General features: G+C 46.8%; 2 protein-coding genes across 3 annotated transcripts; both read left to right on the top strand.

Annotated features, from left to right (window-relative positions):
* Positions 1 to 11,078: 11,078 nt before the first annotated feature.
* On the top strand, positions 11,079 to 23,011 carry TARM1 (T cell-interacting, activating receptor on myeloid cells 1). Its single transcript, XM_024238228.3, is given in 6 exon segments — positions 11,079 to 11,112; positions 17,070 to 17,105; positions 17,885 to 18,175; positions 18,784 to 19,080; positions 22,816 to 22,952; positions 22,954 to 23,011. Coding segments are annotated over 6 exon segments (819 nt in total). The 3' UTR covers positions 22,978 to 23,011.
* Positions 23,012 to 28,851: 5,840 nt separating this feature from the next.
* VSTM1 (V-set and transmembrane domain containing 1) lies at positions 28,852 to 53,498 on the top strand. 2 transcript variants are annotated; one of them, XM_054541335.1, is made up of 9 exons: positions 28,852 to 29,190; positions 34,553 to 34,588; positions 34,698 to 34,982; positions 42,046 to 42,084; positions 51,221 to 51,313; positions 51,394 to 51,421; positions 52,369 to 52,406; positions 52,505 to 52,542; positions 53,240 to 53,498. In XM_054541335.1, the coding sequence occupies exons 1-9, from the start codon at positions 29,157 to 29,159 to the stop codon at positions 53,357 to 53,359; spliced, it is 711 nt and encodes a 236-aa protein (XP_054397310.1). In that variant the 5' UTR covers positions 28,852 to 29,156; the 3' UTR covers positions 53,360 to 53,498. The 2 variants fall into 2 exon arrangements, with proteins under 2 accessions (XP_054397310.1, XP_054397311.1); XM_054541336.1 differs by lacking the exon at positions 51,221 to 51,313.
* The last annotated feature ends 6,678 nt before the right edge of the window (positions 53,499 to 60,176 follow it).

The following is a 60,176-nucleotide window of genomic DNA, read 5'->3' as shown; positions in this document are numbered from 1 at the left end:
ATGCATTTATCTATCCAATAACCTTGAGATTTTTTTCTTTTTGAGATGGAGTCTCGCTCTGTTTCCCAGGTTGGAGTGCAGTGTTGTGATCTCGGCTCACTACAATCTCCACCTCCCAGGTTCAAACGATTCTCCTGCCTCAGCCTCCCAAGTAGCTGGGATTACAGGCACCCACCACCATGCCCAGCTAATTTTGTGTTTTTAGTAGAGACGGGGTTTCACCATGTTGGCCAGGCTGTTTTCGAACCCCTGAACTCAAGTAATCCATCTGCCCACCTTGGTCTCCCTTTAAAGTGCTGGGATTACAAGCGTGAGCCACCGCACCCAGCTGAGATTTCTTCATAGCAGTTTACCAGTGACCAGTGTTCAATGAATGCTTATTGAGTGAGTTGTAGTCATAATGCTAATTTCACTTTCTACCACTGAACACCTTTTCATACTGGTCATCTTGCTGGGTGATCCACATAGGTCATTTCTGATCTTTATCAACAGCCCCCAAGACACACACAAGTGCCTAACTTGGGACTTGTCTGTGTGCTTAGACTGCTGGGTCTTTTCCCCCTGTTCCTGCCTCTTAAAACAATGACAACACTGCCATCACCACGCCTGGCCAATTTATTATTATTATTATTATTATTTTGAGATGGAGTCTCGCTCTGTTGCCAGGCTGTAGTGCAATGGCACGATCTCGGCTCACTGCAACCTCCACCTCCTGGGTTCAAGCGATTCTCCTGCCTCAGCCTCCCGAGTCACTGGGATTACAGGCGTGCCACCACCACGCCCAGCTAACTTTTGTATTTTTAGTAGAGATGGGGTTTCACCATGTTGGCCAGGATGGTCTCGATCTATTGACCTCGTGATCCGCCCGCCTCGGCCTCCCAAAGTGCTGGAATTACAGGCGTGAGCCACCGCACCCGGCTAATTGTTTATTTTTTATAGCTATGGGGTCTCACCATGTTGTGCAAGCTGGTCTTGAATGCCTGGCCTCAAGCCATCCTCCCTCCTTGGCCTCCCAAAGTGCTGGGATTCCAGGAGTGAGTCACTGCGCCAGGCCTAGGGCTTCCACTGATTTCCCCTAGTCTCATTCATCCACGTATCACTCATGTATTCAATGTCTACTGTGCATGGCATTGTGCTAGAGTCCGGCGGTCCAATGGGGAGCAATAGCAGACGTAAACCCTGCACTCACGGAACTCACAAAGTATTAACCAAATCACCGCATAGTGTATCGGTTACAGAGCACTTTAAGCTGTTGTAAAAAAGAATCTCCCGGCCAGGTGCAGTGGCACACACCTGTAATCCTAGCACTTTGGGAGGCCAAGACGGGTGGATCACCTGAGGTCAGGAGTTCGAGAGCAGCCTGACTAACATGGTGAAACTCCGTCTCTACTAAATACAAAAAATTAGCCTGGTGTGGTGGTGCATGCCTGTAATCCCAGCTACTCAGGGGGCTGAGGCAGGAGAATCACTTGAACCTGGGAGGCGGAGGTTTCAGTGAGTGGAGGTCATACCATTGCACTCCAGCCTGAGCAACAAGAGCCAAGCTCCATCTCATAAAGAAGAGAGAAAAAAAGAATCTCCCTTACCACCGGAAAAAAACTAGATATAAATGTACCTGTCTCTCACTTAACAGTAAATCACTGGGCAATCTCAACGATTTACTTGTTAAGGTGGGATGGTTTTGCTTTTATCAATATGTAGCTTTAATTTCTGGTTCTGAGCCCCAAGAAAGTGGAGAGGACAGACAGAAAAGGGCTCACACAATTATTATTATTTTTTTTCTGAGATGGAGTCTCGCTCTGTCACCCAGGCTGGAGTGCAGTGGCGTGATCTCGACTCACTGCAAGCTCCGCCTCCTGGGTTCACGCCATTCTCCTGCCTCAGCCTCCCGAGTAGCTGGGACTACAGGCGTCCACCACCACGCCCGGCTAATTTTTTTTGTATTTTTAGTAGAGACGGGGTTTCACCGTGTTATCCAGGATGGTCTCGATCTCCTGACCTCGTGATCCGCCCCCCCTCAGCCTTCCAAGGTACTGGGATTACAGGTGTGAGCCACCGCGCCTGGCCCACACAATTATTTTTTTAGAGCAGGACCTAGAATTTGAGCATATATCTTCTTATTGCATCCCATTGGCTAGAACTTAGTCTTATGGCCAGGTCTAGCCGTAAAAGTGGCTGAAGGAAATATGGTCTCTAGCCTGTGCCCTTCTAAAAATGAGGGTGGGAGGGGGTGGGATAGGTGCAGTGGCTCACTCTTATAATCCCAGCATTTTGGGAGGCTGAGGCAGGAGGATGGCTTGAGGCCAGGAGTTTGAGACTCCCTTCTCTATTTAAAAAAAAAAACAAACAGTAGGCCAGGTGCGGTGGTTCATACTTGTAATCCCAGCAGTTTCGGAGGCCAAGGCAGGCAGATCACCTGAGGTCAGGAGTTGGAGACCAGCCTGGCCAATATAGTGAAACCCCGACTCTACTAAAAATACAAAGCAGTAATCCCAGCTACTCGGGAGGCTGAGGCAGGAGAATCACTTGAACCCTGGAGGCAGAGGTTGCAGTGAGCCAATACACGCCATTGCACTCCAGCCTGGGTGACAGAGCGAGACTCCGTCTCAAAAAAAAAAAACCAATAAAACAAAAAAACAAAAAACAAACAGAAAAAAGTTTAATGATTTTTCTTCTCTCTAGGGGAAAATATGGAAGTAAAACAGGACCCATCTGAAGATCGTGTGTCCTCTGCTGATTTTAAATAGCCATGGAAAGTTAATGCCACCCCAAGGGGCAGCCCTGCCCTGGCACTCTGGAAACCTGGAAAGGAAAGGATTGCGTGCTTTATCCACCCAATCAGAGGCTTGAACCACAGCTAAGCTGAGTCTCGGCGGGACCTCTTCTGATCCTCCGGGCACACAAGAGGATTGGGGGCTGGGGAGGAGCTGCTTCAAGGCCACCTCCGTTTTACCTCCCGTGATATCGTGATATAGTAAGAAATACGTATTTGGTCTTCAGCTTTGGTTCCAAAGACACCCTTCTCACCCCATCACTCTGGAATTTCCAAAAACCCTTGGTGAGAAGAGTGTCTTTTGTTTTTTATAAGGAGTCTCTTTTCTCCCTTTCTTTCTTTCTGCCAGCCTGCCTGACTGCCTGCCTTCCTTCCTTCCTTTCTCTTTTCTTCTTTCTCTCTTTCTCTCTTCCCTTTCTCTCCCTTTCCTTTCCTTTCTCTCCCTTCCCCTCCCCTCCCCTCCCCTCCCCTCTCCTCTCCTCTCCTCTCCTCTCCTCTCCTTTCCTTTCCTTTCCTTTCTTTTCCTTTCCTTCTTTCCTCTAATCCCAGCACTTTGGGAGGCCAAGGCGGGCGGATCACTTGAGATTAGGAGTTTCAGACCAGCCTGGCCAACATGGTGAAACCTCATCTCTACTAAAAATACAAAAATTAGTTGGGCTTGGTGGCAGGCACCTGTAATTCCAGTTACTCTGGAGGCTGAGGCAGGAGAATCGCTTGAACTAGGAGGCAGAGGTTGCGGTGAACCGAGATCGCACCACTGCACTCCAGCCTGGGCTACAGAGTGAGACTCCGTCTCAAGGAAAAATACAAGAAAATAAAATAAATGTCTCCCAAAGAGACAAGTCAAATTAGCCTAAACCCAGGAGTAACTACAGGAAGTTTGAGGGCCAAAGGCAAGGTAGAGGCTGGCCAGATCCGATCTCCTTCACTGCCATTGTTTGCTCACTCTCGTAATTTTTGCAAAGGAGGTTTCAATTGCATGGTTGTCAGAGAACATCCTATTCATCCATTTCTTGCTTTCTACCGGTAAAATTGAACTTTATAGGCCTGCTTTGTGCTTTTAAGGCTAACTAGCAAAATTCCAGAGTTTAGCCTTAAAAATTATTTATAATTGGCCGGGCACAGTGTCTCACGCCTGTAATCCCAGCACTTTGGGAGGCTGAGGTGGGCGGATCACGAGGTCAGGAGATCGAGACCATCCTGGCTAACATGGTGAAACCCCGTCTCTACTAAAAATACAAAAAAAAAAAAAAAAAAAATTAGCCGGGCGTGGTGGCACACTCCTGTAGTCCCAGCTACTCGGGAGGCTGAGGCAGGAGAATCACTTGAACCCGGGAGGCGGAGGTTGCAGTGAGCTGAGATTGTGCCATTGCACTCCATCCTGGGCGACAGAGCAAGACTCCATCTAAAAAAAAAAAATTCTTTATAATTAATCAAAAGAAGTTTTATAAATGGATTAAGAAGATCTCTTCTTTGCAGCTGTAGGGGAGGAAAGGGAGCTAGAGAGAGAGGGGGGATTGAGAGGGAGAAAAAGATATTCTGTGCCATAAAACTAATTCAAGAATGTAGTTTAGGCGAGGCATGGTGGTTCACACCTATAATCCCAGAACTTTCGGAGGTCGAGGCAGGTGGATCACTTGGGCCCAGAAGTTCGAGACCAGCCTGCCCAACATGGCGAAATGCTGTCTCTACTAAAAGTACAAAAATTAGCCAGGCGTGGTGGCACAACCCTGTAATTCCACGTACGTGGGGGGGCTGGGGCAGGAGAATCACTTGAACCCAAGAGGCAGAGGTTGCAGAGAGTGGAGATCACACCACTGCACTCCAGCCTGGGTGACACAGTGAGACCCTGTCTTAAAAACAAAAGAACAACAACAAACAAACAAACAAACAAAAAACAGAGATGGGTGGGGGGCTGGGGGAGGGATAGCATTAGGAGAAATACCTAATGTAAATGATAAGTTGATGGGTGCAGCAAACCAACATGGCACATGTATCAAACCTGCACATTGTGCACATGTACCCTAGAACTTAAAGTAAAAAAAAAAAAACAAAAACAAAAAACAGAATGTGGATTGATAAGGTAATAAACTGAGAATATTAAAAAGGCTCTAAATGTGTTTTATAGTCTTGTGTAGTATGGAGATCTATGGATATTTATTACAGCAGCCAGTGTTCCATTCTCTGGTTCCATAAATCTGTCCTTTGAAGGGTAATTTGCACAAAATAATCTTGTAGGAGTCCAAAGACATTAGAAATTATTGCCAGTATTGCAATCATTATTTTGAAGGAGAAATCTTGGTGCCGTTTGGTGGTCTTACTTAATATTTTGTTTCCCTGGTAACAATCTTATGATTGACATCTGAATTTCCAAGCAGAATAAATGCTTGTAAAAACAATTCTGTTAAATCAGAAGCTGTGCATTGGTGTGTGTGTCTTAGTCTGTGTTCTGTTGCTTAGAACAGAACAGTTGAAACCAGAAAACTTATAAAGAAAAGGAACTTATTTCCTGTAGTTATGGAGGTTGGAAAGTCCAAGGTGGAGGGGCTGTATCTGGTGAGGACCTTCTTGCTGTTGGGGACTCTCTGGAGGGTTCTGAGGTGGCACAGGGCATCACAGAGCAAAGGAGCTGAGCGTGCTACTTGTCTCTTCCTCTTCTGATAAAGCCACCAGTCTCATTCCCAGGGTAACCCATTAATCCATTAACTCACTAATCCATTAATCCATGAATGGATTAGTTCATTCATGAGAAAAGAGTCCTCATGACCCAATCACCTCTTAAATGCCCCACCTATCAATACGGCCACATTAGGGATTCAATTTCACCATAAGTTTATTTATTTATTTATTTATTTATTTGTTTATTTATTTTTTTAGACAATGTCTTGCTATGTCACCCAGGCTGGACAGCAGTGGCTTGATCTCAGCTCATTATAACCTCCACCTCCCAGGTTCAAGTGATTCTCCTGCCTCAGCCTCCTGAGTAGCTGGTATTACAAGCACATGCCACCATGCCCAGGTAATTTTTGTATTTTTAGTAGAGACGGGGTTTCATCATGTTGGCCAGCTAGTCTCAAACTCCTGACCTCATGTGATCTGCTCACCTTGGCCTCCCAAAGTGCTGAGATTACAGGTGTGAGCCACCACACTCAGCTTATTTATCTATTTATTTTTTGAGACAGGGTCTCACTCTGTTGCACAGGCTGGAGTGCAGTGGTGCAATCACGGTTCACTGTATCCTCAGCTTTCTGGGCTCAGGTAATCCTCCCACTTCAGCCTCCTGAGTAGCTGGGATCACAGGCGTGTGCCACCTCACCTGGCTAATTTTTAATTTGTAGAGACAGGGTCTCCCTATGTTGCCCAGGCTGGTTCAACATGAGTTTTCAAGGGAACAAATATTCAAACCTTAGCAGCAGGTTAAATGATCTTTCTCCCACATTTATGATCGGAAAAAAAAAAAATTAAAGCCTGAGACTCTGCTAGACCTCTTACTTTAACAAGAGTCTGAGAGTCTTGTTTCATTTCCATTACAGCATCTATTAATTGTTCTGACTGAGAGAAGAGCTATCCTTTACTTTGACTATTATGAAGAATAGGGGGAAAGACATTAAAAAGACACAATTACACCATTGATGATTTTGTCACAGCTGAGATAAGTGCTGTTAAAGAACTTGCAGGGAAGTCTTTGCTAAAGAAAGGATTCTGAAGCTGGTTTCTGAGGGAAGAGTCAAAGTTAGCCAAGCAAAAATGGGGGAACAACTCCAGATACAGGAGTTTTCAGGATGTTTCCGGGCCTGAGATGGGAAGGAGGTTGTGTGTTCCAACCGAGTGGTTCTCAAAGTTGACTGCACCTTAGAATCTCCCAGGAACATTTAAAACACACGATGAGACACCCAGGCCTCATCCTATACCCATTATAAAAATTAAAATCTTGACTGGGCACGGTGGCTCACACCTGTAATCCCAGCACTTTGGGAGGCCAATGTGGGCAGATCACCTGAGGTCAAGAGTTCAAGACCAGCCTGACCAACATGGAGAAACCCCATCTCTACTAAAAAATACAAAATTAACCGGGTGTGGTGGCACATGCTTATAATCCGAGCTACTTGGGAGGCTGAGGCAGGAGAATTGCTTGAACCTGGGAGGCAGAGGTTGCGGTGAGCTGAGATCATGCCATTGCACTTCAGCCTGGGCAACAGGAGCAAAATTCCATCTTAAAAAAACAAAAATAAAAAAATTAAAATCTCTGGGTGGGACTCAGGCACTCAATAAATATACATATATCTATTTCCATTGACCATAACACATGACAGACTAAAGATGGCCCCCAATTCTTTGTCACTGTCCCTATAGAGAGGCAGAGTTTATTTTCCCTCCCCTTGAATCTGGCCTTGCCTTAAGACTGTAGAAGAAGAGACACTGTGTCAATTACAGGCTTAGTCTTTAAAGAGACAAACAACTTTTGCCTTATTTATTTATTTATTTATTTATTTTTGAGACAGAGTCTCATTCTGTCACCCAGGCTGGAGTGCAGTGGTGTGATCTCGGCTCACTGCAACTTCTGCCTCCCAGGTTCAAGCAATTCTCCTGCCTCAGCCTCCTGAGTAGCTGGGATTACAGGTGCGCACCAACATGCCCAGCTAATTTTTTTAAATTTTATTTTTAGTAGAGACAGGGTTTTACCATGTTGGCCAGGCTGATGTTGAACTCCTGACCTCAAGTGATCCACCCACCTCGGCCTCCCAAAGTGCTGGGATTAGAGGCGTGAGCCACCGTGCCCAGCCACCTTCTCTATTTTAGAAAGCTCTCTTGTGACATCCCCTCTTGAAACCCAGATGCTATCCTCCAAGAAGTCTGAATCAAATGGAGAGGCCATGTGCAGGTACATCATTCAACAGTCCTAGCCAAGCTCTCAATCAACATCCAGCATCAACAGCCAGCCATTTGCAAGCGCCATCTTGGAGATTCCAGCTCAGTTGAGCCACCTTGATGACTGAAGCCCAGGAAGACATCACATTGAGCTGAAGAACCGCTCAACTGAGCCTAGTCATCTCACCAGATCAGGAATGATTAAAAAAAAAAAAAAAAACACAAGATTGTTGCTCTAAGTTACTCAGTTTTGGGGTGGTTTGTTAACACAGTAATTGATAACTTAAACCCAAAAGAGAACTAAATAATGATGACTTAAAACTAATACCAATTGATTTCTCCCCTATGTAGAATAAATCTGAAGGGAGCAGTCCAAGGCTGGCACAATGACTCCAAAAAGCATTATGGACCTAAGTTACTTCTGGTTCACCCTCCGCCATCTTGAACGTCATCTCATCTTCATGGTTCAAGATGACGCTAGAGTATCAGTCATCACATCCACATTTTAGGCAGTTAAGTGAAGGAAAGAAAGCGTATTTCATTAAAGAATCTTTTGGAAGCTGTCTGCAATATTTATGCTTATATGTCATTGTCCTAGATGAAGACTTACGGCTACATCTACCTGTAAGTGACGTTGAAGAATGTAGTTTTTTACCTGGGTGGCAATGGGCCCAGCTAAAATTCAGAATTCTCAACAGCAAAAGGATGGCTTTGAGATAATCATGTAGATTATGTGCAGATAACTATAGATAAGTCCCCTCACCCAAGTCTATTTTAAATTTTCTGCTGGAGTATTTTAAAGTAAACCTCAGATATAGTATGATTTCATCTGTAAGACTTTTTATTTTGGTAACATATTCTTAAGGTTAGGTGTGATAAACACCTAACAAAGTGAATGATTATTTATTTATATTATTATTATTATTATTATTATTATTATTATTATTATTTGAGATGGAGTTTCACTCTTGTTGCCCAGGCTGGAGTGCAATGGTGCAATCTCAGCTCACTGCAACCTCCCCCTCCCAGGTTCAAGCGATTCTTCCACCTCAGCCTCCTGAGTAGCTGGGATTACAGGTGTGCACCACCACACTTGGCTAATTTTTGTATTTTTTGTAGAGATGGGGTTAGGCCATGTTGTCCAGGCTGATGTTGAACTCCTGGGATCAAGCCATCCACCTACCTCACCTCCCAAAATCTTAGGATTACAGGTGTGATCCACCTTGCCTGGCCCTAAGCTATTCTTTATTCTTTCTTTTTTTGTTTTTTGAATCAGGGTCTCTTTTCTTCATTTCTAAGCAGAATGGAAATTTACCAGGCCTTTCCTGTTGACTGATAAAATTCCAGAGCCTGGTTTTAAAATATGCATCTTCATTGTTAGCAAAAGAGATGTTAAGAAGAGATATAGGAGATGTCCTCTTTTTCCTGATACTGCATAAGGAGAAAGATTTTTTCTGAGTCACAACACTAATTTAAGGAATCTGATTTGATAAAGTATTGAATTAAGAAGATTCCCAAGAATATCAATCTTGTTTTCTGGTACAATATGGAGAATTAAATGAATATTCACAACTGTTACTAAATTGTTCTCTGTTGAAATAAATTCATACACAAAACTGTTATTTGAACAAAAGGGTCTTGTAAGAGTCCCAAGCCTTTAAAAATTATTGCCACATCTTGTGAAGATAACTTTCAAAGAAACACCTGTAATTATAGTTGGTTTTACTCCTTATAATTTGTTGCCTTGTTGACTTTTCTATGTTCCAAAACAGTAAGAAGAGTAGGTGCTATCAAGACAAAAAATCCGAAAACAAAAACAAGACTTGGGGGCATTTTGCTCTTCTTCCAAATGCATGATGAAAAAAAAATGGTTAAAAACTAACTTGCTTGATTTCTTATTTTAACAAAAAAGTAAAAAATTTTGTCTGATTCAAATTAACATTTTTTTTTTTTTTTTGAGACTGAGTCTCACTCTGTTGCCCAGGCTGGAGTGCAATGGTGCGATCTCGGCTCGCTGCAACTTTGCCTCCCAGGTTCAAGCAGTTCTCCTGCCTCAGCCTCCCGAGTAGCTGGGATTACAGGTGTGCACCACCACACCCAGCTAATTTTTGTATTTTTAGTAGAGATGAGGTTTCACCATGGTTGGCCAGGCTGGTCTCGAACTCCTGACCTCAGGTTATCTACCTACCTCGGTCTCCCAAAGTGTTGGGATTGCAGGCGTGAGCCACTGTGCCAGGCTAAATTAACATAATTATCAAATGCAATCTGCAGACTTTTATTGGATCCTGATTTATTCTTTAAAAACCTGATAGAAGTGACATTTTTGAGACAATCAGGGAAATTTGAATACTGAATGGGTATTAGCTGGTATCAAGGAAGTACTCTTAACTTTCCTGATGTGACAGTGCTATGGTGCTTATATTATTTTTAAAATGGTTCTTATTTGATAAAGATAGATATGTACTGAAATATTCTGAACTTAAAAAATGAGCTCATGACTGGCTGGGCACAGTGGCTCATGCCTGTAATCCCAGCACTTTGGGAGGCTGAGGTGGGTGGATCACTTGAGGTCAGGAGTTTGAGACCAGCCTGGCCAACATGGTGAAACCTCATCTCTACTAAAAAATACAAAAATTAACTGGGCGTGTTGAAGGGCTCCTGTAATCCCAGCTACTTGGGAGGCTGAGGCAGGAGAACCGCTTGAACCTGGGGGGTGGAGGTTGCAGTGAGATGAGATTATGCCACTTCACTCCAGCCTGGGCGAAAGAGTGGAAGTCTATCTCAAAAAAAAAAATGGTGATGAAGGCCTGGCGCAGTGGCTCATGACTGTAATCCCAGCAGTTTGGGAGGCTGAGGCAGGTGGATCACTTGAGGCCAGGAGTTCAAGACTAGCCCGGCTAACTTGTGAAACCTCATCTTAACTAAAAATACAAACATTAGTTGGGCATGGTGGCATGCGCCTATAATCCCAGCTACTTGGGAGGCTGAGGCTGGAGAATTGCTTGAACCCAGGAAGCTGAAGTTGCAATGAGCTGAGATCGTGCCACTGGACTCCAGCCTGGGTAACAGAACCAGACACCATCTCAAAAAAAAAAAAAAAATGAGTGAAGTGCTTTCATCTCTTCAATACGAACCCTTCAGGGCCAAGTCTGAAGCATTTTTGGGGTTACCTGTTTGATGCCTGAAATCTGCCTGATACAGAGGAGCATTTCCTGTGAGTCAAGTGCTCGAACACTGGTGTGTGTAAGAAGCATGTTGCAATCAGCAACATCAACATGTTTCCTGAATGTGGGTATGGGAGGGGAAACTGAAAAGCTAGGAAAGGCTGTTACTGCCCACACTCTGGGGTGGGAGAGAGGCAGCGACGACTCCAGCTCTTCTCCCATCTGTGGACTGCAGAACCCAAGACGGACTCTGGGAGGGCTGAGGAGCCATCATGATCCCTAAGCTGCTTTCCCTCCTCTGTTTCAGTAAGTCTCACAGGGCTATCCACTGGGACTGCAGAAAATCAGGGAACTGGTGGGATAGTTGGGCTGGGGATGGAAATAATAACATCAACTTTGGCTTACTGAGCACACGGGAGGAGTGAGACGTCCTGCTGAGTGCACTGCAGACATTCCCTGGAAACGAGTGCTCTGCAAACTTCAACTCCTCTAGTTTCAACTTTGTGAGTTTTGCTGAATGCCTCCACCACCTGGCTTCATTGGCTTACCCCTTTTCTCAGGATCAACTCTGACTTTTTGTATGTAAGTAAAAATATTCAGAATAGAAACCTTATTTAATTTAATTTTATTTTTTTTTGAGACAGGGTTTTGCTCTTGTTGCCCAGGCTGGAGTGCAATGGCGTGATCTTGGCTCACCACAACATCCGGCTCCTGGGTTCAAGCGATCCTCCTGCTTCAGCCTCCTGAGTAACTGGATTACAGGGGTGCGCCACCATGCCTGGTTAATTTTTGTATTTTTAGTAGAGACAGAGTTTCACCATGTTGGCCAGGCTGGTCTCGAACTCCCGACCTCAGGTGATCTTCCCACCTCAGCCTCTCAAAGTGCTGGGATTACAGACCTGAGCCACTGCACCTGGCCCAGAAACCTTAATACCATAAATAAAAATTTAGTGTCAAATAGATAACTATAAAGTAAATTGAGGCTGTTTTGTAACCATCACCACTATCTATACTAAAACCTCTCCTTTCTTTCTTTCTTTCTTTTCTTTCTTTTCTTTCCTTCTTTCCTTCTTTCTTTCTTTCTTTTTCTCCTTCCCTCCTTCCTTCCTTCCTTCCTTCCTTCCTTCCTTCCTTCCTTCCTCTCCCTCTTTCTTTATTTCTTTTTTTTTTTTTTTTTATGGAGTCTCGCTCTGTCCCCCAGGTGGGAGTGCAGTTGGCACGATCTCAGCTCACTGCAAGCTCCGCCTCCCAGGTTCATGCCATTCTCCTGCCTCAGCCTCCCAAGTAGCTGGGACTACAGGCGCCTGCCACCATGCCCGGCTAACTTTTGTATTTTTCGTAGGTTTCTCCGTGTTAGCCAGGATGGTCTCAATCTCCTGACCTCGTGATCCTCCGCCTTGGCCTCCCAAAGTGCTGGTATTACAGGGGTGAGCCCCTGCTTGCTTTTCCCTTTCTTTCTTTCTTTTTCTTTTTCCTTCTTTCTCTTTCTCCTTCATTCCTTCCTTCCTGTCTCTCTTTCCCTTCCTTCTTTCCTTCCCTCTCCTTTTTTTGAGACAAGGTCTCACTCTGTACCCAGGCTGGAGTGCAGTGATATGACCACAGCTCACTGCAGCCTCCACCTCCCGGGCTCAAGCAATTCTCCTGCCTCAGCCTCCCGGGTAGTTGGGATTACAGGTGCCCCCCACACACCTGGCTGATTTTTTGTACTTTTTAGTAAAGACGGGGTTTCATCATGTTGGCCAGGCTGGTCTTGAGCTCCCTCAGGTGATCACCTCAGGTGATCTGCCCGCCTCAGCCTCAGCCTCCCAAAGTGCTGGGATTACAGGCGTGAGCCACACTGCCCCGTGTAATTTTTAAATTTTTTGTAGAGATGGGATCTCACTATGTTACTCAGGCTGGTCTCGAACTCCTGGCCTCAAGCAGCCCTTCTGCCTTGGCCTCCCAAAGTGCTGAGATTACAGGCGTGAGCCACAGTACCCCGTGTAATTTTTAATTTTTTTGTAGAGACGGGATCTCACTATGTTACTCAGGCTGGTCTCGAACTCCTGGCCTCAAGCAGCCCTTCTGCCTTGGCCTCCCAAAGTGTTGGGATTACAGGCGTGAGCCACAGTGCCCCGTGTAGTTTTTAAATTTTTTGTAGAGACGGGATCTCACTATGTTACTCAGGCTGGTCTCGAACTCCTGGCCTCAAGCAGCCCTTCTGCCTTGGCCTCCCAAAGTGCTGGGATTACAGGCGTGAGCCATAGTGCCCCATGTAATTTTTAAATTTTTTGTAGAGACGGGATCTCACTATGTTACTCAGGCTGGTCTCGAACTACTGGCCTCAAGCAGCCCTTCTGCCTTGGCCTCCCAAAGTGCTGGGATTACAGGCGTGAGCTACAGTACCCCGTGTAATTTTTAAATTTTTTGTAGAGACGGCATCTCACTATGTTACTCAGGCTGGTCTCGAACTCCTGGCCTCAAGCAGCCCTTCTGCCTTGGCCTCCCAAAGTGCTGGGATTACAGGCGTGAGCCACAGTGCCCCATGTAATTTTTAAATTTTTTGTAGAGATGGGATCTCACTATGTTACTCAGGCTGGTCTCGAACTCCTGGCCTCAAGCAGCCCTTCTGCCTTGGCCTCCCAAAGTGCTGGGATTACAGGCGTGAGCCACAGTGCCCCGTGTAATTTTTAAATTTTTTGTAGAGACGGGATCTCACTATGTTACTCAGGCTGGTCTCGAACTCCTGGCCTCAAGCAGCCCTTCTGCCTTGGCCTCCCAAAGTGCTGGGATTACAGGCGTGAACCACCATGGTGGCTCTTCTACCTTTTTCTCCCATCCTGGCCCTCAGCAGAATGCCCACCTCCATTAGGAAGGCCAACCTGCCCGACTCAGCATTAGATTCAAATGCTGATCTTTCTAAAAACACCCTCACAGACACACCCAGAAATAATGTTTCACCAGATATCCCGTCATCCTGTGGCCCGGTCTAGCTGATAAATAAAAGTAACAATCACAATTCCCAATATGAACTCTATACCCTCTAACCAATAACTCCTCATTCGCCATGGTCCTCCCAGCCCCTGGTAACCTCCATTCTAATTTCTTTTTTTTTTTTTTCCGAGATGGAGTCTTGCTTCATCACCCAGGCTGGAGTACAGTGGCCTAATCTCAGCTCACTGCAACCTCCGCCTCCTGGGTTCAAGCGATGCTCCTGCCTCAGCCTCCCGAGTAGCTGGGATCACTGGTGCTCACCATCATGCCTGGCTAAGTTTTTTTTTTTTTTTTAGTAGAGACAAGATTTCACCATGTTGGCCAGGCTAGTCTCGATCTCCTGACTTTGTGATCTGCCTGTCTCACCCTCCCAAAGTGCTGGGATTACAGGCGTGAGCCACCGTGTCCAGCCCATTCTAATTTTTATCTCTATGAATTTGCTTATTCTAGGATGTATAGTGGAATCATAACACTTGTTCTTTTGTGTCTGACTTATTTTACTCAGCATAATATCCTCGAGGTACATCTATATTGTAGGATATGTCAGATTTCCTTTCTTTTTTATGGCTAAAATCCCACTGTAGGCCGAGCACAGTGTCTCACACCTGTAATCCCAGCACTTTGAGAGTCTGAGGCAGGCAGATCGTTTCAGCCCAGGAGTTCGAGACTAGCCTGGGCAACATGGTGAAACCCTGTCTCTACAAAAAATACAAAAATGAGGCTGGGCACGGTGGCTCACGCCTGTAATCCCAGCACTTTTTTTTGCAATGACCTGATATAAGGAGTTCGAGAACAGCCTGGCCAATAGGGTGAAACCCCATCTCTACTAAAAATACAAGAATTAGCCGGGCGTGGTGGCGTGCGCCTGTAATCCCAGCTACTTGGGAGGCTGAGGCAGGAGAATCGCTTGAACCCGAGAGGCAGAGGTTGCAGTGAGCCGAGATCGTGCCATTGCAGTCCAGTCTGGGCAACAAGATCAAAACTCCATATCAAAATAAATAAATAAATAAATATAAAAAACAAAACAAAACAAAACAAAAAAACAAAATGAGCTGGGCATGGTGGTGTGCACCTGTAGTGCCAGCTACTCGGGAGGCAGAGGTGGGAGGATCACTTGAGCCCAGGGAGTTGATGCTGGAGTGAACTAGGATCACATCATTGCACTCCAGCCTGGGTGGCAGAGCAAGACCCTGTCTCAAAAAAAAAAGAAAAGAAAAAGAAAAAAGCACTTTGGGAGGCTGGGGTGGGCGGATCACCTGAGATGGGGAGTTCGACACCAGCCTGACCAACATGGTGAAACCCTGTGTCTACTAAAAAATACAAAATTAGCTGGGCTTGGTGGCACGTGCCTGTAATCCCAGCTACTTGGGAGGCTGAGGCACAAGAATCACTTGAATCCATGAGGCAGAGGTTGCAGTGAGCTGAGATCATGCCACTGCACTCCAGCCTGGGCAACAAGAATGAAACTATGTCTCAAAAAAAAAAGAAAACAAAACCGAAGAAAAAGAAAAAAAATCCCATTGAATGTATAGAGCACACTGTGTTTATGCATTCTTCCATGGATGGACACTTACGTTGTTTGAACCTTTCGGGTGTTCACAATTTCCTTTTGCAAAACTTGAAGTGTCAGTTTATGGATTGGCTCATGGATGCAATACTAGCACAAACGCCTGGTAACTTCCCCTTTTTCCTGCTGAGACATAAAACTGTTCATACAGGGGAAAAAGAGGAAATCTCTCAGAGACACAGGGCTAACTTTCTTTGAGTTAGATCAATCTCGTTATTATGATAATGTTCATAAACAGGCTTGATATTATGTTTTTTCTTTTCTTTCTCTTTTTTTTTTTTTCTTTCCTGAGACTGAGTCTCGTGCTGTCGCCAGGATGGAGTGCAGTGGTGCTATCTCAGCTCATTGCAACCTCTGCCTCCTGGGTTCAAGCGATTCTCTGCCTCAGGCTCCTGAGTAGCTGGGATTACAGGCGCCCATCACCACGCCTGGCTAATTTTTGTATTTTTAGTAGAGACGGGGTTTCACCATGTTGGCCAGGCTGGTCTTGAACTCCTGACCTCGTGATCCACCCGCCTCGGCCTCCGAAAGTGCTGGGATTACAGGCGTGAGCCACCACGCCCAGCATGGTCAAGAGTTCTTAACCAACCCGGCCCTGTTTCTATCAAAAAAAAAAATTAAAAAGGAAGAAGAGCAAATGCAGCTGTGTGTGGAACAGGGAGGAATGTATGCTTTCCCCTTTCTGGAAAGACTATTTGGATGTTTTGAGGCTTGTTACAGGACACCAAACAATAAATTTTGTCCTGTTTGGAGTCATTAAGGGATTAAAAGAGATCATGAGCCTGGGCAACATAGGGAGACTCTGTCTCTGCAAAAGACTAAAATATTAGCCGGGTGTGGTGGTGCACACCTGTGATCCCAGCTACTCGGGAGGCTGAGGTGGGAGGATCACTTGAGCCCGGGAGGCTACAGTGAGCCGTGATGGAGCCACTGCACTCCAACCTGGGCAAAAGAGAGAGACCCTGTCTCAAAACACAATAATAAAATTAAAAATTAAAAAATAAAAAGAAGAGGCCGGGCGCAAAGCTCATGCCTGTAATCCCGGCACTTTGGGAGGCCGAGGTGGGTGGATCACCTGAGGTCAGGAGTTCAAGACCAGCCTGGCCAACATGGTGAAACCCTGTCTCTACTAATAATACAAAACTCAGCCGGGCGTCCTGGTGCATGCCCGTAATCCCAGCTATTTGGGAGGCTGAGGCAGGAGAATCACTTGAACCCGGGAGGCGGAGGTTGCAGTGAGCCGAGATTGCATCACTCTACTCCAGCCTGGGCGACAGAGTGAGACTCTGTCTCTGGAATAAAAGAAAGAAAGAAAGGAAGAAAGAAAGAGAGAGAGAAAGAAAGGAAGGAAGGAAGGAAGAAAGAAAGAAAGAGAGAGAGAGAGAAAGAAGGAAGGAAGGAAGAAAGAAAGAAAGAAAAATGGTAAGAATGAGTGCTGTTTTGAAACAGAAGGTGAGAATGGAAGGATTTGTGGGAAAGGCCTGGAGCGGGGGAGGTGAGAGCCACACAGGATGGTCAAGGAGAATCTCTGGGAAAGGACGGAGGAGCTGGAAGTCGAGCGGAAGCCACAGTCCAGTGGTGTGGGGAGAATGAGAACTCCTGAGCGTATGACCTCTATGGGTCTATTCTCAGCAGGAGACTCTGGGACGATCTCCAGGGGTCAGGGCAGGGGGTGACGTGGCTCCAGGCAGGGGCTTCTGGCTCATAGAGGATTGTCTTGCAGGACTGTGTGTGGGCCAAGGAGACCCAAGGGGAGATGGTGAGTGTTTCCTCAACTACACCCTCCTTGGCCTGTCATCCCAAATTCCCTGCTGTTCCCTTCCCCTTCCCCTTCTTTTTCTTTTTCTTTTTTTTTTTCTTTTTGACGGAGTCTCACTCTTTCACCAGGCTGGAGTGCGGTGGTGCAATCTCGACTTACAGCAAACTCCGCCTCCTGGGTTCAAGTGATTCTCCTGTCTCAGCCTCCCGAGTAGCTGGGACTACAGGTGCTTGCCACCATGCCCAGCTAATTTTTGTATTTTTGGTAGAGACGGAGTTTCACCATGTTGGCCAGGATGGTCTTGATCTCATGACCTTGTGATCTGCCCACCTCGGCCTCCCAAAGTACTGGGATTACAGGCGTGAGTCACCACACCCGGCCCCTTTCGCTTCTTAAAATGGGCTTCCTGGTTGGGCGCAGGGGTTCACGCCTATAATCCCAGGACTTTGGAAGGCCAAAGTGGGTGGATCACCTGAGGTCAGGAGTTTGAGACCAGCCTGGCCAACATGGTGGAAATTTGTCTCTACGAAAATACAAAATTAGCCAGGTGTGGTGGTGCGTGCCTGTAATCCCAGCTGCTCGGGAGGCTAAGGCAGGAGAATCACTTTAACCCGGGAGACAGAGGTTGCAGTGAGCTGAGATTGCACCCCTGCACTCTAGCCTGGGCAACAGAGGGAGACTCCATCTCAAAATAATAATAATAATAAATTTTAAAAAGGGCTTCCTGAGAGCAGGGGAGGAGGGCGTTGGGTCCAGCACCGGGCTCTGCTTCCTTCCAGGGTCACTGCCCAAGCCGTCCCTCAGTGCCTGGCCCAGCTCGGTGGTCCCTGCCAACAGCAATGTGACACTGCAATGTTGGACTCCTGCCAGAGGTGTGAGCTTTGTTCTCAGGAAGGGAGGAATTATTCTGGAGTCCCCGAAGCCCCTTGATTCTACACAGGGCGCGGCCGAATTTCACCTCAATAATCTAAAAGTCAGAAATGCTGGAGAGTACACCTGTGAATACTACAGAAAAGCGTCCCCCCACATCCTTTCACAGCGCAGCGACGTCCTTCTACTGTTGGTGACAGGTGCAGACAGGGTGCCTGCCAATGACATACGGGGGACAGGGGATGAGGGAGGAAGAGGAGGAACAGAGGAAGAAAAGGGGTCCCACCTCTAGAGTAGTTGGGGGTGGCGGGAGAGGGAGAGAGAACAGGAACGAAATTGCATATCTTAGTTTTATACTCTGTCGCCCAGGCCAGAGTGCAGTGGTGCCATCTCGGCTCACTGCAACTTCCGCCTCTTGGGCTCAAGTGATTCTCCTGCTCCAGCCTCCTGAGCAGCTGGGATTACAGGTGCCTGCCACCACGCCCAGCTAATTTTTGTATTTTTAGTAGAGACAGGGTTTCGCCATGTTGGGCAGGCTGGTCTCGAACTCCTGACCTCAGGTGATCCGCCCACCTCGGCCTCCCAAAGTGCTGGGATTACAGGTGTGAGCCACCATGCCCGGCCTTATACAGGTCTTGTAGGAGGGAGAATCTCTGTCCTGGGGTCGGAGTAGGAAGTGGAGGAAGGTAGAAGATATCAGGAATCTCTCATTTCCCACACTCCGTGAGAGCCTCCAGCCAGGAGAACAGGGGTGAGTGGGGGATTCCAGACTTCTCCCCAGGACCTCAGAGCCTGACTTCTCTTACAGGACATTTATCTAAACCTTTCCTCCAAACCTACCAAAGTGGTACAGTGACCGCAGGTGGAAGGGTGACTCTGCAGTGTCAGAAGCAAGACCAATTGTTTGTGCCTATCATGTTTGCTCTACTGAAGGCAGGGACGTCATCGCCCATCCAGCGGCGGAGTCCAGCGGGGAACGAGATAGACTTCTCTCTGGAGGACGTGACAGCCGGCGATGCTGGGAACTACAGCTGCATGTACTACCAGACAAAGTCTCCCTTCTGGGCCTCAAAACCCAGTGATCAGCTTGAGATATTGGTGACAGGTAAGGGCATGTATGATTTTGAGGAACTGTGTGTGTTGTTTTTAATCAGAGATTGTTTTGTTCTTCTGTGAATCTCATTTCTTCATTACTTGCAATATCATCGCTCTTAAAAAAATCTTCCCTTTCCGGCCAGGCGCAGTGGCTCATGCCTGTCATCCCAGCACTTTGGGAGGCCGAGGTGGGCAGATCATCTGAGGTCAAGGATTCGAGACCAGCCTGGCCAACATGGTGAAACTCCGTCTCTACTAAAAATAAAAAATTAGCCAGGTATGATGGCATGCACCTGTAGACTCAGCTACTTGGGAGGCTGAAGCAGGAGAATTGCTTGAACATGGGAGGCGGAGGTTGCAGTGAGCCAAGATCTTGCCACTGCACTCCAGCCTGGGCGATAGAGTGAGACTCCGTCTCAAAACAAACAAACAAACAACAAAAAAACTTCCCTTTAATAATTTCCACTCCTTTGCCTTTTTTTTTTTTTTTGAAATGGAGTCTCACTCTGTTGCCAGGATGGAGTGCAATGGTGCAATCTTGGCTCACTGCAACCTCCAGCTTCCAGGTTCAAGTGATTCTCCTGACTCAGCCTCCCGAGTAGCTAGGATTACAGGCCTGCACCACCCATCCGGCTAATTTTTCTATTTTTAGTAGCGATGAAGGTTTTGCCATGTTGACAAGGCTGGTCTTGAACTCCTGACCTCAGGTGATCTGCCCGCCTCGGCCTCCCAAAGTGCTGGGATTACAGGCGTGAGCCACTGCGCCTGGCCCTCCTTTGCCTTTTGTTGTACTACATCCTTGGATAATTTCTAGGCTGTTTTTGAAAATTATGAATCCAGCAGCACCAGATTCCTTCCACCATTCTTTGCATCGCTTAGCATTTTGGTTTTTTGTTTTGTTTTGTTTCATTTTGTTTTTGAGACGGAGTCTCGCTCTGTCGCCCAGGCTGGAGTGCAGTGGTGCAATCTCAGCTCACTGCAACCTCTGCCTCCCGAGTTTAAGCAATTCTCCTGCCTCAGCCACCTGAGTAGCTGGGATTACAGGTGCCTGCCACCACGCGTGGCTAATGTTTGTATTTTTAGTAGAGACGGGGTTCTCACCATGTTGACCAGGCTGGTCTCGAACCCCTGGCCTCATGTGATCCACTCACCTCGGCCTCCCAAAGTGCTGGGATTGCAGGTGTGAACCACTGTGCCTGGCATGTTTTGGTTTTTCTTGGTGTTAGTGATTTCACTCTCAATTCTTTCTCAGTCATGCGCGGTGACTCAGGCCTGTAATCCCAGCACTTCGGGAGGCTGAGGCTGGAGAATTGCTTGAGCCCAGGAGTTTGAAACCAGCCTGGGCAACATAGTGAGACCCAGTTTCAAATTAAAAAAAAAAAAATCTCATCCTCAGAACATGGTGTTTGCACAGCCTCCTGCTTCTGTGCCATGGATCGATGTCTACCCATGTCTTTTAGCACTGACTGCTAGAATTCTTCTGAAAGTATCTTGTTTCCTGCCTTACTGGGTGCTAGCACTCTGCTTCCTCAGCTTTGTAAATTATTTTTCATCTGTTGTAACTGCTGTAATGAGTTCCTCTTGCTGGGTGCCCAGATGAAGCCCATTCATCAAGACAGAGGAATTGCAAAAAAGAGTTTAATACACATTGAGCCAGGTAAGCAGACCAGAGTTTTATTTTGTTTGTTTGTTTGTTTGAGACGGAGTCTCGCTCTGTCGCCCAGGCTGGAGTACAGTGGCGTGATCTCGGCTCACTGAAACCTCTGCCTCCCAGGTTCAAGCGATTCTTCTGCCTCAGCCTCCTGAGTAGCTGGGACTACGTGCGTGCCACCATGCCTGGCTAATTTTTGTATTTTCAGTAGAGATGGGGTTTTACCATATTGGCCAGGCTGGTCTCAAACTCCTGACCTTGTGATCTGCCCACCTCGGCCTCCCAAAGTGCTGGGATTACAGGCGTGAGCCACCACACCTGGCCAATCAGAGTTTTATTACTACTCAAATCAGCCTCCTTGTAAATCTGGAGGCCAGGGTTTTGTTGGTTTGTTTGTTTGTTTGTTTTCTTTGAGATGGAGTCTCACTCTATTGCCCAAGCTGGAGTGTAGTGGCACAATCTGAGCTCACTGCAGCTTCCACCCCCCAACCCCAGGCCCAGGTCAAGCGATTCTCTTGCCTCAGCCTCCTGAGTAGCTGGGATTACAGGCACCCACCACCACACCCGGCTAATTTTTTTGTATTTTTAGTAGACATGGGGTTTTGCCATGTTGCCCAGGCTGCTCTCGAACTCCTGGCCTCAAGCAGTCCTCCCACCTTAGCCTCCCACAGTGCTGCGATTACAGGCATGAGCCACTGTGCCCGGCCTCAACTCCAACTTTCTCAGGTGCTCTGCCTGCATAGCAGTGTGTGCTGCGAGGATGCCGATCCAGCCACGGAATTCGGGGCTCTGTGGCGCTCCTTCCGTCTTCCGTCTGTGCTGCCCCTAAGACTCTTCCTTAACATAAGGATGGGGAAGGAGAAAAGGCAATGTGGGAAGGTGGAAATGGGATAAAGAGCAAATAAACGAAGGAAGAGAGCTAAGGTGGGGTGAATATCAAGGAAAGAAGATAAAGGAACTCCCACTACAACTCATTAGGATTCTATATTTTGCTCGGGCGCGGTGGCTCATGCCTGTCATCCCAGCACTTTGGGAGGCCGAGGCAGGCGAATCACTTGAGGCCAGGAGTTTGAAACCAGTTTGGCCAACATGGCGAAAACCCATCTCTACTAAAAATACAAAAATTAGCCGGGTGTGGTGGCAGGTGCCTGTAATCCCAGCTATTCGGGAGGCTGAGGCAGGAGAATCGCTTGAACCCAGGAGGTGGAGGTTGCAGTGAGCCAAGATTTTGTCTCTGCACTCCAGCCTGAGCGACAGAGCGAGACTTTGTCTCAAAAACAACAACAAAGATTCCATCTGTTGTTTTCAGGGATTATAACTTTAAAGAGTTCAATTATGGCCAGGCATGGTGGCTCACACCTGTAATCCCAGCACTTTGGGAGGCTGAGGCGGGCAGATTACCTGAGGTCAGGAGTTCGAGACCAGCCTGACCAACATGGAGAAACCCCGTCTCTACTAAAAATACAAAATTAGCCAGGTGTGGTGGCACATGCTCGTAATCTTAGCTGCTCGGGAGGCTGAGGCAGGAGAATCACTTGAACCCAGGAGGCAGAGGTTGCAGTGAGCCGAGATTGTGCCATTGCACTCCAGCCTGGGCAACAAAAGCGAAACTCTGTCTGAAGAAAAAAAAAAAGTTCAATTAAAACATAAAAGCACAGTGGACTACCGGCTAGAAAACATTAAGTAAGTGGCGAGGCGCTGTGGCTTACACTGTAATCCCAGCACTTTGGGAGGCTGAGGTGGGCGGGTCACCTGAGGTCGGGAGTTCAAGACCAGCCTGACCAACATGGCGAAACCCCGTCTCTACTAAAAATATAAAATTAGCCGGGCATGGTGGCACACGCCTGTAATCCCAGCTACTTAGGAGGCTGAGGCAGGAGAATTGCTTGAACCCGGGAGGCAGAGGTTGCAGTGAGCCGAGATTACACCACTGCACTCCAGCCTGGTCAACAAGAGCAAAACTCCGTCTCAAAAAAAAAACACAAAAAAAACCCCGAAAACATTAAGTGGGTGATGATAGTCAGATTTGGTGGGGCCATTTGAGAAGGAGGGATACCCTCTGAGGGTCAGTGCAGAGACCCTTCTCTCTTTCAGTTCCCCCAGATACCACATCGAGCAACTACACCCTGGGTAACTTCATACGACTGGGTCTGGCTGCCATAATTGTGGTTATCATGGGAGCTTTCCTGGTGGAGGCCTGGTACAGCTGGAAGGTGTCTCCAGGTGGATCTGTCAGAGGCCTTCAAACCAGAGTGACTCCATCTTGAACTGGGGCCGGGTAAACTGAGGCTGCAACCTGCTGGACTGCATTCCCAGGGGGTTAAGGCTTTCTAAGTCACACGATGAGACGGGTCACAACACACAGGTCACAAAGACCCAAAGACACAAAGATGCAATAAAGAAGCCAGCCAAAACCTGCCAAATCCAAGATGGCAACAGAAGTGACTTCTGGTCATCCTCACTGCACATTATTTGCTAATTATAATGCATTTGCATGCTAAAAGACACTCCCACTGGCACCAAGACAACTTACAGATGCCATGGCAACTTCCAGAAGCTAAACGAGGGAGGAACTCTCAGTTCCAGGAAAATCCCCTCCCCTTTCCTGGAAAACTCATGAACAGTCCACCCCTTGTTCAGCATACAATCAAGAAATAACCATAAAAATAGCCGACCGACAGCCCTCTGGACCGCTCTGCCTATGGAGCAGCCATATTCCTTGACTTTCTTAATAAACTTGCTTTTGCTTTACTCTGTGTACTCGCCCTGAGTTCTTACTTGTGTGAGATCCGAGAACCCTCTCTTGGGGTCTGGACTGGGACCCCTTTCCAGTAACAGATCCAAGTTAAAACACAGAGCCCCTCTCTCTTTCATGGGCTGCTGTAGAGATACGGAATTCTCTTCTGCTCCAGATTTATTGAGATCTAATCAACAAACTCGCAGGTTTATACCCCCATAAACCTGCGAGTGGGGAACCCTCCTACTAAGTAATTTATTGTGTACCAAGGAAGAAATTTCACTAATTGTGACATGATTATCACAATGTAGCTAATGAATCTTTCTGTTTAAGATCCATCTTCTGGGAACCTCCCTACTAAATAATTAATTGTGTACCAAGGAAGAAATTTCACTAATTGTGACATGATTATCACAATGTAGCTAATGGACTTTTCTGTTTAAGATCCACCTTCTGGGAACTTTCCTACTAACTAAGTAATTAATTGTGTACTAAGGAAGAAAGTTCACTAATTGTGACAATGGTTATCTCAATCTAGCTTATGGACCTTTCTGTTTAAGATCCACCTTCTTAGCAAATTGCAATTACCCAGTGCAGCCTTGTGAACTGTAGCCGCCCTGCTGTGCATTCAATCCATACGGGGTTCTTTAAACATCACACTCTACCATGGAGACTTCACATGTTTCTCCACATGGGCACAAATGGTATTTTTTGTTTTTTTGTTTGTTTGTTTGTTTTGAGACAGAGTCTCTCTCTGTCACCCAGGCCAGAGTGCAGTGGTGCGATCTCAGCTCATTGCAACCTCCACCTGCCAGGTTCAAGTGATTCTCCTGCCTCAGCCTCCCAAGTAGCTGCAACTACAGGCACCTGCCACCATCCGGCTAATTTTTTTTTTTTTTTATTTTTAGTAGAGACAGGGTTTCGCCACATTGGCCAGGCTGGTCTCGAACTCCTGGCCTCAAGTGATCCACCTGCCTCAGCCTCCCAAAGTGCTGGGATTACAGGTGTGCGCCACCGGGCGTGGCCACAAATGGTGTTTAAAGTGCAATAGTCCTTCACCATGTGAGACTGTCTTGTCCATTATAGGAACACGTAACTCAACATTACTAATACTTCCTTTCCCATTGAACACCTGTTGACGACCTAATTATTGTGAAACAAACAAAAAAGCCGCTACTCTCATACCTTTCAAATATCCCTGGATGGGGCGATGGGAAGTGAGGGTGGTGCTCCCCCTGGTTGAAAAGCTGTGTTTGGATGCTGGGAGAAAACAATCTTCCTCCTCTTCCTTCCCCTCTAAGCTCAGCTCTGTCCTCTATCCTAGATCCCACAGCTGCCCAGGGAATGATGGGTTGGACCAGCTGAGCCTTAACCGCTTTCTGTGGAACCTGCACTCTCAGCTCTATTGGGATCTGCTCTAGGGCAGGATGGTGGCTTTCTTCTTCCTGTACTTTTCACTGGGGACAGAGGACAGAACTGGGCACAATGAGCCACCTAATACTTTTTTTTTTTTTTTTTTTTTTTGAGACGGAGTCTCGCTCTGTCACCCAGGCTGCAGTGCAATGGCAAGATCTCGGCTCACTGCAACCTCCACCTCCTGGGTTCAAGCGATTCTCCTGCCTCAGCCTCCCGAGTCGCTGGGATTACAGGTGCCTGCCACCACGCCCAGCTAATTTTTGTACTTTTAGTAGAGACAGGGTTTCACCCATGTTGGCCAGGCTGGTCTTGAACTCCTGAGCTCAAGTGATCCACCCACCTCGGCCTCCCAAAGTGCTGGGATTGCAGGCTTGAGCCACCGTGCCCAGCCCTTAACACATTTTTGATAACTTGAATCAATACTTAAAACTTCAGAGTCAGATTGGGTAGTAGGTGACTCTCACCTGCGGGGAACTCTTCCTCCACACGAAGGGAGAAACATTGCTTCCTGTATAATATTTATTCACGCTTCCTCTCCATTCTTTCTATTTTGTGCTTCTGGACCAGCATTTAGTCCAGTATTGGGATATACGTATTTATTTATTATATTTATTTATTTTGAGACAGGGTCTCACTCTGTCGCCCAGGTTGGAGTGCAGTGGCTACATCACAGCTCACTGCAGCCTCGACCTCCCAGGCTAAAGCAATCCTCCCATCTCAGCCTCCTGAGTAGCTGGGACCACAGGTGTGTGCCATCATGCCTGGCTAAATTTTGTATTTTTTGTAGAAGCGGGATTCCACCATATTGCCCAACCTGGTCTCGAACTCTTGGACTCAAGTGATCCTCTCATCTTGGCCTCCTGAAGTGCCAGGACTACAAGTGTTAGCCACTGTGCTTGGTCATATGTATTTATAATACATTCTTTCTTTTTTTTCTTTTTTTTTTTTTTGGAGAGGGAGTCTCACTCTGTCACCCAGGCTGGAGTGCAGTGGCATAATTTCAGCTCACTGCAACCTCCCTCTCAGGTTCAAGTGATTCTCCTGCCTCAGCCTCTCAAGTAGCTGGGATTACAGGCACCCGCCACCATGCCCGGCTAATTTTTGTGTGTTAGTAGAGACGGGGTTTCACCATGTTGGCCAGGCTGGTCTCGAACTCCTGACCTCAAGTGATCTGCCCACCTTGGCTTCCCAAAGTGCTAGGATTACAGGCATGAGCCACCACGCCCAGCCTGTATTTATAATACATTTCTTTTACATTTTATTTTATATGTTTCCAACATTTTACCCAGTTTGGGGGGAATTCCATTCTATCCACGGCATCCATTTGCTCGTAAGTGGTAGCCAGTCTTTCTGGTGCAGATGGAAAATGTCAACAGTTGACAGGTGCGGTGGCTCATGCCTGTAATCCCAGCACTTTGGGAGGCCGAGGTGGGTGGATCACAAGGTCAAGAGATCGAGACCATCCTGGCCAATATGGTGAAACCCCATCTCTACTAAAAATACAAAAATTAGCTGGGTGTGGTGGTGCATGCCTGTAATCCCAGCTACTTGGGAGGCTGAGGCAGGAGAATTGCTGGAACGGGGGAGGCAGAGGTTGCAGTGAGCTGAGATCTCACCATTGCACTCCAACCTGGGGGACAGAGAGAGACTCAGTCTCAAAAAAAAAAAAAGTCAACATTTATATTTTGTTGTTACATTTTGTTTTCAAGATTTGTTGCTGTTTCTTGTTAATAATCTTATTATTTTTCATAAATGTCATTCTTATTTTATAACTATTGTCTCCTCTGTTATAACTCTGAGGATGAGCTTATCAACACAATATTCCTCCTCTTCCTCCACTAACCACAGGTTGGTCCTTCTCTATTCACAGACCACACAGCTGCCAAGGGTAGCATGCGCTAGAGCTGCTGATCCTTAGAGTTTCCTGTGCAGTGAGTATTTCCAGCTCTTTGAGAGCCGTGCCAGGACAGGACAATGGCTTTCTTCCCATCTTCCTCACCTAGGACAGGACAGGGTGGGCACAGGGACTCATCCAGCAAGTTATTATTTTTGTAGTTATTAAGATAGAAAGCATGGGCCGGGCACGGTGGCTCACACCTGTAATCCCGCCTCAGCCTCCCCAAGTGCTGGGATTACAGCCGTGAGTCACCATGCCAAGCTGATTATTTTTTATTTGTATACATTTATGGGGTACAAGTGTAACTTTGTTGCATGGATAGATTCCAAAATGATGAAGTTAGGGCTTTCAGGTATCCATTAACCCAGTGACATACATTGTATCCATTAGATAATTTTTTTTTTTTTTTTTTTTTGATGGAGTCTCGCTCTGTGACCCAGGCTGGAGTGCAGTGGCGTGATCTTGGCTCACTGCAACCTCCGCCTCCCGGGTTCAAGCGATTCTCCTGCCTCAGCCTCCTGAGTAGCTGGGACTATGGGCGTGTGCCACCACACCCGGCTAATGTATCCATCATCATAACACACAACAATTTGAATGAATCTCACAGGCATTGCGCTGAGTGAAAAAGGTCACCCTCAGAAGGTGAGGCGATGGACGATTCCATTTATACAAGAGTCTCAAAGTGACAAAGTGATAGAGACGTAGAACAGATTAGCAGGTGCTAGGGTGGGAGAGCGATTATAAAGGGGAAGCATGAGGGAGTTCCTATGTGGTGGTAGGACAGTTCTGGGTCTTGATTGTGGCAGTGGTTCTATAAAGCCGTACATACAGGCGATAAAATGTTACAGAACTGTACCCATAGACAAAGAAAAAGGAGGAGGAAAAGAAGGTGGAAGAGGAGGAAGAGCAGGAGAAAAGAAGGAAAAGGAGAAAAGGAAATAGAAATAGAAGGAGGAGGAAGAGAAAAAGAGAAATGAATTATGCAGAAACTGGTGAGATCTGAGTGACCTCTGTAACCTAGTTAAATGCGTGGTGCCAGTGTAAAGTCTCTGGTTTTGAAAATGTACCATACGCCGGATGCAGTGGCTCAGGCCTGTAATCCCAGCCGTTTGGGAGGCCGAGGCAGGCGGATCGCCTGAGGTCAGAAGTTTGAGACCAGCCTGGGCAACATGGCAAAACCTCGTTTCTACTAAAAAGAACAAAAAAAATTAGCCAAGAGTGGTGGCGGGCGCCTGTCATCCAGCAACTTGGGAGGCTGAGGCAGGAGAATCGCTTGAACCCGGGAGGCAGAGGTTGCAGTCAGCCAAGATCGCACCACTGCACTCCAGCCTGGCTGACAGAGATTCTGTCTCAAAAAAAAAAAAAAAAAAAGTACTGTAGTTATAAGAGATTACCACTGGCTGGGCACAGTGGCTCATGCCTGTAAGCCCAGCACTTTGGGAGGCTGAGGTGGGCGGATCACTTGAGACCAGGAGTTCAAGACCAGCCTGGCCCACATGGTGAAACCCCATCCCTACAAAAAATTAGCTGGGTGTGGTGGTGCATGCTTGTAATCCCAGCTACTTGGGAGTCTGAGACAGGAGAATCCTTAAACCCAGGAGGCAGAGGTTGCAGTGAGCCGAGATCGCGCCACTGCACTCCAGCCTGGGTGACAGAGCAAGACTCTGTCGCCCCGCCAAAAAAAAAAAAAAAAAGTTGAACATTGTGGGGAGCTGGCTAGTGGGTGCACAGGAAGCTATAAAGCTATAGGTATTAATGTTTGTTTGTTTGTTTGAGACAGAGTTTTGCCGTTGTTGCCCAGGCTGGAGTGCAGTGGCACAATCTTGGCTTACAGCAACCTCCGCCTCCCGGGTTCAAGCCATTCTCCTGTCTCAGCCTCTGGAGTAGCTGGGATTACAGGCGTGCGCCACCATGCCTAGCTAATTTTGTATTTTTAATTGAGACGGGGTTTCTCCATTTTGGTCAGGCTGGTCTTGAACTCCCGACCTCAGGTGATCCGCCTGCCTCAGCCTCTCAAAGTGCTGGGATTACAGGTGTGAGCCACCGCGCCTGGCCGGTATTAATGTTTTAAAATAAAAAATTACATTTACAGAAAACTCTTGGCAGAACTTCAGATAAGGTAGGACAGAGCTCGGGCGGGTGGGGCTACACACACCGGATTCATGGGGAAGAAGTTGTCATCGACGGCTTCTTGTTTCCTGAGTCGGTTGTGAGAAGGAAACTGCAAGAGTGGGGCAGAGAACCAGAGTGTCAGAGCAAAACCTCCTCCACCTGCACATCCTGGGGACGAACCGGGCATCCAGAGAGCTGCGGCTGCCCCAGTCCCTCTCCGCCTTTGAAGGGTAAAACCGAAGGCGGGGCCTTGGTTCTGGCAGAAGGGACGCTATGACTACAGAATTACTTTCCCTGCTTTGCCTCGGTGAGTCTCCGGGACTGGAACGAATGGGCTTGGGCTGGTGAGAAAAACTCATGTGGGAGTGGAAGTTCAGGTGGAAATGCGGTGTGTGGAAGTAACAACTTCCAGGCGTTGCACACCTGTGGTGGGTGGGTCTGGGCTGTGGGCGTCACCGGCGTGAGTTCTGCTGCCCACATGCAAGTGACAAGGAGGCCGCGCTGCAGAGACACAGGGACAGACTCTGCTGGGAAATGCAGAGCTGCGGTGGGGTCTCTGAGTCTGTATCCACTAAATACCGCAGTACTGCCATCATCCTCCGTCGGAATAGAGAAGGGCTGGGCTTAAGAATTTACAGGGTGCAAGGCTGTGAGCAAAAAGACAATTTTATTTCTCTCTCTCTCTCTCTCTCCCTTTACTTACTTATTTATTTATTTATTTATGAGACAGAGTCTCACTCTGTCACCCAAGGTGGAATGCAATGACGTGATCTGGGCTCACTGCAATCTCCGCCTCCCGGGTTCAAGCAATTCTCCTGCCTCAGCCTCCCGGGTAGCTGGGACTACACGTGCAGGCCACCACACCCAGCTGACTTTTGTATTTTAAGCAGAGACGGGGTTTCACCATGTTGGTCAGGCTTGTCTTGAACCCCTGACCTCAGGTGATCCACCTGCCTCAGCCTCCCAAAGTGCTGGGATTACAGGTGTGAGCCACCACACCTGGCCCCAAGAAGACAATTTTGTGACCAGCTCGATTCTTAGGCTGATTTTAACCATCCTCCAATTGAACCTGATGTATTCAGACAGAGCTCACACTGTGAAAAGGAAGACCTGGGTTATAATCTCAGCTTCACTACATAGGAGCTCTAGGCTTGACCCAGCAGAGCTCCACCTCCCTGGTGCACGGGGCGGGTGGTGGACACTGACATGCTTCATCTGCCTCAGTTCCTTCCTCCTTTTCTGGGTGCAGCCCTTCCTTGTGGGGTAATGCTCATCTCCTACACACATTTGCACCTTAGATGAGCTTTTTTTTTTTTTTTTTTTTTTTTTTTTTTGACAGAGTCTTGCTTTGTCTCCCAGGCTGGAGTGCAGTGGTGTGATCTCAGCTCACTGCAACCTCCACCTCCTGGGTTGAAGCGATTCTCCTGCCTCAGCCTCCTGAGAAGCTGGGATTACAGGCACGCACCACCACGCCTGGCTAATTTTTTGTATTTTTAGTAGAGATGGGGTTTCACCATGTTGGCCAGGCTGGTCTCAAACTCCTGAACTCGGGTGATCTACCCACTTCAACCTCCTAAAGTGCTGGGATTACAGGCGTGAGCCACTGCACCCAGCTATTTGTGCCTTAGAGATGACCATCGGGCTCATACCCAAGCCTCCAGCTGCTGAGCACTGTAAGCTGGGCAACCAGGAGACTGAACTCATCCCCCAATGGCTGCCATACCAAAGTACTACAAGCCTAGTGGCTTAAAGCAATTAAAATTGCTTTAAGTTGGGGAGACGAGAAGTCTGAAACCAAGATGTTGGCAATGTTGATTCCTTCTGAGGGCTATGAAGAGAATCTGTTTTATGCCCCTCTTCTAGTGATGGCTGACAATTCTTGGCATTTTTTTTTTTTTTTTTTTTTTTTTGAGGCAGAGTCTTGCTCTGTCACCCAGGCTAGAGTGCAGTGGCATGATCTTGGTTCACTGCAACCTCCACCTCCTGGGTTCAAGCAATTCTCCTGCCTTAGCCTCCCAAGTAGCTGGGATTACAAGCATGGGCCACCATGCCCGACTAATTTTTGTATTTTTAGTAGAGACGGGGTTTCACCATGTTGGCCAGGCTGGTCTCGAACTCCTGACCTCAGGTGATCTGCCCGCCTCAGCCTCCCAAAGTGCTGGGATTACAGGCGTGAGCCAGCGCTCCTGGCATTCTTTAACTTGTAGATGCATCACTCCAATCGTTGGCTCTGTTTTTTTTTTTTTCTTTAGACAGGGTCTCACTCAGTTGCCCAGGCCGGAGTGCAGTGGTACCACCATAGCTCACTGCAGCCTCAACCTCCTGAGTTCAAGCAATCCTCCCCGCAGCCTTCTGAGCAGCTAGAACTACAGGTGCACACACCACCATGTTGGTCTAATTAAAATAATTTCTGTTTTAGAGATGGGGTCTTGCTATATTGCCTAGGCTAGTCTCCAACTCCTGGGCTCAAGCAATCCTCCCCACTAGCCTTCTGAGTAGCTAGAACTACAAGTGTGCACCACCATGTTGGGCTAATTAAAATAATTTCTTTTTTAGAGATGGGGTCTTGCTATATTGCCCAGGCTAGTCTTTAGCTCCTGGGCTCAAGCAATCCTCCCTGTCAGCCTTCTGAGCAGCTAGAACTACAGGTGCACACCACCACACTGGGCTAATTAAAATAATTTTTTTTTGTAGAGATGGGATCTTTCTATATTGCCCAGGCTAGTCTCCAACTCCTGGGCTCAAGCAGTTCTCCTATCTTGGCCTCCCAAAGCACTATGATTGCAGCCTGGCCTCTCTGCCTCTGTCTTTGCATGGCCATCTTCCTTCTGCGTGTCTCTGTCTCTCTTTTTCTCTTCTTATAAGTTATATTGTATTAGATACCCAGCCTATTCCAGTATGACCTCATCTTAGTTTAATTAATTACATCTGCAAAGATCAGATAATGCTATTTTCAAATAAGGTCACATTCGCAGGTCCTGGGAGCTACAACTTGAACTTCTCTTTTCAAGAAATACAAATCAGCCGGGTGTGGTGGCTCACGCCTGTAATCTCAGGATTTTGGGAGGCCCAGGTGGGCAGATCTCTTGAGGTCAGGAGTTTGAGACCAGACTGGCCAACATGGTGAAACCCCGTCTCTACTAAAAACACAAAAATTAGCTAGGCAAGGTGGCGAGCACCTGTAATCCCAGCTACTCGGGAGGCTGGGCCAGAAAATCGCTTGAACCTGGGAGGCAGAGGTTGCAGTGAGCTGAGATAGCACCACTGCACTCCAGCCTGGGTGACAGAGGGAGACTCCGTGTCAAAAAAAAAAAAAAAAGAAAGAAAAAGAAAAAGAATATGGGAATTGGGCTGGGTGCAGGTAGCTCACACCTGTAATCCCAGCATGTTGGGAGGCTGAGGTGGGAGAATCGCTTGAACTCAGGTGTTCGAGACCAGCCTGGGCAACATAGTGAGTCCTCATCTCTACAAAAAAAAATTTAAAAATCAGCCGGGCATGGTGGTGCGTGCCTGTAGTCCCAGTTATTTGGGAGGCTGAGATGGGCGGATCACTTGAGCCCAGGAGGGTGAGGCTGCAGCGAGCTGTAACTGTACCCTGGCACTCCAGCCTGGGCCACAGAGTGAGACCCTGTCTCAAAAAGAAAAAGAATATAGGAATCACTGTTTGAACAGACGATGGGTGGATAGCAGAGATGAGATGACATGAGTCTAAAAGCGGGATTTGGGGAGGGTCTCAAAAGAGAGCCTGAGTCCTGGGATGCTCTGCCCACTCAGAGGCTGTTTCCTACCTGCCAATCCCAGCTAATCTCGCTGCCAACGCAGCCTCGGTCCATCGTGAGGCCTCCACCTCATTCCTCTGGGGGGAAGCTTGGTGGGGGGTCACGTTCTGCATCGGCACCTGTGTCAACAAGGAACCAATGTCCTGAGACACTCTCGTGGCTCTAGAGAATTTCTACCTAAATTCTACCTAACTTCACCCTGAAACAAGCCCCATGACTGATATTCAATTTTCCACCCAAGTTTATGACACTCCCTTCCCGGCGGGGAACGTAGAGAACAGAACACAGAAGAGGGAGGGGATAATGTAAGTGGAAACCAAAGCTAAAGTGAGGGGAGTATTTGGGACCAGAAGACACGGGGAAGGGGGAGCGGTTTCTCTCTATTGGAATTGAGCAAGAAAACCCTCCTCTCCGCAGGGCGCGGTGGCTCACGCCTGTAATCCCAGCACTTTGGGAGGCCGAGGTGGGTGGATCAAGAGGTCAGGAGATGAAGACCATCCTGGCTAACACAGTGAAACCCGGTCTCTACTAAAAATACAAAAAAATTAGCCAGGCGTGGTGGCGGGCGCCTGTAGTCCCAGCTACTCGGGAGGCTGAGGCAGGAGAATGGTGTGAACCCGGGAGGCAGAGCTTGCAGTGAGCCGAGATCGCGCCACTGCACTCCAGCCTGGGTGACAGAGCGAGACCCCGTCTCAAAAAATAAATAAATAAATAAATAAATAAATAAATAAATAAATACAAAAAATAAAACCTACCTCTCTCACACCACGATAAAATAACCTTTGCATTATTTAAGTGGCAAGGGTAAAAACTGCAATCAGGCTGGGCGCGGTTTCTCATGCCTGTAATCCCAGCACTTTGGGAGGCCGAGGCAGGCGGATCACTTGAGCTCAGGAGTTTGAGACCAGCCTGGGCAACATGGCGAAACCCCATCTCTACAACAACAACAACAACAACAACAACAACAACAAAAATTAGCTGGGCGTGATGGCGCACACCGGTAGTCCCAGCTACTCTGGACCCTGAGGTACGAGTATCACTTGAACCCAGGGGGTGGAGGAGGTTGCAGTGAGCTGAGATTGCACCACTGCACTCCAGCCTGGGTGACACAGCGAGACTCTGTCTCAAAACAAAACGAAACAAAAAACTGCAATCACAGAAAATACCAGAAAAAAGCATAGGTGAATGTTGAACAATTTCTAGATGGTGAAAGATGGATTACTCATGAAAGCAATTCAATACATCAGAAAAGGTTGCTGGGCCGGGAGCGGTGGCTCACGCCTGTAATCCTCGCACTTTGGGAGGCCGAGGTGGGTGGATCACCTGAGGTCAGGAGTTCAAGACCAGCCTGGCCAACATGGTGAGACCCTGTCTCTACTAAAAATACAAAAATTAGCCAGGTGTGGTGGCAGGTGCCTATAGTCCCAGCTACTCGGGAGGCTGAGGCAGGAAAATCGCTTGAACCTGGGAGGCGGAGGTTGCAGTGAACTGAGATCATGTCATTGCACTCCAGCCTGGGCAACAGAGCAAGACTACATTTCAAAAAAAAAAAAAAAAAAGAAAGAAAGAAGAAGTTGCTGGAATTTTCTCCATACACGTAGCTTCTGAATGACAAACAATGGAACAAAAGTAAGAGGTAAGTCTGGGGAGATAGCTGCCAAAAATATATACATATATGTAATACATATATTTAATATATGTATTATATTTATATATGTATTATATGTAATATGTGTACATATACTTAATACATTTATTATATATAATACATATATACATAATACATATATATATATCTCAGACCTATAACGAGCTAGTCATACATTCTCTGCTGGATTTGTACTCAAGGACAAGCACATAATTTTTCTCTCATTGAGATTTCTCTTCCAGGGCTGTGTCTGGGCTACGAAGATGAGAAAAAGAATGGTGAGTTTTCTCCTACTTAAACTTTATTTATTCCTGCATCCCACGCTTCATGACCTTTTCCTTTAATCGTCTGAATTCTAGACTCAAATTAACTCTGAATTGTTTCCAGAGAAACTGCCCAAGCCCTCCCTCCACGCCTGGCCCAGCTCGGTGGTTGAAGCCGGGAGCAATGTGACCCTGAAGTGTCAGGCTCATTCCCAGAATGTGACATTTGTGCTGTGCAAGGTGAACGACTCTGGGTACAAGCAGGAACAGAGCTCGGCAGAAAACCAAGCTGAATTCCCCTTCACGGACCTGAAGCCTAAGGATGCTGGGAGGTACTTTTGTGCCTACAAGACAACAGCCTCCCATGAGTGGTCAGAAAGCAGTGAACGCTTGCAGCTGGTGGTCACAGGTAAGAAGGGCAGCTTCAGATGTGCTCTTTGATGCACACATTTCTTTGGTTTTGCTTTGCTTTTTTTTTTTTTTTTTTTTTTTTTAAAGACAGAGTCTTGCTGTGTCACCCAGGCTGGAGTGCAGTGGCATGATCTCGGCTCACTGCAACCTCCGCCTCCTGGGTTCAAGCAATCCTCCCGCCTCAGCCTCCCGAGTAGCTGGGACTACAGGCACCCGCCACCACGCCTGGCTAATTGTTTGTGTTTTTAGTAGAGATGGGGTTTCACCATGTTAGCCAGGATGGTCTCCATCTCCTGACCTCATGATCCACCTGCCTCAGCCTCCCAAAGTGCTGGGATTACAGGCGCGAGCCTCCGCGCCCGGCCTAATTTTTGTATTTTTAATAAAGACGAGGTTATACCATATTGGTGAGGTTGATCTCAAACTCCTGACCTCAAGTGATCCATCCGCCTCGGCCTCCCAAAGGGCTGGGATTACAAACGTCAACCACGGTACCCGGCATTTTTTTTTTTTTTTTTGAGAGGGAGTCTTGCTTTGTTGCCCAGGCTGGAGTGCAGTGGCATGATCTTGGCTCATTGCAACCCCTGCCTCCTGGGTTAATGCAATTCACCTGCCTCAGCCTCCCGAGTAGCTGGAACTACAGGGGTGCGCCACCACATCCGGCTAATTTTTGTATTTTAGTAGAGACAGGGTTTTACCATGTTGGCCAGGCTCATCTCGAACTGCCGACCTCAAGTGATCTGCCCACCTCAGCCTCCCAAAGTTCTGAGATTACAGGAGTGAGCCACTGTGCTCGGCCGCTTTTTTTTTTTTTTTTTTTTGACAGAATCTCGCTCTGTCACCCAGGCAGGAGTGCAGTGGCATGAACACAATTCACTGCAGCGTCGACATCCCAGGCTCAAGCAATTTTCCCACATCAGCCTCCCAAGTAGCTGGGAGTACAGGCAAGCACCACCATGCCTGGCTAGTTTTTAAATTACTTGTTGAGACAGGATCTATGTTGCCCAGGCTGGTCTTGAACTCCTGAGCTCAGGTGATCCTCCTGCCTTGGCCTCCCAAAGTACTGGGATTACAGGTGTGAGTCACCAAAGCCTGCCTGATGCACGTATTTCTTTTCCTGTCATGGGATGTGGCTGCGGAAGAAGGAACCTAGGAGACAAAAAGATGCAGGCCGGGCATGGCGCAGTGGCTCATGCCTGTAATCCCAGCACTTTGGGAGGCAGAGGTGGGCAGATCACTTGAGGTCAGGAGTTTGAGACCAGGCTGGCCAACATGGTGAAACCTCACCTCTACTAAAAATACAAAAATTAGCTGGGCGTGGTGGCAGGCACCTGTAATCCCAGCTACTAGGGAGGCTGAGGCAGGAAGAGAATCTCTTGAGCCCAGAAGGCAGAGGTTGTAATGAGCTGAGATTGTGCCACTGCACTGCAGCCTGGATGAAAGAGCAAGACTCTGTCTCAAAAAAAAAAAAAAAAAAAAAAAAAAGAAGGATAGATGCAACACCTTCAGTGTGGAAATGGGAACCAAATGTGGGGCAAGATTCTCATCAGGGATTCTGAGAGGGTCCCAATGATGTGGATGTGGGAGGGTGGTGTAGAATATGGTCGGTTAATAGAAAATTGGGGTACAGTAAGACTGACAGACCAAGTGATGATTGCCATGGAAAAGATGGTCTGTTAACAGTTCCCAAGAGGAGGAGGAAGGCTATACTATGGGGGGGTATGGGGGGAAGCACCAGGGTCAATCAGGGGCAGAGGGAGGAGGAAGAACTGTGGACCAGAGCTTTGATTGTATTTTGCGGGGAGAACAAGATTAGAGTTGGCCAGGTGTGGTGGTTCATGCCTGTAATCCTAGCACTTTGGGAGGCCGAGGAGGGCGGATCACCTGAGGTCAGGAGTTTGACATCAGCCTGGGTAACATGGCGAAACCCCATCTCTACAAAAATACAATAATTGCCTGGGTGTGGTGGTGTGCACCTGTGCTTTCAGCTACTTGGGAGGCTGAGGCATGAGAATTGCTTGAACCCAGGAGGCAGAGGCTGCAGTAAGCCAAGATTGTGCCACTGCACTCAAGCCTGGGTGATAGAATGAGAACCTGTCTCAAAAAAAAAAAAAAAAAAAAAAAAAAAAGAAAAAGAAAAGAAAAGAAGAAAGAAAAGAAAGAAAAGAAAAAGAAAAAAAGAATTGGCTTTGGGGTATAGAGGCTGTCCCTGGTTGTCTATTTCTTGGACCTGGGGTGATTAGGAGAGGACAACATTGACCTTGAGTGTGAGAGCCCCATAATGAAGGTGGTTTGGAGTGTGGGATCTGGATCTATTGGCTTGCATTTGAGGGGCATACTTGAGGACAAGTTGTTTACTGGCTCTAGAAATTAACTAACCCTGGGAGGGGAGGTACCACCAAGGGCAGCAAGGCCCTAAGACATTAAAGCATCAAATGCAGAAAATGAAAGACATGGTTAATACGGAGAGATGGATGAGATAGTCCCCAAGTGCAGTAGAAAATGGAAAAGCCCTGGCCCTTCTCTTTACCTCCATTGCCTTGTCCTCTTCAGGATCACTCCCAGAACCTTTGCTCTCAGTCAGTGTAGACCCTGGGATGACTCCAGGTCCCAGAACACTTCGATGTCTCACTCCATACAATGGAACTGAATGTATTGTAATTGCTCTGCTGAAAATGGGGATCCCAGAACCATTACAAGTCAGGCAAGTAAGAAAAAACCAGACTGATTTCATGCTGTGGAACGTGACAAGTAATGACAGTGGAAACTACAGCTGTGTGTATTACCTGAGCAACTCATCACACTTGGCCTCCTTCCCCAGCAACAAGCTGGAGATCTGGGTGACAGGTGAGGATAGAGTGATAACACTGGCATTTGACATGTATCCAGCATTTTCTATGTTCCTGTCTCTAGACAGGTAACTTGCCTCCACTAACACATTCAGTCTTCATTTCCTATGAGGGTGGTTGTGTTACTAACTTCTTTTTGCTTATGGAGATTAGGTGACCTCCCCGGTGTCACAAAAACAATGAGCTTCACAGTTGCTGTTCAGACATAAATGAAAATTTATATTTCTTTATGCCAGAGAAGGAAAGCCAGAAAGAGTGTCCAGTGCTCTATGAGGGATGTAGGAATGGCAAATAATGGATTATGGGGCTAAGAGATCCCATTGTGTGGGAAAGTATGGCAGGCATGGTGCAGGTGACTGAAAAAAAAATGATGAGGACCACAGTGAGAAGATGCACATGGGAAGATTGTAACATAAATGACTTGAGTTCCCAAGGAAGAGGGATAAAGAATAATTTTGCATCACTTTCATCTACCCATTTATCTACCCACCCATCCATCTATCAATCTACCCACCCATCTGTCTATCAATCTACCCACCCATCTGTCTATCAATCTACCTACCCATCTATCAACCCACCCACCCATCTACCCACCTACCAACGCTTCCACCCTCTCACCCACTCATTCACCCATCCATCCACTCACTTATCCATCTATCCAACAACTCATCCATCCATCCATCCATCCATCCATCCTTCCATCCATCCATCTATCCTTCCATCCACCCACCCCTTCATCCATTCATATACCCACCCATCCAACTTTCCACCCACCCTTCCATCCATCCACTCATTCACCGCTTCGTCCATCCATTCACCCTCCCACCCATCCATCCATCCATCCATTCATCTTTCCATTAATCCATCCAACCACCAACCCTTCCATTCATTCATCCACCTACCACTTCATCCATCTATCTACCCACCTACCCATCTATTTACCCAGCCACTCATTTGTCCATCATTCCACCCATTCATCCAGCCATCCACCCTTTCACCCATTCACTCACGCCCACCCACCTCTCCATACATCCATTCATCCATCCATCCATCCATCCATTCATTTATTAGTCACTAAACAATACCTCTCAATTGACTACAGTTGCTTCCAGTAGGTCAATCTGGCCATATCATGGGAAATCCCTGGAGAGACCTTACAGTCATCAGTGTAGTGTAGAAGTAGCCATGGGTCCACACCAATGACTTAGCCTGGGCTTGGGGCATGATGAGTAACTGAGTACTTAATGTTTCACCTCTGATTTACCCTCTTTCTGAGGCTGTTGATCAATGATGCTCCAACAAGGTGCTCATCACTTTGATATTGATTTCAAATTGTATTCCCAATAACTCTTTCTTGTAGTCTTAAGAATTTTCGCACCCACACTTTAGCCCTAAAAGCCTGGTGATTATTTGCCATTTCCCAATTATGTTCTCTGGAATATCATCTACTGTTTCCCGATTTCTTCACCTCTATCACAGCTGTACCATTACATCACAAGACAGGCTATAGTATCAATTTCCAGTGGTTGATTTTCCAGGTCAGCCTTCCATATACAATCTTTTTGCTGCTTCGCAAATCACTTTATTATACTACTTTTTACTTATTACAAAATGGGCATATAAATGCTTCCATTACAAAAACAATTAGTGCAAAATACCTGGCACAAAAATAGCTGCCCATTCACCCTACAAATTCAGATACTTTGGTAGATCCTGAGCATATTGTAGGAACTGAGACAGACCAGGTCTCTGGCCAACAGGAGCTCACATTCTTCTTTGGAAGAAAGAAATAAATAAGAGCAAGCTATCAGAGTAATTAAAAAACACATTATAGATGGAGAATAAGTGTGAGAGGCATTGTATTAGTGATCTATGGCTGCATAACAAATTACCACTAATTTAGCAGCCTGAAACACCTATTTATTATCTCACAGTTGATGTGGGTCAGGAGTCCAGGCACAGCTTAGCTGAATCCTCTGCTTTGGGTCTCATAAGGATGCAATCAAGGTGTCAATCAGGGCTGTGTTCTCATCTGGAGGCTTGACTGGGGAAGGGTCCATTTCTCCACTCCTGTGGTTGCTAGCAATATCTGGTTCTTTACAGCTGTAGGATTCATGCTAGACTGATTCTGCAGCACTTGCAAGAAGAGAGATTGAGAGAGAGAGAAGAAAGAGAGAGCAAATGCCCTAGCAAACAGTTTTATGTAATGTAACATAATCAAGAGCATAATATCCCATCACCTTTGCCATAGCTATTGGTGAGAAGAAAGTCACAGGTCTCCACACTCAAGGTGAGGGGATTAGACAAAGGCATGAACACCAGGAAGCAGGGCTCCTGAGTCTCCTGAGTGCCCCCTTAGGGTCTATCTGCCACAGACATGAAGGATGAGAATCACCCAACCACACCGATATCTGGAGAACAGCCCTCCAGGGAGAGAGAGCAGCAAAATCAAAGTCTCACAAGTGTGAGTGTTCCTGGAATGATTGAGACACAGAAAGGAGGACAGAAGGCAGGGCCTAGAGCATCTAGGATCTTGTGGGTGTTTGAACTGGTCCTAGAGTCTGCTTTGAAAGAACAGGAACCCACTGATGAAGTTGAGCTGGAGGATGGCATGATTTTATTTACATGCTTGAAGGGTCACTGGCTACTTTTTTTTTTTTTTTTTTTGAGACAGGGTCTCACTCCGTTGCCCAGGCTGGAGTGCAGTGGTGTGATCACAGCTCACTGCAGCCTTGACCTCCCAGGCCCAGGTAATCCTCCCACCTCAGCCCCCCAAGCAGCTGAGATTACAGGCACATGCCATCATGCCCGGCCTCTGGCAGCTTTTGGAAAATAAGGGATTAGATGTAGTAAGAGTTGGTGCATTTCAGGCAATACAACTTTTTAAATTTAAAAATATCAAATTGACAAAAGAAGATTGTATATATTCAAGGTATACAATCTGATGATTTGATCCACCTGTACATTGTGTAATGATTATCACAGTCAAATTAATTAGCACATCCATTGTCACCATGCTGGGCACCTGAACTTCTTCATCTTAGAACTGGAAATTTATACCCTTTCATCAACATGTCCCCATATATCGTGCTAAACAAAATAAGCCAGACTCAGAAAGACAAATTCTGCAGGATCTCACTCATATGTGTAGTCTAAGAAACCCAAACTCACAGAAGCAGAGAGTATACTGGTGGTTGCCAGGGACTGGTGAGTAGGTGATATTTTATATTTTATTTTATTTTTATTTATTTATTTTTTTTGAGACGGAGTCTGGCTCTGTCGCCCAGGCTGGAGTGCAGTGGTGCAATCTCAGCTCACTGCAAGCTCTGCCTCCCAGGTTCATGCCATTCTCCTGCCTCAGCCTCCCGAGTAGCTGGGACTACAGGTGCCCGCCACCTCTCCCGGCTAATTGTTTGTATTTTTAGTACAGACGGGGTTTCACCATGTTAGCCAGGATAGTCTTGATCTCCTGACCTCATGATCCGCCCGCCTCGGCCTCCCAAAGTGCCGGGATTACAGGCGTGAGCCACTGCGCCCGGCCGAGTAGGTGATATTTTAACTTAGACTAACTGGTGCCACTGTGGAGATGGAAATATAGGCCGGGTGCGGTGGCTCATGCCTGGAATCCCAGCATTCTGAGTGGCCAAGGCAGATTGATCACTTGAGGCCAGGAGTTTGAGACCAGGCTGGCCAACATGGTGAAACCCCGTCTCTACTAAAAATACAAAAATTAGCAGGGTGTGGTGGCAGGCACCTGTAATCCCAGCTACTTGGAAGGCTGAGGCAGGAGAATCTCTTGAACCCGGGAGGTGGAGGTTGCAGTGAGCTGAGATCATGCCACTGCACTCCAGCCTGGGTAACAGTGCAAGACTGAAAAAAAAAAAAAAAAAGAAAGAAAGAATTTGGGTGAATGGGGTTCTTTGTCAAGATAGAGAAGACTGGCAAGAAATCAAACTGGAGGGGGCGTTAGCAGTGTCATTCATAAATATTTTTGTTATTAAAAATACTATCAAACTCCAGGAGTATTAAGAAGAGTAATCTGAGGCTCTGTCCATGCTCTGAGGACCCAGGGAGCATCTAGGGAATGGAGAAGCCATTCTCTTTTCTGCTTCCCAAAGAAGACAGGAAGTCTGTAAGTAGGACGTGAGGACTCCTGTCCCCAAGGTTCCTGTATGATTAGTGTAATTCCTTTTCTTCCCTCCTATTTTCTAGATAAACACGATGAACTTGAAGCTCCCTCAATGAAAACAGGTAAGATAATTAGAAAGATGTGTTTCCCAATGAGATCTGCTTCATGATCACCTTTGCTTAAAGTGCACAAGGAGAACTTTATTTTTATTTATTTATTTGTTTGTTTGTTTGTTTATTTTTCGAGATAGGGTCTCGCTTTGTCACCCAGGCTGGAGTACGGTGGCGCAATCTCAGCTCACTGCAAACTTCGCCTCCCGGATTCAAGCAATTCTCCTGCCTCAGCCTCCGGAGTAGCTGGGACTACAGGCATGTGGGACCACACCCAGCTAATTTTTGTATTTTTAGTAGAGACGGGGTTTCACCATGTTGGCCAGGCTGGTCTCGAACTCCTGACCTCGTGATCTGCCCGCCTCAGCCTCCCAAAGTGCTGGGATTACAGGCATGAGCCACCGCACCCGGCCTATTTATTTTTTTGAGACAGACTCTTGTTCTGTCCCTCAGGCTGGCATGAAGTGGCGCAATCTCAGCTCACTGCAACCTCCACTTCCTGGGTTCTGGGTTCAAGCAATTCTCCTGCCTCGGCCTCCCGAATAGCTGGGATTACAGGCACCCACCACCATATCCAGCTCAGTTTCGTTTTTTGTTTTTTGTTTTTAGTAGAGATGGGGTTTCACCATGTTGGCCAGGCTGGTATCAAACTCCTGACCTCAAGCAATTCCCCCTCCTCGGCCTCTCAAAGTGCTGGGATTACAGGCGTGAGCCACCGCACCCGGCCTAGAAGAACTTTAATGCCCATTTTCTCAATGTTATTGGGGAAACTGCTGTGTTTTGGGCGGTGGGGGATGAGGGGAGATAACCTCTAAAGTGCTTCCGGGTTCTGAAGAAGCTGGTGTGTAAAACAGCACAGAGTGCGTTGTTTGCCATATGACATGATGAAAAACTAGGGTGGGATTTGGGGAATAATGGGGGTGAATTTTTGGGTGACCCATTTGGGGAGTAGGACCGGGACCTACGCAGAGTAGGTACTTTGGGAATATGTATAATCAAGAGTTTGTTATAACTCTAAAATTCTCAAAAATAGGTGAATATTGAATTTTTTTTCCTAATGTTGATTATTCATTAACAATTGACTAAGATTCTGTCCTCAGAGGTTCTCATAAAAATTAGAGCTTTGGGGCCAGGCGAGGTGGCTCACGCCTGTAATCCCAGCACTTTGGGCGGCTGAGGTGGGTGGATCACCTGAGGTCAGGAGTTCGAGACCAGCCTGGGCAAGATGGTGAAACCCTGTCTCTACTAAAAATACAAAAATTTGCCAGGCATTGTGGTGGGCGCCTGTATTCCCAGCTACTCAAGTGACTGAGGCAGGAGAATTGCTTGAACCTGGGAGGCAGAGGTTGCAGTGAGTCGAGATTATACCACTGCACTCCAGCCTGGGCAACAGAGTGAGACTCTGTCTCCAAAAAGAAAAAAAAAAATTAAAAAAAGTTAGAGCTTTTGGCAGCATTCGGCTGAAACAGGAGCTCATCCAGACTTTAAGGGCCAAATGCAGAATATAAATTGGCATCTAGATGCTTAATCATCCTTCCTTTCAGCAGGTCATAATCTTCCTGCAACCTACTCCAAAGAGCCAAAGTTGCTGAAGGTTGTTGCTAGCAGTCTGTGCTGGTATAACCGGTTTTTAAAAAGGTATCCTCCAAAGTGTTCTTGCAAGATAACTACTTGAAACGTTTTTATTCCATGATAGTAGGCTTGGGAAATGACTGCTACCCCAGCACTATGAACACAATTCACGTCAGGAACGTTTTCTAAGAAAGATATGAAATCTAACGGGAGAGAGGAGCATAGAAGTATCAGAAACAAGGTGGGAGATCTAGTGAGGTTTGAAGGGGAGGAGGAAGAGAAGCTTTTCTATTTTGAGCTCTTGTATCATTTATTTTCTTTCTTTTTTTATTGATATATAATTCACGTTCCAAAAATTCACCCTTGTAAAGTATACAATTCACTGGCATTTCGTATATTCATAGGTAGTATAATCATCACCACTACATAATTCCAGAACATTCTCATCACCCTAAAAGAAAATCTTGTACCCATTAAGCAGTCACTCCTCATTTCCCACTTTCCCATCAGGCCCTTCCAACCATTCATAGGCTTCTTTGTGTCTATAATTTTGTCTATTCTGGACATTTTGTGTAAGTGGATTCATACACTATGTGATCCTTTGTGACTTTAGCATAATGTTTAGCATTTCTCTTTAGCATAATGTTTTCAAAGTTTATCTGTACTGTAGCATGCATCAATGTTTCATTTCTTGTCATGGTGAAAAGCATCGTATTGTATGGATAGACCACATTTTGCTTATCCATTCTTTCTTTGTTTTTTTCTTTTTTCTTTTTCTTTTTTTTTTTTTTTGAGATGGAGTCTTGCTCTGTCGCCCAGGCTGGAGTGCAGTGGCACAATCTCAGCTCACTGCAACCTCCGCCTCCCAGGTTCAAGTGATTCTTCTGTCTCAGCCTCCTGAGTAGCTGGAACTACAGGCGCCCATCACCATGCCTAGCTAATTTGTGTATTTTTAGTAGAGAGGGGGTTTCACCATGTTGGCTAGGCTGGTCTTGAACTCCTGACCTCAGGTGATCCACCTGCCTCGGCTTCCCAAAGTGCTGGGATTACAGACTTGAGCTACTGTGCCTGGCCCCATTCTTCTTTTGATGGACATTTGTGTTGTCTGTACCTCTTAGCTAAAGTGAGTAATGGTGCTGGAACACTGTGGTAGGAGTATCTGTTTGTCTCCGTGCTGTAAATTATCTTGGGTATGTACCTAGAAGTGGATTTGCTAGGACATATGGTGACTATTATGTTCAACTTTTTGAGGAGCTGCCAAATCATTTTCCATTGTGGCTGTATCATGTTATATTCCTTCCAGTAATATATGTGGGTTCCAATATCTCCACATCCTTGTCAACACTTACTTTTCCTTTTTTAAATTATAGCCATCCCAGTGGGTATTACATAATTTCTTAAAATGTATTTTTTGAGTTCAAATTTGTATCATCACTATTCTAAACAGAATAAAATATCTTTGCCGGGCGCAGTGGCTCACGTCTGTAATCCCAGGACTTTGGGAAGATGAGGCAGGAGGATCACTTGTGCCCAGGGGTTCAAGACCAGCCTGGGCAACCTGGTGAGATCCCATCTCTACAAAAAATACAAAAATTAGCCAGGCATGGTAGTGTGCACCTGTAGTCCCAGCTACTTGGGAAGCTCAGGCAGGAAGATCATTTGAGCCCAGGAGGTTGAGGCTTCAGTGAACTGTGATTGCGCCACAGCACTCCAGCCTGGGTGACAGAGCGAGACCCTGTCTCAGTAAATAAATAAAATAAAAGTAAAATATCTTTAAGCACAGGTATAATGTCCCCAGCCTGTATTTATATGCCTAAAACACACTAGAAAAGTACCCTATGTTCAATCGCTATGTAGAGAATGAAGATGAATTTTATCACACAAGACTTGGCTTTCTTTCTGGTGCCTGTGGCCGCATTTATGCCCCGTGTCAGGATGTATCTTGTTGCTCAGGCTGATTCTAGTAGCATAGCAACTTATAATTTATTCTGGCAATTTGCAAATACTGATGCGAAATTTGGCCAGGATATGTGGACATCTCAGGGTGAACCCAGTTCAGCTGATTATGGGGTCATATGAAGACGAGAATTTTGCAACAATGTACTTCTCATTTCTAGTGACTTGCTGCGTGAAAGATACTGTAGGCTGGAAAAGGGGAGAACAGAAAGGACAAGGCAAGGCTGCTGTTTCTCTGCTTCCATCTGGGGAAACTGAGAGTCCAGGAGCAGCTGTTCCTGCCCTGTTTTCATAAGTCCTTGGAGATGCACTGATAGAATTGTTGCTTATGGCCGGGCATGGTGGCTCATGTAATCCCAGCACTTTGGGAGGCCAAGGTGGGCAGAACACTTGAGCTCTGGAGTTTGAGACCAGCCTAGCCAACATGGTGAAACCTCATCTCTACTAGAAATATAAAAAAATAGCGGGGCGAGGTGGCGGGCGCTTGTAATCCCAGCTCCTTGGGAGGCTGAGGCAGGAGAATTGCTTGAACCCCGGAGGCGGAGGTTGCAAAGCCGAGATTGTACCACTGCACTCCAGCCTGGGAGACAGAGTGAGACTGTCTCAAAAAAAAAAAAAAAAAAAAATTTTTGCTTTTGAGGGGTTCTCTGATTCAGCTCCACCAGAAGCAGACTCTTAGACAGCATTAGTGTGAAAGTGACGTTTTATTTCATTTATTATTTATTTAGTTTTGAGACAGAGTTTTGCTCTTGTTGCTCAGGCTGGAGTGCAATGGCATGATCTCGGCTCACTGCAACCTCTGCCTACGGGGTTCAAGCAATTCTCCTGCCTCAGCCTCCCAAATAGCTGGGATTACAGGCATGCACCACCACGCCCAGCTAATATTGTATTTTTAGTAGAGGTGGCGTCTCTACATGTTGGTCAGGCTGGTCTCAAACTCCTGAGCTCAGGTGATCTGCCCGCCTCGACCTCCCAAAGCGCTGAGATTATAGGCGTGAGCCACCATGCCTGGCTTGAAAATTACATTTTAGGGAGTGGGGAAGAAGGGCTGGGAGGAAAAGAGATTAAACAAGGGTGGGATATCTGTGTCCCTCAGATGGTATCTTTGGCTCAATCCTGCAGAAAAGCAGTGGAGACAGAGAAGGTCAAAGACCGGAGGCTAGGGAGCTGGGGTCTTCACAGCAGTCAGTGGCAGTTTGCCCCGGGCATGTAAATTCAAAGGCATTTGGAGCACTCCCAGGCAGTCCCCCAAAGAAGAGATACAAATGTTCACTTTGGAAAGGGAAAGAAGCCACGATCTAGAATGCATAAAAATGGGAAAGGGATCTGGGGAACATGGGTTGAGGAACATTGACAGAATCTGTTACAGAGAGAGATGGGTGTGGGTGGAATATTGGGTGAAAAAAAATCATCATTATACCTACAATCCCATTATCCTACACAATGAGTCAGTTTCTAGACTGAGTGCTTTAAAGCCAGGACTTTTCATCATTACCTAACTCTTCAAGTTAGATATTATTAGCTCTCTGCCCCCTCTTTATATTTAACCAAAAAATAACGTATTCCAGAAAGGGAAGGGAACATTTACAAAGTCGGGAGGTAGGAGACCCAGTACTAGAACTCAAGTATGTCTTGTTTCAAACTCTCCACTCCTTTTGCTGCTCTCTGATGATCAGCTCAGAAAGAACCTTATTTCAGGGAGGGGGATAGATAGATAATTAAATATGATAGATAATAGGTAAGTAGGTAGATAAATAGATAACTAGATATGATAGATTAGATAGATACATAGATGATAGGTAGATCAGTAGCTAGATATGATAGACAGATTAGATAGATAGATGATAGGTAAGTAGGTAGATAGATAACTAGATACAATAGGTTAGATAGATAGATAGATAACTAGATATGATAGATTAGATAGATAAATAGATGATAGGTAAGTAGGTAGATCCAGATAGATTAGCTAGCTAGCTAGATGATAGATAACTAGATATAATAGAAAAGATAGATGATTAGATAGACAGATAATTAGATATGATTGGTAGATACATTAGATAGATGATAGATTAGACAGATGATAGGTAACTAGGTAGCTAGATAAAGCTAGCTAGCTAGCTAGCTAGATATACAGATACATGGATAGATACATAGATACCTAGATAGGTGATAAGAGTTGCAAGATAGAAAAATTAGATAGGTAGATAGATAGATAGATAACTAGATATGATAGGATAGATTAAATAGATAATAGTAGGTGAATAGACAGATACATACAGATGATAGATGATAGAGAGATGATAGATAACCAGATATGATTGATAGATATATTAGATGACAGATTTGGTAGCTAGATGATAGGAAAGTCAGTAGATAGATAAGTGATAATTAGATATGATAGGATGGATAGATTAGATAGACAACAGGTAAGTAGGTGAATAGACAGATAAAGATAGATACATAGATGCCTAGATAAGTGATAGATTAACAAGATAGAAAAATTAGACAGACAGATAGATAGTTAATTACATATGATAGGATAGATAGATCGGATAGGTGATAGGCAACTAGGTAGATAGATAAGTGATAATTAGATAGGACGGATAGATTGGACAGATGATAGGTAAGTAAGTAGAGAAACAGATATAGATAGGTAGATAGATAATAGATACCTAGATAGATGGTAGATAGATTAGCGAGATAGATAAATTAGATAGGTAATTCACTCTATATAGACATGTAGAAATGCCGACGCATTTCTCTCTCAGTGAACCAAGTAGGGGAAGGGTCTGGATGGGAGACCTTCTGTTGGTGCAGAGGACCAGGCGTGTGAAGCATCGCAGACTTGGCTCTGTAATGTGACCACAGAGCATTGCACACCTAGGAAAAATTCTCAGACTCAAAGCACACTAATAAAGATAGTGGGGGTCTTGGTGAAGCCCCAGAGAGGGGCTTCACTTCTTTAGTGGCTCCACTTTTTTCCTTAATCATGTTTCTGCTACTTACTCCTTAAAGTCTCACGACTTGTGTTTCTTGACTCTGAAGTGCCAAGGAAAACAAAAAACGGGGGAAACTGCATGGACTCTGTCACCTAGCTTTAGTAACAGGTTGCTCGCTCTTCCTCAACGCTGTGAGCTTTGGACACAACCCTTGTTGTAATCCCAGGAGTCACACGGGAATGCATGCTCTTCACCAGTGGGAGGGAAATAATTGTACTACCTTGCAGGGTTGTTGTAAGAATTTAAAATGCTGTGATGTAGACTTGCCTGGCAGTATTGCTCAAGAACTAGTTTTTTTGTTTTGTTTTTTTGTTTAATTTTTTGTTTTTGTCTTTTAATTGGTAGAAATTTTATCTCCTGAGAGGGATGCTTTTTTGAGTTGGAGTCTCAGTCTGTCGAGTGTATGATGCAATGATGCGATCTCGGCTCACTGCAACCTCCGCCTCCCAGGTTCAAGCAATTCTCTTCTCTCAGCCTCCTGAGTAGCTGGGACTACAGGCGTGCGCCACCATGCCCAGCTTATTTTTTATATTTTTAGTAGAGACAGGGTTTCACCATGTTGGCCAGGCTGCTCTTGAACTCCAGACCTCAAGTGATCCACCTACTTCACTCTCCCAAAGTGCCAGGATTACAGGCGTGAGCCACCGCGCCCGGCCACTGGTCATTCTTTTCTACCCTGGTCTAACCCTGTTCTTATTAGGAATCCTCCCTGAATTCTCCCAGCAGATCCCTTGTCATTCTGGTGTCTTGGGGAATCGTGTCTCCTTCAGAGAGCCCCAGCCCTCCCCACTCTAAACGCCTTCCATGCCCGTGTTCATTACCTGGCATCAACGAGCTCATTGAAGTGTGTTTGAAGTTGGCTGGGTGTGGTGGTCTGTATTCCCAGCTACCCTGGAGGCCGAGTGAGGAGGACCACTTGAGCCCAGGAATTCGAGTATGATCGCACCACTGCACTCCAGCCTGGGCAACAATGGGATCCCATTGGCACATCTGGGATTGGCACCCTGAGCTCCCATCCCAGCCCATTCTTGACCTCCCTCCTCTCCCCTCTTCTCCCCTCCTCTCCCCTCCTCTCCCCTCCTCTCCCCTCCATTGCCCTCACTCTCTCCCCAGAATCTTCACATCCCATCCTTTCACGTCTCTCTCTCTCTTTAAAAAAAGAAAAAAGAAATATATTTGAAGTTAAGAGCTGAGATCATGTCTGTGTTAGCCAGGGTTTTCCAGAAAAACAGAACCAATAGAACATATAGATATAAGCTGGGTGTGGTGGCTCACGCCTATAATCTCAGCACTTTAGGAGGCCGAGGCGGGCGGATTGCCTGAGGTCAGTAGTTCAAGACCAGCCTGGCCAACATGGTGAAACCCGGTCTCTACTAAAAATACAAAAATTAGCCGGGCGTGGTAGTGGGCGCCTGTAATCCCAGCTACTCAGGAGGCTGAGGCAGGAGAATTGCTTGAACCTGGGAGGCGGAGCTTGCAGTAAGCCGAGATTGCACTATTGCATTCCAGCCTGGACGACAAGAGTGAGACTTTGTCTCAGAAAAAAAAAAAAAAAAGAACATATACATGTATATACATATATGGAGAGAGAGATTTATTTTAATGGATTGGTTCACATGATTGTGGGGGGCTGGCAAGTCTGAAATCTGCAGGGCAGGCAGGCAGGGGATCCAGGGGAGACTTGATATTGCAGCTTGAGTCTGGAGGCAGAATTCCTTCCACCTTGGGGGACCTCAGTCTTTTCTCTTACAGTCTTAAATCCTTCAACTGATAGGATGAGGCCCACCCCTATGACAGTGGATCATCTGCTTTACTCAAAGTCTATTGGTCAAAATGTCCAGCTCAGAGGAAGTTCCATTCCGAGGCGGGAGATCCAGACTTGGAAGCAGGTCATCTGTCTGGCTTCTCTAAGCTTTTCTGCTCACCCCTATCAGTGGATTTCAGACAGTGATTACACAGACAGACGTGGTGGCTCACGCCTGTAATCCCAACTACTCGGGAGGCTGAGTCAGGAGAATTGTTTGAACCAGGGAGGTGGAGGTTGCAGTGAGCCAGGATCACACTCCAGCCTGCGTGACAGAGCACGACTCCATCTCAAAAAAAAAAAAGTGTATATATATATATATATACACATTTATATATATACGCACATATATATACATTTATATATATACATATACGTTTATATATATATATACGTTTATATATATATACACGTTTATATACACACACACACACACACACATACATATATATATATGGAGCACCTGGAACAGAGCTGGCTCACAATAAATGATCAATATCATTGCTATGCACCAAACATTCCCTGGGAATTTTTGGAATTTCCTATGCGCCAAGCACTGTTCCAGCCCTTTCTACAGGTACTGACCCACCATCCAATAAAGTAGCTACTGCTGCTATCCTCACTTTACAGATGGGGAAACGAAGCTTGAAGAAGATTAAGGAAATTCCCCAAAGCAATAGGAAGTTCCAGCTCTGAGGCGGGAGATCCAGGCTTGGAAGCCAGGCCGTCTGTCTGGCTCCTCATAGCTTTTCAGCTCACCCCTATCAGTGGATTTCAGGAGCCAGGCTGATTCCCTGACCTGCTCTTCCCCCTCCAGACACCAGAACCATCTTTGTCGCCATCTTCAGCTGCATCTCCATCCTTCTCCTCTTCCTCTCAGTCTTCATCATCTACAGATGCAGCCAGCACGGTAAGCTCAGAGAACGCAAAGCGAGAGAGGGGTAGTGAAGGATTTTCTCAGTAGGTAAATTCCTCCTGCATTTTTTGTAGGTTCATCATCTGAAGAATCCACCAAGAGGTAGATGCTCATGCTCCACTTAGTTCCCATGTCATTCTCAAGGGAACCCATTGGCACATCCGGGATTGGCACCCTGAGCCCCATCCCAGCCCATTCTGTGACCTCCCTCCCCTCCCCTCCCCTCCCCTCCCCTCCCCTCTTCTCCCCTCCCCTCCCCTCTTCTCCCCTCCCCTCCCCTCTTCTCCCCTCCCCTCCCCTCCCCTCTTCTCCCCTCCCCTCCCCTCCCCTCTTCTCCCCTCCCCTCCCCTCCCCTCTTCTCCCCTCCCCTCCCCTCCCCTCTTCTCCCCTCCCCTCTTCTCCCCTCCCCTCCCCTCTTCTCCCCTCCCCTCCCCTCTTCTCCCCTCCCCTCCCCTCTTCTCCCCTCCCCTCTTCTCCCCTCCCCTCCTCTCCCCTCCCCTCCCCTCCCCTACCCTCCCCTCCCCTCCCCTCCTCTCCCCTCCCCTCCTCTCCCCTCCCCTCTTCTCCCCTCACCTCCCCTCCTCTCCCCTCCCCTCTTCTCCCCTCTTCTCCCCTCCTCTCCCCTCCCCTCCCCTCTTCTCCCCTCCCCTCTTCTCCCCTCCCCTCTTCTCCCCTCCCCTCTTCTCCCCTCCTCTCCCCTCCCCTCTTCTCCCCTCCTCTCCCCTCCCCTCTTCTCCCCTCCTCTCCCCTCCCCTCTTCTCCCCTCCTCTCCCCTCCCCTCTTCTCCCCTCCTCTCCCCTCCCCTCTTCTCCCCTCCTCTCCCCTCCCCTCTTCTCCCCTCCTCTCCCCTCCCCTCTTCTCCCCTCCTCTCCCCTCCCCTCTTCTCCCCTCCTCTCCCCTCCCCTCTTCTCCCCTCCTCTCCCCTCCCTTCCCCTCTTCTAGCCTCCTCTCCCCTCCCCTCTTCTCCCCTCCTCTCCCCTCCATTGCCCTCACCCTCTCCCCGAAATCTTCACATCCCATCCTTTCACGTGTGTCTTTCTCTCTCTCAGAAGCAGCCATTCCAAACTTCCGGAGCAGGAGGCTGCCGGTAAGGGGACAAGGGAAGTTTAGGGGAACCACCGGATAGAAAGACTAAGTTCTGACTCCTGCAGCTGAGAACTGATTTTTTTTTCCTTTCTCACTCAGAGGCAAATTTATCCAATACGGAAAGGGTATCTCTCTCGGTGAGTCCTCCCGCTTAGGAGTCCCACAAGAGCTCCCTCACCACAATGGGCTGGTCGTGTGTGCCTCCTGGTTAAGACCGTACAGAAATGTATACTGTTTATCACCTGTGTGGTCTTAGACAAGTCATGAAACTCCCCTAATGGGAACCAAAATCTCCATTTAAAAGGCTTATGCACGGGCTGGGCGCGGTGGCTCATGCCTGTAATCCCAGCACTTTGGGAGGCCAAGGCGGGCGGATCACAAGGTCAGGAAATCGAGACCATCCTGGTTAACACTGTGAAACCCCGTCTCTACTAAAGATACAAAAAATTAGCTGGGCGTGGTGGCGGGCACCTGTAATCCCAGCTACTCAGGAGGCTGAGCCAGGAGAATGGCTTGAACCCGGGAGGCGGAGGTTGCAGTGAGCTGAGATCGTGCCACTGCACCCTAGCCTGGGCAACAGAGCGAGACTCTGTCTCAAAATAAACAAATAAATAAAAATTTTAAAAAATGAAAAAAGGCTTACGCAGATCCATTGATGTCACAGACATAAAGGGTTATAAAAACAGAAAAGAAAAAGAAATGCATCTGGTGTGACCGAGGACCTGGATTTTAAATTAAATTTAATTGTAATTAATTTAAATGTCAATAGCCATGTGTGGCTAGTGGCTGCCATATTGAACACTCAGTTCTAATATTCATCTATTTTCTCCAAAGACAGCAGACCCCCAAGGAGTGACCTATGCTGAGCTAAGCACCAGTGCCCTGTCTGAGGCAGCTTCTGACACCACCCAGGAGCCCCCAGGATCTCATGAATGTGCAGCACTGAAAGTGTAGCAAGAAGACAGTCCCGGCCACTAAAGGAGGGGGGATTGTGCTGGCCAAGGTTATCGGAAACGTGGAGATGCAGATGACTCTGTGTCCCTCGCTCTTCATCCGTATCAATAAAATTAAGTTTCTCATCTTAAAAAGAAATCTGACTTATTTATGGATTATTCATGCCCAAGAACCCCACCATACTCTTTCTACCCCACATTTCCTCCTAGAACAATTCAAGGAAATAATAAATAATGATTGACCAGCTATCCAGGAAAGAATGTAAGAATTATTGAGCATCTCCAGGAAGCACAACAAGCAAAAAAGAAAATGGCCGGGCTCACGCCTGTCATCCCAGCACTTTGGGAGGCTGAGGCGGCTGGATCATCTGATGTCAGAGTTCAAGACCAGCCCGACCAACATGGTGAAATCCCATCTCTACTAAAAATACAAAATTAGTTGGACGTGGTGGCGGGCGCCTGTAATCCCAGCTACTTGAGAGACTGAGGCAGGAGAATCGCTTGAACCTAGGAAGCAGAGATTGCAGTGGGCCGGGATGGCGCCATTGCATTCCAGCCTGGGCAACGGAGTGAGACTCCATCTCAAAAGAAAAAAAAACAAAAAAAAACGCCCAGAGCCGCAAACTCCTAGACCAGAGGGCAGAAAACAAAAGGGCCAGAGAGTAACAAGTCCAGCTTTGTGGGCTGTAGGATCTCTGCTGAGACTACCCCACTCTGCTGTTGTACCATGAAAGCAGCCATGGCTGATATGTAAATAAGTAGGTGTGGTGGTGTTCGAATAAAACTTTATTTACAACCTCATGTTCTCACTCACGTGGGAGCTAAAAAAATGGCTCCCATGGAGGTAAAGAGAGTCAGTTATCAAAGGCTAGAAGGGGTGGGATAGTTAGTGGGCACAAACACAGATAAAAGGAATAAGTTCAAGTGTTCAATAGCACAGAAGGGTGACTATAGTTAACAACAATATATTGTATATTTCAAAATAGCTAGAAGAGAAGATTTGAAACGTTCCCAACACAAACGATAAATGGGCCAGGTGCAGTGGCTCACTCCTGTAATCCCAACACTTTGGGAGGCCAAGATGGGTGGATCACCTGAGGTCAGGAGTTCGAGACCAGCCTGGCCAACATGGTGAAACCCCATCTCTACTAAAAATACAAAAATTAGCTGGGTGTGGTTGTGCACGCCTGTAATCCCAGCCACTTGGGAGGCTGAGGCAGAAGAATCGCTTGAACCTGGGAGGCGGAGGTTGCAGTGAGCCAAGATCACACCACTGTACTCCAGCCTGGGCGACAGAGAGAGACTCTGTCTCGAAAAAAAAAAAAAAAGATAAATGTTTGAGGTGGCGAATATCCTAAATACCCTGATTTGAGTATTATAAATTCTGTGCATGTATCAAACTATCACATGTATGTCATAAATATGCATAAATATTATGTAGCTACAGAAAGTTTTTTTTTTTTTTTTTTTTAGATGGAGTCTTGCTCTGTTGCCCAGGCGCCGGAGTGCAGTGGCATGATCTCAGCTTGCTGCAACCTCTCCCTGCAGGTTCAAATGATTCTCCTGTCTCAGCCTCCCGAGTAGCTGGGATTACACGGCCAGGCTGGTCTTGAGCTCCTGACCTCAAGTGATCCGCCTGCCTCGGCTTCCCATAGTGCTGGGATTACAGGCGTGAGCCACCGTGCCCAGCCCAGAAAGTTGTTTTAAAAACAAAAAATTTTATTTGCAAAAACAAGCTGTGGGCTGTAATGTGCCAACCCTTGTGCTAGGCCAGTGCTTTTTAAAGTCTGCTTGGGCCATCACCCCAACCACTTCTGGCCCTGATGAGGGTCCAGGGCATGAGAGGGAAGGAGAGAGTGTCTTAGTCCATCCAGGCTGCTATCAACATACCAAAGACCTGGTAGCTTACAGGCAACACATAGTTATTTCTCACCGTTCTGGAGTCTGGAAGTCTAAGACCAAAGTATTGGTAGATTCAGTGTCTGCTGACGGCTTTTTTCCTGGTTCATAGCTGGCACCTTCTTGCTGTGTCCTCACATAGTGAAAGAGACTGGGCCGGGTGCAGTGGCTCACGCCTGTAATCTCAGGACTTTGGGAGACCGAATGGGGCGGGGGGGGGGGGTGGATCACCTGAGATCAGGAGTTCGAGACCAGCCTGACCAACATGGTGAAACCCCGTCTCTACTAAAAATACAAAAATGAGCTGGGCGCAGTGGTGGGTGCCTGTAATCCCAGCAACTTGGGAGGCTAAGGCAGGAGAAGTGCTTGAACCTGGGAGGTCGAAATTGTGCCACTGCACTCCAGCCTGAATGACAGAGCCAGACTCCATCTCAAAAAAAAAAAAAAAAAAAAAAGGGAGTGAAGGCTTAATAAGCAAAAGAAAGAGAAAAGAGAATAGTTCTCTCTCTTGCACAGAGAGAGAGGAGTGCCCGAGTGGGACCCCTGATTTCGTGGTGAAATGCATGGGGCTTTTATAGACAAGCTTGAGGAGGTGGTGTCTGATTTACATAGGGCCTGAGAGATTAGTCGGACCAGGTGTGATGTTTGCATAGCCCACAAAGAAGCTGGCCATCCCACCCTAATCTTTTATTATGTAGGTAGGGTCTCTGCCTGGCCGGGGCCATGTTGCCTGCTTTTCTACTGCACATATGGGGACAAAGAAAAGGGAAGAGGGAACCTCCATGTTGAATATACCCGGCTTCCAGGCATCCGTTTTCTATTGGCACAGCTGCCGGCATTTACCTATGCAAGCTTTTAGCTTGTTTATCTATGCTTGCAGCTTGATGTTTCAGGCTGCTTTCTGTTAGAGAAGAAATTATTTGGGGGCTGCTCTTTATTAATAGGAGAACTTACCGAGGACACTCTTACCCTCACTGTCTGCCTAAATAATTTCTTTTTAGCTCCTGTGTTACAAATACCATCACCTTGGGGTTAGGTTCCAACAGCTGAATTTTGTCGGGACACAAACATTGAATTTACAATACCCATGAAGCTGTCTCTGCTTGTATCTTGTCCTAACCAGAAGCTCCCAGGAATGCTGCATCTGAAGGAACAAACTTGATATATGGCTTGTGTCTGTGTCCCCACCCAAATCTCATCTTCAATTGTAGCTCCCATAATTCCCATGTGTTGTGGGATGGACCCAGTGGGAGATAATTCAATCATGGGGGTGGATTCCTGCAGGGTCCAGCCCTGCGGGGCTTTGCAGGTGTTCTCCCCGTGTGCAGAGATAAGAGATTGTAAGAAATAAAGACACAAGACAAAGAGATAAAGAGAAAACAGCTGGGCCCAGCTGACCACAACCATCAAGACGCGGAGACCGGTAGTGGCCCCGAACGGCTGGGCGCGCTGATATTTATTGCATACAAGACAAGGGGGCAGGCTAAGGAGGGTGAATCTTCTAAGTGATCGATAAGGTGAAGCAAGTCACGTGATCACAGGACAGGGGGCCCTTCCCTCTTAGGTAGGGGAAGCAGAGAGAGAGAGAGAAGGCAGCATATGTCAGTGTTTTCTTCTATGCACTTATAAGAAAGATCAAAGCCTTTAAGACTTTCACTATTTCCGCTACCGCTCTCTACTACGAACTTCAAAGAGGAGGCAGGAGTAAGGGAGGAGCATGAAAGTGGACAAGGAGCGTGAGCATTGAAGCACAGCACCACAGGGAGGGGTTTAGGCCTCCAGATGACTGCGGGCAGGCCTGGATAACATCCAGCCTCCCACAAGAAGCTGGTGGAGCAGAGTGTTCCCTGACTCCTCCAAGGAAATGAGACTCCCTTTCGCGGTCTGCTAAGTAACGGGTGCCTTCCCGGACACTGGCGTCACCGCTTGAGCAAGGAGCCTTCAAGCGGCCCTTATGCGGGCGTGACAGAGAGGTCACCGCTTGCCTTCTAGGTCACTTCTCACCATGTCCCTTCAGCACCTGACCCATACCTGCCGGTTATTCCTAGGTTATATTAGTAATGCAACGAAGAGTAATATTAAAAGCTAATGATTAATAATGTTTATAATAATGATTGATAATGTCCATGATCATCTCTATATCTAATTTGTATCATGATATTCTTATTCTAACTATTTTCTTTATTATACCGCAACAGTTTGTGCCTTCAGTCTCTTGGCTGGGCACCTAGGTAATCCTTCGCCCACACATTCCCCCATGCTGTTCTCATGGTAGTGAACAAGTCTCAAGAGAGCTGATGTTTTTATAACAGGTTTCCCCTTTTGCTTGGCTCTCTCATTTCTCTGTCATCTGCCACCATGTAAGATGTGCCTTTCACCTTCCGCCATGATTGTGAGGCCTCCCCGGCCATGTGGAACTGTAAGTCCATTACACCTCTTTTTTAAAAAAATAAACTGGCCAGGCGCAGTGGCTCACGCCTGTAATCCCAGCACTTTGGGAGGCTGAGGTGGGCAGATCACGAGGTCAGGAGATCGAGACCATCCTGGCTAACACGGTGAAACCCCGTCTCTACTAAAAATACAAAAAATTAGCTGGACGCGGTGGCGGGCGCCTGTAGTCCCAGCTACTCGGGAGGCTGAGGCAGGAGAATGGCCTGAACCCGGGAGGCAGAGCTTGAAGTGAGCGGATATCGTGCCACTGCACTCCAGCCTGGGTGACAGAGTGAGACTCCGTCTCGAAAAAATAAATATAAAAATAAAAATAAAAATAAATTACCCAGTCTCAGGTATGTCTTTATCAGCAGCGTGAAAACGGACTAACGCAAACTTCTTCGCTCCCCTCCCCTCACTACACAGTCCCAGGTTGCAGTGTGGAAGCCACACCGGGAGTAGCAAGGTAGGGGAGGAGTGTCTCTTTGTTTTCTTGCCACAGAGAGTCATTCTTTTTAAAGCTTCGGAGTTCTTGGTGGCCATCTGTCTCGCCATGTGGAGGAAGCCAGTCTTTATGGAGAAACACAAAGATGACTCAGGGAGCATCCGGGAAGCGGGAGTGAGTAACAGAGCTTTCAGCTTTTGTTTTCTTGGTTCTAATTGCTTCCAAAGCTCAGCATTCCTTCACTCCATGCAGTTTTCTTGCCCAATCCTTCTGGAACCAAAAAAACCCAAAAAGTCCTCCTTTGATTCTAAGCTATTCTGAGAATGGATTTTGGTTTGATTGAAGAGTCCTGGCAAACATTATTAAAATAGGTGACCCTAATGGATAGCCTTTATGGACATCTATGCTGGTAGTCACACTCACTGAATTACCATAGTGAGGACTCAGCTCTGATTTTTTTTTTTTTTATCTTGCCCAGATTCTTATCTAAGGGGTCTGGGGACTCATGCCCTACAAACTATAAATTCTCATCAGATGGGTTTTATTTAGCCCTATATATCATGACTTACTTTCCAATCTGACTCTGGCATAACATTACCTAACAAAGAAGAAAATAAAAATATTTTACCCCAAAACATGTTTCTTTGCCATATTTTTAAATGGCCCTGCAAAGCTGTCCTTGGTGGGGGGGAATATTTGCATATGTAAAGGATCTCTGTTAACATAGGTAGATCTTTTTCCTCCAGGACCTCCCAATCCTGAGGAGGTTAACTGAGAATCTAGCACCTTTTGAAGGTCTGAGTAGGAAACATTTGTCATCTATTGTCTCTAAGGGCAGCCACTATAAGACTTCAAAAGAACCTTGGTCTCCACAATCTTTTATCTTAACCTGAATATTCCCTCTCTGTTAATCCCAGGTCTTTAGACAAACTCAACCAATTGTCAACCAGAAAATGTTTTAATTTACCTAAAGCCTGGAAGGCCCTGCCTCCTTCAAATTGTCCAGCCTTTCTGGACCAAACCAATGTATTTCTCAAATGTGTTTGATTGATGTCTCATGCCTCCCTAAAATGTATAAAACCAAGCTGCCCCCCGACCACCTTGGGTACATGGTCTCAGGACCTCCTTAGGGCTGTGTCAGGGGCCATGGTCATTATCATATTTGGCTCAGAATAAATCTCTTCTAATATTTTATAGAGTTTGACTCTTTTTGTCAACAAGAGTAAGTCTTGATATGTGATATGATCCGAGGGAGGCTCGGATCCACAGCTGGGGTTTGGACAACTGTAGCATCACCCTAGGAGCTCCCGCCCCAACTCGGAAGGGGCAGGGCTCCCTGCGGCTCCATAGCGTGTATAGCCCGGGCTGGGCCTCCGTGTGGCAGGTGGCATCATGGCAGCAGCAAGCCGTCTGGAGTGGCTGCTGCCATCACCAAAGGCCCAACCTCTACGATCACATTGGATGTCAAGATTTAACATGTGGCCAGGCGTGGTGGCTCATGCCTGTAATCCCAGCACTTTGGGAGGCCGAGGCGGGTGGATCACGAGGTCAGGAGATTGAGACCATCCTGGCTAACATGTCTCTACTACAAATACAAAAAATTAGCCGGGTGTGGTGGCGGGTGCCTGTAGTCTCAGCTACTCGGGAGGCTGAGGCAGGAGAATGGCGTGAACCTGGGAGGCGGAGCTTGCAGTGAGCCGAGATCCCTCATTGCACTCTAGCCCGGGTGACACAGCAAGACTCCGTCTCAAAAAAAAAAAAAAAAAAAAGATTTAATATGTGGCCAGGTGCAGTAGCTCACACCTGTAATCCCAACACTTTGGGAGGTCGAAGTGGGAGGATCATGAGGTCAAGAGATCAAGACCATCCTGGCCAATATGGTGAAACCCTGCCTCTACTAAAAATACAAAAATTAGCCGGGCATGGTGGCACACACCTGTAGTCCCTGCTACTTGGGAGGCTGAGGCAGGAGAATCGCTTGAACCCAGGAGGCAGAGGTTGCAGTGAGCCGAGATCACACCATTGCACTCCAGCCTGGGCGACA

Source organism: Pongo abelii, chromosome 20, assembly GCF_028885655.2.
Source record: "Pongo abelii isolate AG06213 chromosome 20, NHGRI_mPonAbe1-v2.0_pri, whole genome shotgun sequence".
Taxonomy (NCBI): Eukaryota; Metazoa; Chordata; class Mammalia; order Primates; family Hominidae; genus Pongo; species Pongo abelii.
Note: the sequence above shows the minus strand (reverse complement) of the source record. Positions and strands in the feature narration are given on the sequence as shown.

Excerpts from the sequence above, each read along its gene's own strand:
- VSTM1 (XM_054541335.1), top strand. The coding sequence starts at position 29,157 with ATGACTACAGAATTACTTTCCCTGCTTTGCCTCG. Across the intron at positions 34,983-42,045 it reads CTTGCAGCTGGTGGTCACAG|ATAAACACGATGAACTTGAA; the intron begins GTAAGAAGGGCA and ends CCTATTTTCTAG. Across the intron at positions 51,422-52,368 it reads TCTGAAGAATCCACCAAGAG|AAGCAGCCATTCCAAACTTC; the intron begins GTAGATGCTCAT and ends TCTCTCTCTCAG.